General features: G+C 54.1%; 3 protein-coding genes across 6 annotated transcripts in view; all 3 read left to right on the top strand.

Annotated features, from left to right (window-relative positions):
* Nucleotides 1–267: 267 nt before the first annotated feature.
* On the top strand, nucleotides 268–31,676 carry NOVA2 (NOVA alternative splicing regulator 2). The gene is made up of 4 exons (XM_037147552.2): nucleotides 268–550; nucleotides 9,235–9,378; nucleotides 14,631–14,797; nucleotides 24,368–31,676. Exons 1-4 carry the CDS (start codon nucleotides 277–279, stop codon nucleotides 25,448–25,450), a joined length of 1,668 nt encoding a protein of 555 aa, XP_037003447.2. The 5' UTR covers nucleotides 268–276; the 3' UTR covers nucleotides 25,451–31,676.
* Nucleotides 31,677–46,884: 15,208 nt separating this feature from the next.
* Nucleotides 46,885–47,301, top strand: NANOS2 (nanos C2HC-type zinc finger 2). The gene has a single exon (XM_037147505.2). It carries the CDS (start codon nucleotides 46,885–46,887, stop codon nucleotides 47,299–47,301), a length of 417 nt encoding a protein of 138 aa, XP_037003400.1.
* Nucleotides 47,302–59,682: 12,381 nt separating this feature from the next.
* Nucleotides 59,683–67,600, top strand: part of MYPOP (Myb related transcription factor, partner of profilin) — an 8,472-nt gene continuing 554 nt past the window's right edge. The window contains exons 1-3 of one of the 4 annotated variants that reach the window (XM_037147655.2): nucleotides 59,683–59,755; nucleotides 60,617–61,173; nucleotides 66,868–67,600. The exon at nucleotides 66,868–67,600 is cut by the window's right edge and continues 554 nt beyond it. In XM_037147655.2, the coding sequence (XP_037003550.2) occupies nucleotides 59,742–59,755; nucleotides 60,617–61,173; nucleotides 66,868–67,562 (1,266 nt within the window). In that variant the 5' untranslated portion in view covers nucleotides 59,683–59,741 and the 3' untranslated portion in view covers nucleotides 67,563–67,600. Of the gene's footprint in view, nucleotides 59,756–59,820; nucleotides 59,925–60,502; nucleotides 61,174–66,867 lie in introns of those variants that run through there. The other 3 variants (XM_037147671.2, XM_037147664.2, XM_037147678.2) reach the window with 3 other exon arrangements.

Here is a 67,600-nt window from a genome sequence, read left to right on the forward strand (position 1 = left end):
GGTCCCGTCCCTCCAGTGGCGTGCCCAGTCCCGGAGCTCCCTGATCTTGAGAGAGACCCCACCCCTCAGTTTTCTCCGGACCCCATCAGAGAGACCCCCTTGGCCCTCCCACACTGCTTACAACCGCTCTCTCACCTCTGTCAGCCCCCCAGAACCAGCTCCCTCCCTCCTTCCCTCTCCGGGGGTTCCCCCTCCCCCTCCCTTAGCCACCGCCCCCTCCCCCTCCCACATCCCCTTCCCTCCCCCTCCCCCGCCCCCTCCCCCGCCCCCCCCACCATGAGGATGATGGCCGCCGGCGCGGTGCACGGCCTCTTCACGGCCTCCGCGGCCCCGCAGCCGCCGCCGCCCCCGCCGCCGCCGCCGCAGCCCCAGCCTCCCCAGCAGCCGTCGCCGCCGCCACAGCAGCCGCCGCCGCCGCCGCCGCAGCCGCCGCAGCAGCAGCAGCCGCCGCCCCAGGCCCCCCCCATGGAGCCCGAGGCCCCGGATTCTCGCAAGAGGCCCCTCGAAACGCCCCCCGAGGTGGTCTGCACCAAGCGCAGCAACACAGGAGGTGAGAAACGGCTGCGCTCGGGTTGGAGGAGCGGCAGAGGCCTCGCCTTTCTCCATCCTCCTCTCTCCCCAGTTGGCAGGTGCAAGGGCTCTGGGGAGGGCAAGGGCGCCCCTCCCTAGACCCGGAACCCAGAGGGGAGTTTGGCAGGGTCCGGACCCCCTCCCCTTCTGGCCAAAGCCCGGGGCTGGGAGCTTTGTCTGCGAGGAGAGGGCTTGGGGGGGAGGGGGTGGTAAGTGTCCTTGGGGGGGCGCAAAGGCTGGGGGGCGTGGGTCTCTCTGAGCCGGTGTCTGTGTCCTTGAGGGGTGTGTGATGTGACCCTTACAGGGCAAGGGTGTTCCCCGACTGGCGTGTCCTGGCGGGGGGGAGGGGAAGGAGTAGAGGAGGCCTGTGGACCCGGAGCTTCCCAGCGTCCCTCCCTGGGGATGTCCTGAGGAAGGGTTGTCCCGGAGGGAGGCAGGTGTGGGCCGTGGGCAGAATTGTGCGTGGGACAAGCTGGGTGGGTGTGTTGGGTGAGATGGAGGAAAGGGTAGGTGTGTAAAGCTAGGTGGGAGAAGTGTGTGGCTGGGACAGGTGTGTGTGTGTGTGTGTGTGTGTGTGTGTGTGTGTGTGTTTGAATGTGCTTGTGGGCCCTGTGAGGCCTGGATGTGTGACATTAGGGATCATGGGTTTGACGGGAAAAGAGGGTGTGTGTGTGTGTGTGTAAGAGAAGGGGAGAGATGAGAGGAGCTGAGATCCATGTTGGAGACCCTTGAAAGGGTGGGGATGTGTAACAAGGGAAAGTGTGTGCTCCCAAAGGGGCTGTGGCGAGTGTGACACAGGAGTGAGAGGATGTGTGTGACACGCAAGGGGGTGTGTGGGGGACACCGAATGGGCCAACTCTGGGCGTGAGCCATGAGAGTCTGTGTGGATCCGGGGAAGGCAGTTCAGTGTGTGTGACACAGGCGTGTCCGGGGTGGGGTGGGACCCGGGAAAGCTAGCGAAGGTATAGGACAAGAAAATGGTGTGGGTGTGACTCCACAGAGGCTGTGGCTGAGTGTGACACATGGAGGTGTGCAACAGTGACATCAGAGGGGGTGTGTGCGGCAAGGGGAGGTGGGTGTATGACAAGGGAGAGGTTGGGGCTCTGTGGGTGAGACGCACGAGGGTGTGTGACAGGGAACATGTGCGGATGACACCCAAGTGTGTGTATTTGTAAGAAGGAGAGAGGTGGGTGTGTGAAATGGTTGAGTGTGTGACACCAGTAAGGTGGGGATGGTGGTGTGTGTGTATGTCGAGGGCGTGAGTGTGTGTGATGGCTGAATGTTTGACCCCAACGAAGGTGTGTGTGTGAGGGAGAGAGACAAGGGGGGCCCTCACTGTGTGTGTGTGACCTGGGGAGGGCTGTGTCCCGGAGAATAAAAGACAGGCTGGGAGCGTTAGGCGTTTGTCTCAGGGACCAAGCAGGTAGGGTTTGCCCGGGTCCCCAGCCCATCAGCGCCCTGGAAGGAAGGAGGCCCCAGAGCAGACAAGCCCCTCCCGGCGGTCACCTTGGCCAAAATCTCTGCTTCCTCTGGCCTTTTCCTCCGGATGGGAGCGGGATGGCCTCAGGCAGAATGCACCCTTCCCACGCTGCCAGGCGCTGTAGTGGGCCCGGTGGGGACCTCCCACATCCGCCCCTCACATGAGCACAGTCGAGGCTCTTCCTCCCATCCCAAGACTCCCCTCATCCCTGCCCAGGTGGGACAGGAATCGGGGACCCCCTGGCCGTCTATGAGGGTGTCCAGCAGAAATTGGAGGAAAAGGAAGTTGGGGGAGGGGTTGGGAGCGAGTTTCCTGTCCTTCTTCCTGCTCCCCCACCCCCAGCACACACACGAATGTGGCCCCACTGACTTCCTTCCCGTCCCACTGCCATTCCCAGTCCTCGGGAGGCTCAGGGACCCAGGTGGTCCCGGAGCCCAGCCCGCAGTCCAGCCCCGCCCCCACCGGTGGCGGGGCGGCGCATCCATTCCTCTCTTAAAGGGGCTGAGATGCTCAAGATCGGATCACTCAGAACAGCACAACCTATCAATAGTGATGCTGCCAAAGACTGTCAGGTCCAAGTACTTGGCACCTACTCTGAGCCAGACTCTGAGACGTGGGTTCATTTCCCAACAAATCCCTCCAGGGAGATGATCTGAGCTGCTTTTTCAGATGAATAAAACTGAGGCTCAGGAAAATGAAGCCACTTGCCCAAAGTCACACAGCTGGTCCCTGGCGCGGCTGGGATCTAGTCAGCCTTGGGTGCCGGGTTCCAGAGCTCATGTGCTTAACTCTTGGCAGCCAGGAAACTAGGATGAGCCCTTAGAGACCGGCTCCTCCAGCCTCTGCCGCCTTGCCTCCCTTCCCGTTGACCCATGGGTAAACTGAGGCCCGGAAACGCAAAGGGGCAACCCTCCATTTAGAGAATCACTCAGGGGTTGGGCTGGGCAAGGGTCCGGGATTTTCATCTGCAACGTGAGGGCTGCTTCTGGTAACACTTTCATGGCTTCCAGAGGCTGGATCGGGCCCGCCCTTTTCTGCACCTCCGTGTGACCACCTGCCAAACTGGGATATAACAATAACCGCAACGATAATAATAACAAAAGCAATACGTGCAGTATTTCATTTCATTCTTCCAACATTCTATGATGGGATAATAATAATAAATTACAATAATGGCTAATATTGATGGCCTACAGTGGGCCGAGAATAATTCTGGCAAACACTTCGTAGGGACCAATCATTGAATTCCTACGATCCTGTTATGTCCTCCGTCTACAGACGGCAAACTGAGGCACAGAGAGGTTAAGTAATTTGCCCGAAGTCAGTCAGCTAGTAAGAGGCAGAGCCATGATGCGAACTCGGGAGGCCGACTCCACTGGGTGGGTGGACACTGTAGTGAACCCCGTTTTCAGGTGAAGAAACAGAGTCAGGGGGATGAGGCACTCCTCCGGGGTGTCACAGCCCGCCACTCCTGCCAACCTGGGATATAACAATAACCACAACGATAATACTAACAAAAGCAACCAATTGTTATTGGTTCTTGAGGGCTGAGAGAGGAGATGGTGGCTGTAAAACTGACTGGCAGTGTCACTGGGAGGGACATGGGGCACTAAGAACAGGAGCCATGGGGTGAGGAGTTGGATGGAAGCTGCCCTTAGGAAAAAACCAATGACTCCAGTCTCATGGGACAATGACAGAGAGTGGCCCCCTTGAGTACAGATGATAACACCGAAGGTCTCACTAGAATGGACCCCGTACTTCTGACTGTATTACCACCTCTGTCACCCCCATATAAAAAAAGAAACTTACACACACACACACCTCACACCCCACACCCTAAGCGTAGCACAGTAGCCAGGTCCTGCTCCCAACACCCCCCACTTTTTAACACAAGGACAACAGCACCGGGTTAAGAGCCCCACAGTGAGATTTTCCAGGGTCCAGCTCATCACTGTCTCGTGCTCAGCGTGGGCCCCCAGGCAAGTTGTTTCCCTGCCCTAAAGCCTCAGTCTCCTCATCTGAGAAATGGGCACTATAAGGTCTCCCACTGCCTCTCTGGGCCGTCATGTGGGTTCAACAAGCTTGCATGTGTGAAGTCCATCGCATGAGGCCTGGCAGATGAGAAGCACTGAATAAACAATAGCTGTCATTTATCCTCGTCATCATCATCATCTTCATCGCCACCGAGAATGTCATAGTGCTGTTTCACCCCTGAGTGGGGGAATCGCCCCGAGGAAGTCATACTCCATCCTCCTTTCTCTCACCCACAGACAGTGTCACAACACAAAGAGAGCATCACACTTTCCGGCATGTCATCCCCTCGGGGGCACGCTCCAGGAGTAGTACATCGCTCGCACTAACGGGCAACACCATCATTCATAGAAAGACATTGCACACTTGGCATCCCACACCCTCGGCGGTACCAGCCCGCACGTCACCCCCCATCTCTGGTCTGTCACCAACAGCTCCCTTCCAGGCCTCTTCCACGACATCACCGCCACCCCCAGCCTCCTCAGACCTCCATGGACATGCGACACTTCCGCCCCTGACCCCCAGACAAGAGCGGGTACCATGAGTGCAGCACCCCAACTCTGCACCCCCCCGACGTACTGTCACTGCAAGCACCTCTACAGCATACATCCCTTTCGTCCTACCTCGGTCATTGTTGAACTCCCTTCCAGATCAAAGCCACCTTTCAGGGTAAACCCTCTGACAGTAAAAAGCGCCGCTTTTGGGTGGGTAAACATTATTCAGAGAGAGGGTAGGGGAGTTTGGGTTGCTTTTTGGAATCTTTCAGGAGCACTTCTGGGAAGGGTGGGCATATAGGAAGTAGGGGAAAGAGACTCATAAAGACTAAAAGAGGAGAGACTGCCTCTTCCCAAGGCGGACATGGTTGCAGCTGCAGCCACAGGGTCACAGATTGATCAGGAGAGGAAGTTGGCATTTTTAGTTCTTCAGTCCCTGTCATGAGTATAGGGCGCTGCCCAGACCCCCCAAGGAGAGAGCTGAAAGCGGAAGGCTGGGGTGGGTGGTAAGTTCCGACATCTAGATTCTGCCTCAGTAGAAGGAAAAACTCTTCCCAGGCAGAGTCTTGAATGTTCACACAGGGTGAGATGGGCGACGCTTGGGGGCTGCAGGTTCAGCCTGGGTCACATGTCTGTCCTTGCTGCAAGGCAGCCTGGGAAATAGAAGCCTGGCTCCTTCCCAGGGGAAGTGGGACTCACAGTAGAAAGAGTCCCCAAATAGGAAGGGCATGCAAACTCTGAAGAGAACCAGGCTGATGGCCACCATGGGGGTGGCTGGGACCTACAGTTCAGAGCTAGAACAGGTAGGGGGGGTGGTCTCAGCTGGCCCCTCTGCACAGGAGGCCGGCTGGAGGGTGGGGCTCCATGAGTCCAATACAGAGACCACCCACAGCCACGAGGTGGTTTACGGGGGTCCACAGACAAACTTTTTTTAACCACTGTATGTTTATATGAATGCACTTTTGTGGGGGGAAACAATATAACCAGCCCCTCAAACTCCGATTATTAGTAATGATTGTTTAATATCCTCTTTAAATCACTGCATTTAAATGTGACAAGTGAGTGGATTTAAAGTGAAGGGTCCGCCTATCTGGTTCCTGGATGTATCTGCAACGTGTAGAACAGTGGGTGCCCAGGAAGGGAAGGAAGAGGTAGAGAAGGAGGAAGGAAGTCATGGTACAAAGGGACAGAAAGGCAAAATTCAAGAAGGTGGCATGAAGAAGAAGAGTTACAGAGACACTGAGGCAGGAGATGGGGGGGGAGCAGCGTCTCACTTCAACCAGTGAGAGGACGTTCCTCGTCCCAGAAGCAGGGAAAAGCAGGGCATCCCCCCCCCCAGTGGGCAAGGAGATGGAAGAAGTGGGGTCTCCCCTCCTTTTTGTATTAACCAGCAAAACCGCAAACCTTACAGTCTCCTTTCCCCACTCATAGAGCACTGACTGTGTACCAGGCACTGTGACAAGGACTTTGCCTGTATTCATGAAGTGGGTGATGACGATGACGAGGCTGATGCTGATATCTAACATTCCTCAAGCGCTCTAGGTGTCCGAGACCTTCCTGAGTACTTCACAGTTTGTCATTCAATTACTGACAATAACCCTCCGAGGTAGCATGATCATGCCCCCACTTTACAGATGAGAAAACTGAGGCCCAAACTGGTGACGTCTCTTGCCCAGGCTTCCGGGACTTCTGGCAAAACCTGGGAAGTGTGGGAAGGGGCCCAGGAAATGGGGTGGGGATGTGTCTAGTTTTCTGCAGAGCAGTCTCTTCCGTCCTCGCTGGAGAGATGGAGTGGAGTCGGAGAAGGAAAGAGAAGCCCTAAGAGCCCTGAGTGAGAGGGGCTGCGTCTTCCTGTTACTGAACCTTGTTTCTGAGCCTCCCGGAGTTAGAGAACCAGCCCCCACCTCTGCGCTGGGTTTAGGAGCAGGGCAGGCAGGGGGCCGTCCCTAGGAGCCCAGGGAAGAAAGTGAATTGGGGGCAGTGTCAGGGTGATTGATGGGAAGGCACCCTGGTGGGTGGGGCTAATTACCTAACAGGCTTAATGGTCTGATTAGGCAAGTTTAAGAGGATTGCCTTGGGCTCAGGGAAACCCTTAATTCTGAGGCCCCTCCCCAGGCAGGCACGGCCACATCCAACCCTCACCCCCGCCCCCGACCCCCATCGTAACACCTCGGGGAACCCAGAACCTGCCGTCTTAGGGGACCAGGTGGAGACGGGCAGGACTCCCAGCCCCTGCCCTGCCCCCCCGCTATTACTAGCACAGTTTCTCTTCTGCCTGCCCCGTATGCCGGCGTTTTATGGGAGAACACTGAAAATAGGTTTCCTCCGCTTAAAAGAAAACAGTTGAAAACCACTGGGGGTGGTTGAAGACCTTAAGCTTTGGAAACGGAGTGACCTGGCTCCCCCCGCCCCCATTTTTTCCCCAAGTGTTTATTGCACGCCTACTACTGCTGGGCACTGGGACACAAAGCGGAGCTCTAGTGACACGACCCACAATGCGCTTCTGTGACACGTGGCTCTGAATGCACGAAACAGGGAAATCCATGCCCTCCTCAGAGCTCAAGGAGAGCTTCCAAGAATAAGAGGCAATTGAGTGGGAATCTAAAGGACAAGACGCATTCACTGGGAGGCATGGATGGGGGAGTTCCAGGCACAGGGAAGGTGCAAAGGCCCTGAGATGGAACGGAGGAAGAGACGTTAGTATGTCTAGTGCCCCTGGAGAAAGATGGGGACCTGAAGCTGGAAAGGTGGGCAAATCACCAAGGGACTTACATGGAAAAGGCTCCAGAATTTGTACCCTGGAAGGACTTAGGGACAACAGTTTGGTGAGAAGGTAGAGGGCCGAGCCCTTGCCTTGAGCCTGCATTAACAAAGTGCTTTACATAGGACCGAGAAAACTGGCCCATTGCAAAGAATGGCCAAAGCCCCACAAATACTCTTGGCCCCACCTGGCCACCTCAGGTCTTGAGACCGACTGTCCTTGAACACCTTGGTCTTTGGCCACCAGCCGCCAGAGAGAGTGTTAAGCAGAGGAGGGCCAAGACTGAAGCATAATTGCATCTGAATCTCAGCCAAGCACCTAACTGTCTCCGTGCCCCTGGGCTGGTGCCTTTCCTTCTCTGAGTCCCTCTGTGCCTCAGTTTCCTCTTTTGTGAACATGGAGTTCATTCTACCAACCTCACGGGTAGGTCGTGAGGAATGGAAGAGAGCAGGCTTGCCTAGCGCTGTCAGGTCCGCAGTGAGTGCTGAGAACGTCTCCGGAACCCGGCCCTCCTCCGCCCTCACCTCTCTCTGCTTCCACGAGCCGGACCACCATCATCTCCTGCCTAGACCATTGCAGCCAGCTCTTCACCGGGCTCCCAGCTCTTCCACCCTGTGCTTCGCACAGTCTGCTCCCCTCCTGAGTGCCAGAGGGATCTCTTTTTTTTTAAGATTATATTGATATTTTAGAGAGAGCGGAAGGGACACAACCCCAACCAGAGGGGACCTGGCCCCGCAACCCTGACCAGGATTCAAACTGGTGGCCTTTTGGCTTGAAGGCCAGTCCTCAACCCACTGAGCCACACCAGCCAGGGCATCAGAGGGATCTTCTTGAAACCTAAGTCAGACCACATCCCTCCTCTGCTCAGATCCCTCTGTGGCTCCCATCTTCCTTGGAGTAGAACCCAGTGACCTCACTGTGAACCACAAGCCTGAACACCCACCACTACCACCGCCTCTCTGAGCCCTCATCTCCTGTTCTCTCACTTAGCACCAGCCACACAGCCACGTCCTTCTCCCTGGAACAACCCAGGTGTGACCCCACCCCAGGGCCTTCGTACTTGCTCTTCCGCATAGCCACGTGGTTTTGGTCCCTGGTTCACAGCCGGGAGACGGTATATCCTAACGGTTCAGAGCGTGGACTCTGGAGCCAAGTCGGCTTCAAATCTCAGCCCTGCTGCCTAGTTGCTGTGTGAACTGAGACAATTTCTTCATCTTTGCTTCCTGTTCGTAGAATGGGACTTTTTAAGTACCTCCCTCATTGCATCAGTGTGAAAACCCAAAGGACTGGTATTTGTAAGTACGTGGGAGAGAGTCCAGCCCATATTAAGTGCTGTAGAGTGTTTGGTGAACAAAGAAAGCCACGTTCTCCGGGAGGGCCTTCCTGGCCACCCATCCGACAGTGCAGCCCCTGCCCTCCTCCTCATTCTTCCTGCCTTTCTTCGTTTTCCTGGTACTTAGTCCTGTCGGACACAGACCATACTGTCGGTCTCCCCTTTCTAGGAGAATGTAGCTGTACAAGCTCTCAGCTGAGGCACCAAAACTCTTTTGCCCTTTATTTTACGCGCAGAGTCAGGGAGCTTTGTCTGTTTTCCTCATGGCTGTTTTGCTAGAATAGCGCCAAGCACATAGCCAGTGATAAGCAACTTTGTGGAATGAATGAATGAATGAATGAATGAATGAATGAATGAATGAATGACTGTTGTTATTTTCCTTACTGCTATCCTCATGGCCATCCCTCCTGTATGTTACTGTGATCCAAGTGGGCATCAGGGGGTTTCCTAGGGCACCCCGTGGTGGCACCTGAAGAAGGGAAGGGGTACTCTCTAAAGGTGAAGACCCCTCCCTCCACCACCTCCCTCTACCCTGACTCTCTCCCCCCACCATGTGCCCCCGCAGAGGAAGGTGAATACTTCCTGAAGGTGCTGATCCCTAGCTACGCAGCGGGCTCCATCATTGGCAAGGGCGGCCAGACCATCGTGCAGCTACAGAAGGAGACAGGAGCCACCATCAAGCTCTCCAAGTCCAAAGACTTCTACCCGGGTAAGCCCCTTCCCCGGACTTTGCCCTAGGCCTCCTGTCCCGCCCACCTAGGCCCCGATGAGGGGGCGGGGCTGCCCCAGGGACAGTAAGAGTGTTGGAGGGATCTCTCCTTCCCCTAAGGCTGGAGAACAGAGCTGCCCTCAGCCCCTGGGGCCAGGCCGGAGCAGATGGGGGTGGGGGCAGGGCAAGACAATAGCCCTGCTGCATATTCATAATCTCATTTGCATGATGTGCCGGCAGATGTGCCCCTTCCCACACACCTGCCCCTTTGGGTCAGTTGGAGGAGCTTGCAGGAGAGGCAGGGAGGCAGGTGTTAGGGTGTTCCTTGGGGCTCGTGGGGGCCAGCCAGCCATGTCACACACACCCCCACACTTTCCCTTTGGATTTCTCTGTCACCCCAATCTGAGTCTCACTGGTTTTCTGTCTGTGTCATTCTTTACATGTGTCTCTCTCATTCTGTCTCCGGCTTTCCCACTTTTTGTTCCCTTAGCCTCCATCCCCATCGGCCCCTCCATCCCCATCGGCCCCTCCATCCCCATCGGCCCCTCTCCGCCTCCAGCTCTTCTCTCAGCTTCCATGTCTCTGCCTGTACCTTCCCAGTCTCTGGTTCTGTCGGGATACCCCGCACGTCTTGTTCTTTCATCCATCTCTGCTTCTCCCTCTCCCTCCCTGTCTTCCCATCTTTTTTGTTCCATTCACCTCTCACATTCTCTCCTTTTTGCCTTGTCTTGCTGTCTTCACTTTCTGTTCAGCCACCCATCCCACCAGTGCCCAGTAGCGCCTTCCATGGGTCATTCTCTGCTGGCTGCCCCTCCTTTCTTTCCGCCTCTGCTTACCCATCTCCTGTACATTTCTCTCCTCCTAAACCTCAGCTCCTTCGTGTGTTGTTTTGTTTCGATTTTGTCTCTCCCTAAACTCAGACTTTTTCCCACCTGTCCTCCATCTCTGTCTCCCTCTCCGCCACCATGTGTCCTTCGAGTCCCCTCCACTCTCTCTGATCCCCCCCTCAGTATCTCTCACCCCTGCACATCCCCCTCCCAAGACCAGTGTCTGAGCTTCGGCATCTGGGAGGCCCGGGAAGGCCCCTGGAATTATTGCATCTCTGGCCCAGCACTGGTTCTCGTACATCCTTAATCCCCTTGGATTTTTTTAGGTCAAACACCAGAGCTGGAGTTTAGGGTCAGGACACATTCATATTCTCTCTCTCTCTCTGTCATTCTCTCTTTCTCTCCTCCCCCCTCTCTCTCTTTCTCCACCCTCCACTCCACCCACTTCCCATCTCAGTAAGCAGCTTTGGCAAGAGGTTTAGAGAACAGTCTCGGGAACCAAGCAAACCTCTCTTTTCCCTTCTGCTCTGGCCCAGTTTTCCCCGTACCCTTCCAGCCTGTAAGATACGGATAAGACCTCGGCTTGGGACATTCAACCGAGGACACTTGGATCACATTCTGTGATAGGAGACACATCATCCCCTCCCAGCTCGGTGACACACCCCGCAGACCAGGCGGCAGCTGGGAACCCCAGAGGATGGGGCAGTCATAGACTCTCCTGGGACACACACAGTTCAAACAAACAACATAAGCCAGCATCTCTCCCCAGCCCTCAGACGTGTGACCAGCCTCCCTCCCCGCTCCAAATCATGTGGCGTGTGCCAGCTCCCGGCTCAGAGACACAGGACACAGCCCACTCTGTCCCAGTCCTGTCCCTAGGACTTCCCAGGACCCACAGGAGCACGACAATTAAGATGCTACTGCTCAAAACATATAATTTTCCTCTGCTTCTGGCTGACACCCTTTCATTCATTCATTCATTCAACACACATTCTCTCAGCAGCTCCTCTCTGCCACCCTGTGCTGGACAGAGGTAGGAACACAGCAGTGACTGAGATGCCCCAGCCACGCCCTCTCAAATCTCACACCCCAGCAGGGAAGACATGCCCAACACAAGTGACAGTCCAGAGTGGTCACAGCAAGATGGGGAAGCCCAGGGGATAGTGGGAGCCCAGATGGGGCACTGGACTCAGCCTGGGGAGGTCACGGAGGACTTCCTGGAGGAGGAGCCCAGAACCATAAGTAAAAGTGAGCCAGGTAAAGAGCAGTGAGGGGTGTCCCAGGAAGATGAAGTACCGTGTTCAAGGATTGGGGGGAGGGCGGTTTACTCGGTGTGGCTGAAGCCTAGAGAACAGGCAAGAGATGGAAAGGATCCTCTAGGCCCAGCAGGGTCACACACAAACACAGACAGCACACACTGCACTTGTGTGTCAACTACAAAACCTACCTGGCCCCTCCAGGGAGGGCTCCCACTCCTCATTACGGGAAACCCCAAGCCCCAGATTCAATCCTTTCAGGTTTCTGAGACCCAGAAAGAGACAGGTCGCTGCCCAAAGCCACAATGATTCCTGTGCACTCACCCAGACACCCTGTGGTTCTAAACTCCTTCTGAATTTGAGCATCACCTGAAGCCCTGGACTCTACCCTCAGGAGGAAAGCACAGACACACACACACACATACTTTTCGGAAAAAAATAAAATAAAAAGTACTGATTTATAATGTTTGCCCCAAAGTGCAAAATCCTAAGTGACTCTTACTAAACTCATACCTATTATTTTTCACTATCAAAAATGCAAAAGCAGCTCTGGCTGGTGTAGCTCGGTGGATTGAGCGTGGGCCTGCGAACCGAGGGACCGCGGTTCGATTCCCAGTCAGGGCACATGCCTGGGTTGCAGGCCAGTTCCTAGCGGGGGACCCACGAGAGGCAACCATACATTGATATTTCTCTCCCTCTCTCCTTCCCTTCCCCTCTAAAGATAAATAAATAAAATCTTTTTTAAAAACTGTAATTTAAAAAAAATGCAAAAGCAAAACTGCAGTCATGTTCTGCCTCCCTCTCCATCCCCCCCACACACACACATGCTTCCCACTTCCCAAATGTAGGACAGGGTGGTTCAGTGGTTAAAAGCTCAGACTCTGAAGCCAGACACCTGGGTTCAAAACCTTTTGATCTTTTACTACTGGCTCAGTGAACCTGAACAAACCCCAAGGCTTCTCTGGACCTCAGTGTCCTCAGTAGTAAGTCAGGAATAATAATACCGCCTGCCTTACAAATTAAAGTAAGCAAGTATATATATAAAGTGCTTAGAATGGTGCCTGGTGCTTGCTGTTATGTAAGCACCAGCTGTTATCATTGGACATTCTTTCAGAGTTTAGCTGAGCCCCACAAAACCCCTCTGGACCCCGGTTAAGAACTACGAGGGGCTGGGAGGTCACAGACTCTCTGAGCTGGAAGGAAACATCTCAGTGATAGAGAGCCTGACCGCTTCATCCAGGCTGTCCCTGGGGCCACCCCGAACCACCCCCCAGTCCCCACCCTGACCCACACCCTTTCCTATTTACACCCAGACGGAGGCAGCCTGAGAGCTGACTCACCCTTGGCTCAGACCAAGCCATTGTTCTGGGGTGAAGGGGAGTAAGAGTTAGGAACAGTGGCCCAAAGGAGATGGAGGATGTCAACTACATGAGTGACCCAAGACAGTGACCCCCACACACTGTCATGCCGGGCTGAGAGATGGCAAGTGAGAGGTCAGAGTAGTAGCAACCAGCACTCTGCCTTAGAATGCCCCTAAGACACTGCACACTCAACCCAGACCCATGGGACGCGCAGGGACTCAGGGCCTGGCACACACTCAAGTCCTTTTATGGAACCGGGGAGCTGACTGGTCCTACAGACAGAGTCCCACCCAAGGAGAGACACACACACGCCCCACACAGCAAACCTGGCCAGCTCACCCAGGCACTCAAATTCTCGGGCCCTCAGAGTGGAGTCTTCTTTGTCTGGCTGTGCCTCATACCCTCGACACACACACAAACACGTCAGTCCTCCAAACCGTCTTACATCCTGACACCTGGATGCAAGAAAGAGGTGCCTGCTGCTCTCTTATGTTCACGTGCATCAGTCACAGTCTTGTGCGTATCCCATACACACACTCATATACATGCGTATCACACACCAGTAATCAAAACAGTCTTTTGAACACCTAGGGTATTCAAAAGCTGACTCTCTCCCTCACACACCTGTATACACAGACACACACACACACACAGTCCTACAGTTTCAAAGTGATATACGTTCATCATACAGCCTCAATGTCGCTTCGTGAGATTCTTTGTTTCTTCCTCTCAAACTGTCATGGTAAACTTAGCCTCGAACATCACAGTGACACTCATAGTCTTTCTCACCTGCAAGAGTCCACACAATCCTCTTTCCTGGAATCACTGTGTCATGCAGTCTGTTTCTATGCCATCTCTCCTGCTCTTTCTCTTATACCCGCGTACACGGATACAGACCATTTAACCAGTCCTGCCCAAGTGTACGCTACGCACACACACGTGCACACACATACCACCCACCCAGACAGACTCACGAATAGCCTCGTACTGTAGCTCACAGTGCCACCCAGAGTATCTCTCCCACACACTTATCCCCACACCACCCAGAGTTAGCTTCTCTTCTCCCCACTGCCCCCCGCCCCGGCAGACTCAGACACACACAGTGGTGATGCTTAGGTCAGAGCTGCAGCCAATATCTGGAGGATCTCCAGCAAAGACACCCAGTCCTCTAGTGCCCACTCTTCCACGACTTGCCTTTGACCCCCTCAGCTCTCTCCTGGGTCCACACCCCTGCCCTCCCCCACCCTCAGCCCTCCATCTGGTGGGTCCAGGCGGGCACTCAGGCCTCTCTTCTGGCTCCCCCATCCCCCAGCCCTTCCCCATCCTCTCCAAAAGCCCAGAGGCCCTCGCTGCAGGCTTTCAGGGGTTGCCATGGTAACGGGGCCTCATCCCTCATCCCCTTGGGGGTGGGCTGAGGACCCGGCCAGCCAGACCGATAAGGGGGTTCCAGTTACTGTGGCAACCGTCGCAGGCCTGAGCTCTCCCGCTTCTAGAAGGGGGGAGTGAGTGAATGGTTGCCAAAGCAACGAGGAGCCAGCAAGGACTGGGAAGAGGCAGCTGAGCCCTGCCTCCCCTGCCCAGGGCTGCTGTGGGCATCGCCAAGCCATCATTCTTCCGTCCCCTGGGGTTGTATTGGTGGGCAGGCAATGAAGTCGAGATTATGAAACAGGGATTCCATTCACTCTCCCAGCTACCCACCATGACCTGGGGAGCCCATGCCAGCTTGCCCAGGCTTATTGTGTGACCACTCCCTGGACCTCCATTTTCTCTTTCCATTAAATGGGGCCTGTCTCTTCCTTGCCCACCAGGAACCACAGAAAGAGTATGCCTGGTACAAGGCACAGCAGAGGCCTTGAATGCTGTGCACAGCTTTATTGCCGAGAAGGTCCGAGAAATCCCACAAGCAATGACCAAACCTGAGGTGGTCAACATCCTTCAACCCCAAACCACGATGAACCCCGACAGAGCCAAGCAGGTCAGCAGGGACAGATGGGTTTTCTGTAAAGCTGGTGAGGTTCCGGAAAGACATCACTGGATTGCTTGGGGAGTTCAATGGGATAATGTCGATGAAATGTTTATCAATCAAATACATCGTAGTGGTATCACTATTACTAGGGAGCCCACCTAGGGACCCCAGACCTCGTGATTAAGCCTCTGGGAGGCTTATCCCTCCTTCCTGGGACTCTTAGCATCCTCTTCCCTCCTCCACCCCGCCCCATTGTCTCTCAATAGCAACCTGCCTCCCACTTCCTGTCCTCACCGGAAGTGACCTCAGCGACAGCCCATCCGCATCCCGAACAGCTTAGCCTCTCTTCGTCCCTCTCTCCCTCAATTACTGTAGGGGAATAGCCACCATTTTGGAGAAATGATGTTTTGTTAGTAAGAGAGGAGGCGGGTCCCTCTCCTACACAGTCCTCTAGAAAAGCTGGAAGGAGGAAGGCAACACCTCGGTTGCCTCAGTTACAGGGAAGCGGTGGCGGAGGGGCGTGGCAGGGAGCGGGCCAATAGCTTGCCGAGCCTCCTCCGTTGCCATGACCACGGTGGCGCCGGGCAGGTGGGCTGACGGCTCGGTCCCTGGCCGCAGGATCCTGAGGGTACGGGCTAAGGTGAAGGGAAACGCCGGCTGGCCGCGCACTCTCCCGTTTTCTCTCCTCTGTCCTGCTCCCACATTCTTGCACTCGTGATGCAAAGGAGTGAGAAGCCCGGGGCGGGAGGACAGACCACCTGAGGGGGTTCCTTAACGTCCTCCTACAAGCAAAGACAAAAGAGAGGGCCTCGGTAAAAAGGAATCTGGAATTCTTGGGAATTCTTGTTGCCTTGAGCTGGGGGAGACCATGGACTGAGTCCCCCCTCCCCCAGCCCATAGGAAAGCCTTGGAAGAACGTTGCCCAGCAGATCGTCCCAAAAAGGACTGGGCTTGGGGCTTGGGGCGTGGCCGCTGTCCTTGGTGCTGAAGCGGCGCCGCTCCTTACCCCTGCCAGGCCTCTCCCTCCAGACAGGCCACAGTTTACAAGGAAGCCAGGGTATTGTCTCTTCCATCCACCTTGGTCACTGCCACAAGGGACCCTGGGTTCATCAAGACTTTGTACATGTTGCAGGAAAGATGGACTCAGCACCCGCTGTGCCTGAACCTCTCACCTCAACCCCTAACGCCCAGGAACTCTGAGATAGTGGAGTCGAAGGGCTATAGAACCAGGATTTTTCCTCCGCCTTATTACTCCAGGGGTCCAGAGAGTGAGGGAGATAATGACTGAAGAAGGCTCAGGCCCCGGAGTGAGATGTTGAGTTGAATCTTATTCTGATACCTCTCACCTGTGTGATCTTGAACAAGGGTCTTGATTTTGCCATGTCTCGTTTTCTCATCTAGAATGTGGGCTTTATTGTGGTACCGGCTTAAGGGTGGGAGTTAGTGCTCACTGGTGTTCGAGAAGCACTTAGCATGTCTGCCTAACACATAGAAAGTTCTCAAAAAACATTAGTAGTTGTTGTTATGGGGGTTTCGAGTCAGGAAACAAGTCTGTCGATTCTTTTTGCCTTGGACTGGCTGTGTTACTCTGGGTCTTTCCTTCTATAAGCCTCAGTGTGGAAGCTGGGCCAAGCCTGGGATTATAAATTGAAATGCCTTCGGGATTCAGAAAGGGAACATGAAGGACTGAGGGCTGTGGTTTTATCATAGAGATATAATGCCTCCCCTCACCGGGGGCAGCTGCTGACTCAAGTACACTTGATACATGCCCTTGGGGAATGTGGACATAGTGCTGTCACCGCTTTCATATTTTTAAGAGGCCAGAAATATTTGAAAGCAACTGCTTTTTAAAGGTCAGCTTCGATTTTAAAACATTACATGGTTATGGGCCAGCTGTGGCCTAGGGACTGCCAGTTTGCCACCAGACTTACTCGACTGATGACTCTCAACTCCAGCTGGTGTCTGAGTTTATCCAAGTAGCTTACTATATATTCCCCACTCTGAATCAGAATTTCTGGGGCTAAGGCCTGGGAATCTGAGTCTGGACTCTAGCCTGGAATCAGGTCCCAGCTCCAGCGTTCACGATCTGTGTGACCTTGAGTAAGTTACTAAACCCCCATAGATCCATTTCCCAATCTACAAAAAGTGATAATAATAGTGCATCCTTTGTAAGGTTGTTGCAAAGATTAAGTAAGTTACTATATGAAAGTGTAGAAAAGTGCCTGGCACGTGGCAAGCACCGTTAGCTGCTGCTGTTGCTGCTACTGTGGTCATTGCTATTGTTGCGGTTGTTCCTATTAGTTTAACATCTCTGACTTGAAAATCACTGGGAGAGATGGTCTCTAAGGTCCTTCTGGCTCTAACATGCCTACCGTCCGATGGGTCTGTGATGCCAGGATTCTAGGGCTATATTATTCTGAGATTCTATTGGTCTAACATCCTGAAACTACAGGATTTTATGGAACAGCCCTTGAGGATCTCTCTAAGATGCTGCGGTTCTCCTCTCTGGGCCTCGCATGAAGGCAGCTTCTGTTTTCTGAGGGCTTCCTGTGTGCCAGGCACTGGGTGGTCACTTTAGTCATTGACTGTTCCCCATTGCTGTATGGAGTAGCTGTGGCTGTGTCAGTGTGGGAGATGAGGGAACTGAAAGGCAGAGAGGGGAAAGCGTTTGCTTTCACTATTTCTAGGTGATCAGTTTCTTGGGTGAAGCGATCCCTTCCTTCCCCCATTGCTCTGAAATGCTGTATCCCATACCAAAACCTCTCTGCTCTCGAGTCTGGCTTAGTTCATTCTTTTGTGCTCTACCCTTGGCTTCCGGACTTCTTATTTTCTGATGAGTTGTTTTGAAACAACAGTTGTATTGAGATATAATTCACCTACTGTAAAGTTCACCATTGAAAGTATGTGACTCAGTGGGTTTAGTGTGTCCACAAAGGTGTGCACTGACCACCACTACATGATTCCGACACATTTTCCCCACCCCCAAAACAAACCCCGCCGCACCCATTAACAGTCACTTTCCATTCCCTCAGGCCCCCCCTCCAAGCCCCTTCCCCTCACTGATTATTTTGATGTCTATGGACTTGCCTATTCATGTAAATTAAATGATATTTATGTGGGTCTAGCTTAAAAACATAATGGTTTTAAGATTCATGCAAAGTTTAACATGTATCAAAACTTCATTCAGCCCTGGCTGGTGTAGCTCAGTGGATTGAGCGAGCACAGGCCTGCGAACCAGAGGATCGAAGTTCAATTCCCAGTCAGGGCACATGCCTGGGTTGCAGGCCAGTTCCCTGCAGGCCAGTTCCCAGCAGGGGATGCACGAAAGGCAACCATACATTGATGCTTCTCTCCCTCTCTCCTTCCCTTCCCCTCTAAAAAGATAAATAAATAATTTTTTAATTATAAAAAAACCTCATTCATTTTTATGGACAAATTACATTACATTGTATGAATATACCACAGTGTGTCTACTCATCAACTGATAGAAAGTTGGATTGTGCCTTTTTTGCTATTATAAATAGAGTTGTTAATAACTGACATGTGGCCATATGTTTTCAGTTCTCTTGGGTTATACCTAAGGGTGAAGTTACTGGATCGCAGGATAAATCTGTTTAACCTTTTAAAACTCTGCCAGACTGTTTTCCAAAGTGGCCATGAGCCAGATGTGAGATTTAAATCCAGGTCTGTCTGTCTATGGGTAACAATGACAATGATCTTTTTTTCTGAGATCTACTATGGGTTCATATTAATTGCACACTCACGTGACGCCCTGCGCTTGGCACATAGGACGTGTTCAGCAAATGTTGTTTGTTGGAATGAATGCACAGTGATACAGCCACAGGGCCAAGCAGAAACATGGCTGAGGGGAGGTATCAAGTGCATCCCAGCAGTGGTAGGCTCTGTGAGTCACCTGAAGGGCAGCCACACCCAGTTCTGGCTAAGTGTGGCCATGCTTGAATTCCAAGCATGATCTCAGTTGGGCCACGGGCGTCATTCGGAGGAGGTGTGACTGTCCCCATTTTACAGATGAGAAAACTGAGTCTCAAAGAGGTTAAAACCCTTGCCTAACCTCAGTAATGGAACCAGGATTTGAACCTGAGAAGGTGTCTCCAGAGTTCGTGGCGATTTTTCTGGGGTGTGTGTACACAGGCTGCAGACTGATGGCCTGGCTCCTATACAGTGGTTCTTAGACATTTTTTAAGAGGTTGCCAACATTTAAAACCTCGTATGCTTCACATATGGAAAACCAGAATGTCCTGTTACTCTAGAAAACTTAGATAGGGCTGAGTTTGATAACCCAAATGCACAACATCCTAACACACACAGACACACACACCACACCACCACCAGATGACACGCACCTGGTTTCCTCCACCCAGTTTCACTCCTGCCTGGTCCTGTGGGCATACCACCATTCATTCTTTCCTCCACCCATTCATTCATTCACCCCCACCCTTTTGTGGACTGTGTACCGGGCTGTCCTCTACACACTGAGAGCCCAGAAGTAAACAGTACACAAAACCTCTACCCCTGTGGATCTTAAATTAAATTCTTTCAACAGAATACAGTAAATCTTCTATCAGAAACAGAAAATAAGTAAATAAGTAAAATATACAGGGAGGCTTGACTTGGGGTGATGAACACACAATATATGCAGATGATATATTATAGAGTTGTACCCCTGAAACCTGTATAATTTATTAACCAATGTCACCTTAATAAATTCAACAAAAAAGAAAAACTGGTTAGATGAAAAATAAATAAGTAAATTATGTAAGATGTCAGAGAGTGCAACGTGCTATGAAGAAAAATCAAACAGAGAAGAGAGAAAGGGATTATTGAGGTGTCTATTTTTTTATTGTTGTTCCATTACAGTTGTCCCGATTTTACCGCATTGCTCTCCTTTCCTGCCCACTCCTGGCTCCCACAGTCAATCAGGTGTCTATATATTTTTTCTCCTGACTTTTTGTTTTTTAAATGTTTGAAGGACAACCGTGATCAATCTGGCTCAGTGGATTGGGCATCAACCTGCAAACCAAAAGGTCACTGGCTCGATTCCTAGTCAGGGCACGTGCCTAGGATGTGGGCCAGGTCCCCCCTGGTTGGGGTCATGGAAGAGGCAACAGATCAGAGTTTCTCCCTCCCTTCTCCTCTCTCTAAAAATAAATAAAATCTTTTTCACAAATGTTTATAAAACAGCACAATGAACTCCCTGTACACTGCACTTGAGATCACCAGTTGTTACATTTGCTTTATAGCTATACACACACAGAGCTTGTTTTGTTTTGTTTTGTTTTATTTGTTTGTCTGTTGCTGATCAATTTGAACGTAAATTGTAAACCTCATGACTCTTCACCCCTAAATACTTCAGCATATATCTCTCTCAAGAATAAGGACACTCTCCTATATTATTATAGTACTATTATTATGTCTACAAAATTAATACTGATTCCATACCATTATTTGACCAAAAGTTTTATATTTTCATTGTCCAAACTATCTTTCTTTAAAGATTTTATTTATTTATCTTTAGAGGGGAAGGGAAGGAGAGAGGGAGAGAAACATCAATGTATGGTTGCCTCTTGTGCATTCCCTGCTGGGAACTGGCCTGCAACCCAGGCATGCGCCCTGACTGGGAATTGAACCTCAATCCTTTGGTTCACAGGCCCGGGCTCAACCCACTGAGCTACACCAGCCAGGGCCCAAACTATCTTTTATAGCTACAGAGTGCACATTCTTTTTTTCTTTTGGGGGCCAAAACCCAGAATCAAAAGAGTATGTATTTTTCTATCCAAGATTCAGTGTTTGTTCAATGCATTTGGTGTAGCAATACCTGACTAGTCTCTTTTGATCTAGAATATAGCCTAGGTTAGATTTCTGACGGTAGAGGCAGCAGCATTGCTGGTTGGCTATTGAGTGAGAGGGAAGGAGAGGACGCCTAGTCTTGGGCCTGAGTGATGGAAGGGTGCATTCTCTGTGTACTGAAATGAGGAAGGTCGTGGCAGAAACGCATCTGAGGGGAGAGATGTGAAGTTCCATTTTGGCCTTTACGTTTGGGGCACCCTTTCAACATCAATCTAAAGCCGTGAGGTTAGAAACTGTGAGGTTAGCCGTTGCATGAGTCTTTTTCTTAAGGTTTAATTTATTTATTTTTATAGAGTGGTAGGGAGGGAAAAAGAGAAGGAGAAAAACATCCATGTGTGGTTGCCTCTCATGCGCCCCCTGCTGGGAACTGGCCTGCAACCCAGGCATGTGCCTTGACTGGGAATCGAACCTGTGACCCTTTGATTCAGCACTCAACCACTGAGCTACACCAGCCAGGGCTGGATATGAGTCTTGATGTATCTGTGCTGGGGACATAAAATAGGCAAATAAACAGGTTTTGATAATTGGGTGGTCAGAGAAGTCCTCTCTGAGGGGGTGCCTTTGTGCAAAGACCTGAAGGAAGGGAGGGGTGAGCCTCCGTTTCTGGGGAAGAGTGTTCCAAGTGAGGGCACAGCAGGTGCAAAGGCCCTGAGTCCGGCTGAGCACGGGAAGTCAGAGGAACAGCAGGGAGTCTGGCGTGTCTGTAGTGCGGTCAGCAAGGGAGCAGAGTTGGAGTCATATCAACAGGGATCAGAGCCCGTGGAGCGCTGAGCGGTTCTCAGCCTTGTGGGGCCCAATGCCTTCTTTCTCCTGCAAATATTCCCCATGCCCACTGTACTCTCTGCAATTACATGTAAAATATGACACACAACAGGATCTGTAAGGTTTTTTAAAGTGTTATTCCGATATAATTCACTTACATGGAATTCACCCGTTAAAGATACAGATCAGTGGTTTTATTCTATGGAGCTGTGTGTGCTTCACCTTGATCAATTTTAGAACATTTCACTTCTTCAAAAAGGAATCTTGACCCTCTTAGCTCTCACCCCTCAGTCGCCCCCCCAGCTCACCTCCCCCAGTTCTAAGCCACCATTCATCTGCTTTCTGTCTCTATACATTTCCTTGCTCCGAACATTCCCGTAAGTGGAATCATACAGTATGTGGTCCTTTGTGGCCCGTGTGTTCATACAGCACGTGTTCTGGGTTCATCCGTGCTGAAGCGTGTATCAGTACTCCATTCGTTTAAATTGGCTGCCAAATAATGTTCTGTTCTAAGGATGAATGTTTTATTTATCCCATTAGATTTATTTATTATTTTTAAGATTTTAATTATTTATCTTTAGAGGGGAAAGGAAGGAGAGAAGGAGAGAAATATCAATGTGTGGTTGCCTCTTGAGCTTCCCCTGCTGGGAACTAGCCTGCAACCCAGGCATGTGCCCTGACTGGGAATCGAACCGCGATTGTCTGGTTCGCAGGCCCGCGCTCAATCCACTGAGCTATGCCAGCCAGGGCCCATTAGATTTTTTTTTTTAATAAAGGAGAAATGAAAGTAAGGTGATTTGTTATAAAAATGAGATGAATTTTAATCTGCAGATGTTCAGCCACGACCACAGTAGCAAAAAATAATGAACCAGTCGGCTGCTCCTCCCTGACATAGCCAGAGTGAGCCAGTGACGAACCCAGAGGGTGGTACTGGAAACTGAAATGACACAGGTAGCATTAATGCCGATGTCATGGTTTTCAGAAATGACAAAAGACTCTTGGTAAAACTCAGAACAAAACAAAATACAGCCTTCCCTTGATTTACCGAGAGTTGCTTTCCTGGAAATCTCAGTAGATCCTCAAACCGCGCGTGCGCAAAAACAAAAAACAAAAAAAGGCACTTCCATTTACCATGGGCTCAGATTTATAAACAGACTTTTTACAGCATGAATGTCCAGCAGGACATTCAGAAGTCACAGAGGGCCTCGGCTGGTTCGTTGTAAGGAACTGATTCTCACATCATGGGTGCGCACATCCTTGGCCCTGCCCATGAATGCCCATATCTGCCCCGCGCTAGCCCTTGTGACAACCGAAGCTGTTCCCACAAAGTTCCCAAATACACCCCAGCGTCTGGCTTGGGGGTGGAGAGGAGAGGCGGAGGTGACAGCTTCCGGGGCCACAGTTCTGAGGGCACGTGGGCAGGGTGGAGAAGAAGGAATGTATGCGTAGGACATTTAATGTTGAAAGATCCCCACTGGGGTTTAGATTGGTTGATTTTGTGGCTGCGCACGCAGGATGGGCTGCTTTGCTTTTCTACCTAGAACAGGGGGCCCGTGTGTTTGAGTGAGGTTTAGCTATCTTGAAAGATCAGACGATCGGTATTAGATTGCTCAGGCCTGCCATAACGCAGCACCACAAACTTGACTGCTTACACAACAGAAATTTACTTACAAGTCTGGAATCAAGGGGTTGGCAGGGCTGGGTTCCTCTGAAGAGGCCCCTCTCCTTTGTAGGCTGTAGGCGGCTGCCTTTGTCTGCCTTCTTCCTGTGTCTTCAATCTGTTTCTGTGTCCTATTCTCTTCCTTATAAGGAGATCGGTCTTATGGGATTGGTGTTCCCCCCTTCCCCCCCCCACTTCTTTCTTACCCCCCACTTAGTCTTTCTTATTTCTTTTAGAGAGAAGAAGGGAGGGAGAAAGAGAGGGACAGCAACATCAATGGGTGCTTGTCTCTCCCTTACTGGGGGCCTGACCCACAACCCAGGCATGTGCCCTGACTGGGAATCGAACCAGCGACCCTTTGATTTGCAGGCCGGCTCTCAACCTCTGAGCCACACAAGCCAGGGCTGACCTCACTTAGTCTTAATCACCTCTTTCTAGGCCTATCTCCAAATACAGTCACTGAGATACTGAGGGTCAGGACTTCACATATGAATGGGGGGTGTGAGGAGAAACAATTAGGCCCATTACAAGGAAGAGGTTAAGCAGGCGACCCTGTCCTGGGGTGGGGAGCACAACAGGGCAGAAATCCAGGAGGCTGAATGTCAGCTCCTTCACTCTCTGGGTGACCTGGGGACAAGTCCCTTTACCTCCTAGGTCTCAAGTGACTCATCTGTAAAGTGAGGCTAATGATATCTCTTCTGGGACTCAGAAGACTTCACGATACAGAAGGGCCCGGGCATTGTCAGCAAAGCCAGCCATTAAGGCTTTGAGGTGCTGGATGGAAGGGAGGTTCCAGGGGTCCCAGGGTCATGACACAGGGTGGCTGAGAGGCTACTGAGGGGACTTGGTGTACTAGCTGCTTTTTAACCAACTAATATGGGAAAATTCTAATGTTTTCGTTTTTTTTTAAGATTTTGTTTTATTTTTAGAGAGGGAAAGGGAGGGAGAAAGAGAGGAAGAGAAACAACCATGTGTGGTTGCCACTTGAGCGCCCCCTACTGGAGACCTGGCCCCTGACTGGGAATCAAACGCACGACCCTTTGGTTTGCAGTCTGGGGCCCAATTCGTTGAGCCACACCAGCCAGGGTGGAAAATTCTGTTATTTTAAACAACCATACGACCAGTGGGACCATACTGGTCCATACTGGTCCTACAACCAGTAGGACCATACTGGTCATATCAAGGGGGTCCGATTTGGGACACTTGGCAGCAGGGGCGGGAATGACACTGAGGTCACTGTTCAGGCCCCGACTGCCCCGCTAACCATCCTCCCCTCGCTGCCCACGCAGGCCAAGCTGATCGTCCCCAACAGCACGGCGGGCCTGATCATCGGCAAAGGGGGCGCAACGGTGAAAGCTGTGATGGAACAGTCGGGGGCCTGGGTGCAGCTGTCCCAGAAGCCAGAGGGCATCAACCTGCAGGAGCGCGTGGTGACAGTCAGCGGCGAGCCCGAGCAGGTGCACAAGGCCGTGAGCGCCATCGTGCAGAAGGTACAGGAAGACCCCCAGAGCAGCAGCTGCCTCAACATCAGCTACGCCAACGTGGCTGGCCCCGTGGCCAACTCCAACCCCACCGGCTCACCCTACGCCAGCCCTGCGGACGTGCTGCCTGCCGCGGCCGCCGCCTCCGCCGCCGCCGCCTCCGGCCTGCTGGGCCCTGCGGGGCTGGCGGGCGTGGGCGCCTTTCCCGCCGCGCTGCCTGCCTTCTCAGGCACCGACCTGCTGGCCATCAGCACGGCGCTTAACACGCTGGCCAGTTACGGCTACAACACCAACTCCCTTGGCCTGGGCCTCAACTCGGCCGCAGCCTCTGGGGTGCTGGCCGCCGTGGCCGCGGGTGCCAACCCCGCCGCCGCCGCCGCCGCCAACCTCCTGGCATCGTACGCCGGCGAGGCGGGGGCCGGGCCGGCCGGAGGGGCTGCGCCACCTCCACCCCCGCCGCCCGGAGCCCTGGGGTCCTTTGCATTGGCCGCCGCCGCCAATGGCTACCTCGGGGCCGGGGCAGGCGGTGGGGCCGGCGGAGGGGGCGGCCCGCTGGTGGCCGCTGCGGCCGCGGCCGGGGCGGCCGGCGGCTTCCTGACGGCCGAGAAGTTGGCAGCTGAGAGTGCCAAGGAGCTGGTGGAGATTGCCGTGCCTGAGAACCTGGTGGGAGCCATCCTGGGCAAGGGGGGCAAGACGTTGGTGGAGTACCAGGAGCTGACAGGCGCCCGGATCCAGATCTCCAAGAAGGGCGAGTTCCTGCCAGGCACGCGGAACCGGCGGGTCACCATCACGGGCAGCCCCGCGGCCACGCAAGCCGCTCAATACCTCATCAGCCAGCGGGTCACCTACGAGCAGGGAGTGAGGGCCTCAAACCCCCAGAAAGTGGGATGAGGCCTGTGGTGTACGCTCCCTCCCTTCTCCCTGTCCCTCCTCTTCCTCCTCTTCTTCCTCCTCCTCCTCCTCCTCCTCCCCCCCAACTCTTGACCTCAGCTCGGTGTGGTCCTGCTCTTCCTGGGATGGGGGCTGGGGTAGGTCTGACGCACCCCCTCCCTGCGGTAGTCATAGGCAGGATTGTGAGACGGCCGGGGACGGAGCCCGGAAGCTCCCTCCCTGGCCCTGAATTGACCCCTCCTTCCTCCTTCCCTACGCTTGGCTGGGCCTGACTGTCCTCTCCCAGGGCCCAGGTCTGTGTGATATCTGTATATATTGCATTTTGTTGATTTTAATAGAAAACAAAGCGTTATTTTCTCTTTCTTTCCCTCCTTTTTTTTTTTTCCAGTAAGGACTTTTTCCTCCCCTTTCTAAGTTTTTGTTTCCATATGGGAGGAGGGGAGGGAGCCTCTGGGTCACCTAGAATGAGGGGCCTCCCCCAAATAACACCCCACCTCTCTTGCTTGCAGTTCCAGGGCAAGGGATGTAATGGGAGGAGAGGTAGCAGGAGCCTGAGCTGACATGGGGCGCTGGGAGCAGGGACCCCAGAGTTCCCGGACTGCCTCAGCTACTCTCTCCCCCCACTACAGTCGCCCCCTCCCCTATAGGTGGGACTTTTAACGCTTTTGTTGTCAGGTTGTGTGGGGAGGGGTGAGGGTGCTCTGCTGCTGGGAATGAGGCCCGCTCTCGGACTGGGCCAATCCAGTGGGCAAGCCTCTTGTGAAAGGCTGGAGCAACCGCCTGTGGCATCTCCTGTGGCTTTTCCTGAAGGAATGGGAATGATGTGATGTAACGTTGTGATGTCACTGAACAAGTACTTTCTGGGGCGCTTCTGGCGTTCCTTATGATGTCACAGGAAGTAGTTCCCCAGAGGCCACTTCCTGTGATGATAGGAGAGACAGGTACTTCCTCTGATGTCTCAGCGAGCCTTCCTGGAAGCTCATTTTGATGATACCACGGGGGTATCACCACTTCCTGTGGTGTTTCCGGGGTACTTCCTGTGATGTCATTGGATGAAGCATGCACTTCCTGTATTGGGCCATGGCCAGTTACTGACCCTCTTTCTCCGCCCCTCCCACCCCTCTTTGGTGGGTCTTGGCCTGGGGGGTCTTCCTAGGAGGAGAAGGAGGGGCGGGGCTTGGATCTAATCTGAAGGACTCAAAGGAAAAAGACCCGGCATTGGGGCATTGTCGGGGTCATCTCCACCCGAACACACCAAGGCTGTGAACCCCCCTGGCAGGGAGGGGTGGGAGATGGAGCTGGTGGAAACTGTTAAAGACCCCCATCCCCACCCTGCCTCTTGTGTGCATGCTTGTGTCTGCGTGGCTTTGTTTCATTGAGTCTGGTAAGCCCAGCGTGTGGTGGCTCTGTCAGGCCCACGTGGTCCCTTGCTGAGTTCAGTGAGCCACGGTAGGGCCCCTGGGCCAGAATGCTTTGCGTGGTCTAATGGACTAGATTGGCTTGTGGTTTCCAGCGAGCTGAAGCACTTTGGTGGTGTCTGACGAATCAGAATGTTTTGGTGCGCTCACCATGGGCCCTGAGGAGCTAGAATGTTCTGATGGAATCTGCCAAGCCAGGCAATCCTGAGAGTTGGTTTGGGAGTGGCTCCTGAGCGCTGAGGCTGTGGTCAGCTCGCTGGCCTGGGTCGGGGGCTGAAACCTAGGGCCTGACCATCCACGCTATGGATTTAGGATAGCTGAGACCCGCCTCCACTCCCATCCCCTCCCCTTCCCCCTCAGAGACCACCTCCATTTCCTCCCATTCAAAGCAGGGCCCCAAGTGCCCTGGTTCCATCATCAGCATCTCTGGGGGAGGGGCACCCCATGCCCACCCTCTCCCCCATTCGCCCCCTCCTAGGTCTTCCAGATCCTTCTCCATGGCTTGGGGTGGGGGGTGGGGGGAATCCGGCCTCCTCATCTCTCTCCCAAAAAGGGGGGAAGAAAAGCCAGAGACGAGTCCCACCTCTAAAGCCTGGGAGGCCCCTGCCCCTGTCTAGAGAGCCGCCCCCAAATCAAAATGTGAAAATCCCTAGAAAGCAATAGCCTTCAAGGTACCTTGCACTGAATTTCCCACCCCTGCCCTTCCACCTGTTGGGAGGCTGTAGCTCGGGCACTAGGGTGACTTTTTCCATGCCCTCTCCATCTCCAGGGTGGGGGGCAGGCCCCACCTTCCCACTCCCTCCCTCCCATCGCTGCTGCCCCCAACCGCCCCTAATCTCCAGACTGAACCCAGATGGAGATCTGAGTGCCAAAACAATTCTTGATGTAATTTTGTACATTATCTTCTGCAGTTGGGGGCTCCTGAGATTGGAGGTGGAGGTGGCCCTGTGGGCCTTTGCTCCTTCCTGCCTGTCAAAAAGACCTTACAGTATTTCACAGTATCTTCACCCACGTGTGGGTGTGGCAGTATCTAGCTGGAATATCCCCCCTACTACTCCCACCCCCAGGCCCCCAAAAGGAGGGGAAGCAGCCAGGGAGAGGGAGAGTAAGGTCTGGGAGTGGGGAGGTGGGGTTTGAATGTGCTCATTTGCATATCATTTGCATTCTCAGCTGCCCTCTGCTTGTCAGATGCTTTCTGTTACTCATTCATCCAGTAATCCTCTCACACAGACACATCTCTGGAGGCTGGGCCTCCTGAAAAGTGTTCCCTTGGGGTATCTGTGTGACAGTCCCCTCCCTGTTCACATTTCTCGGGGATCCCCTACCCCACCAGCCAGGGTTATCGGAAAGGTAGCTTGCTAGCTCAGTGAGCTAGTTCTCTCACCATGCTGGGGAGTACCTACCTTGCCCCATTTCACCCTGGGAAAGTTACCATCTTCCCTATCTCTCGAAAGTCCCTTCTGCAATCTGACCTCAGTCTTTCGTGCTGCAGTTTGTCCAGAGGAGACGCAGACGTGGGGTCAGAGATGGGGGTCGTTGAAAAACCCATCGCCTCTTTTTTCCCTGTGAGCCAGTCAGGTCTCAGAGACTCTGAGCGGCCTCCTTGCACCCTGCTCTTCGGCACCCATTAGGTGCTTAATAAGTGTTTGCTGCATTGAATCGTCGTCTCCCTGTTCCTTTCCATTTGCCCTCCAGCCCCCAGCTCTTCCCCTCAGCGTTTCCCTCTCTTTCTCTGGCCCCCTCTGGCATTCTGCTTCCTCTCTCTGTGGCTCCCAGTGTCCCCTGTCTTGTCTCTATCTTCGTCTATGTTGGTCTTCTCCCTCTCCTCTCAACTCCACCCCCATTTCCCCATCAATTAAAAACAAAAAAAGTGCCAAACTTCCTTGGAACTGAGCCGCTCTGGGGGAAGGGAACCTCAGACAGGGGGGTAGGACACGGGACCATTTCTCTTTGAGGAGGCCCCTAAGGCGCTGAAAAAGTCTGTGAACATTTAGCTCAATTGGGTCCCCTTCCTTACCCCTCCCACCCTGAGTTTTTCTTAAGAATCTTTGTAAGAAAAAAAAAAAAAACAGGAAAAAAAAAAACCTCCCCTTCCTCTAACCCCTAACCCTTTGGATCCCCCAAGTTCCACCAGCCAGGGAGAACCCCACTTGCCTCCTTGGGGCAAATCTGTAGAAACTGGGGTGGAAGAGGGAGACAAGCTCAGCTCCTCCTCTGCTGACCCAAGGGGTGGTGCCAGCTGGATTCCCTAGAAGGACCTCAAAGCACTTAGGAGAAGGGGTTCAATGTGCCAAATTCACCTCCTTCATCCCCCATCTGGGGGTGAGGGGGGGCTCTGAGCCAACCTGCCCCAGCCACCTTCTGACCTGTCCCAGCCACCCTCTACACAGGCAAGGGGGCTTCGCTGCAATAATTATTAGTGTTGAGAAGGCGAAGATCGTGCCAACCGTATTTGCCCTAACACCTGCCCTGGGCTAGTAGGTGAGAATTACAAGTATCACACCTGGAATTTAAAGAGTCGATTTCTAGACGGTTGGGGACCTATACTTGGAACAATACGGTACCACTCTCCTCTGAGTGGTATTGTTTTTTTTTTCCCCCTTCTTAATTCCCAAACTCCTTGATATGCCCTCGCTGTGTTTCTCCTGCCTAGTCCTCCACCCCACGCCCTCCTTATTTTGTTTCTCGTGGTGGTCTACTGTTTGGGAAGTGAGAGGATTCCCCTACCTTGATTTATTGCTCTTTCAAGACCAGGATTGGCGGTTGTGAGACGGAGCGGTGGGGAAAGCATTCGCCGAGAGTGGTGATGAGAAGGGCAGTTTGGGCGTCCAGGCTGCTGATGGGGTGCACCCCTATCGCGTCCGCCAGGCAGGCCTTCGCCGTCCGCCACGCGCCTGCCCCGCCGTCTGGAACCCCGCTCGGCTGTCGCGAAAGCCTGGACTGGATGTCACGATGGGGAGAACGGGATCGCGATGCCCGCGTTAGGGCGCTGCGGGCCAGGGACCCAGGCCTACGGGGAGTCGCGACAGCCAGCGCTGCTCTGGCGATCCCTGCCCACCTGTCAGCCGCCTGGACGCCACGGGGGAGGGGCCTTTTCTCCCGCGTTTCGCTGCTCGTGCGCGTAAGGTCGGTCTCTGTGCTGGGTGGCAGGGAGGAAGCTGGGGACGTCTCTGTGGGGGTCGGGGCAGTGAAGGCTGCTGGTTTTTAACCCCTTCTCAGCCAGTCCAGGATACTCTTGTCTCCCAGAGATAATTGGGGGGACCGCCTAATCCCCCTCCCCTACCTTCTCTTCCCCCCTCCCCCACCCCCAAAACCACCAACCTCTCATTTTCTAAGTGACTCCATCACCACCGGCCACCGGGACCTGCGGCCTCATTGCTCCCGCCCGCCCCACTCGACAGTCAGACTCGCTCATCGAACTTTTTGATTAACCCTTTCTGTGTTCATCCCACGGAAAACTGTGTGTCCGGCGTGGGGGAGGGGGGGCGAGGGGCACTAGCTACCTTCCCTCCATCTCCCCGCACCACCCATGCCTCCCCACCCGCTCCCCATCCCATGCCCCACCCCACCCCTCATCCCCAGGGGTCCTCCCCGCCCTGGGGATAGAGACCCCGTATTGATATCTGTCTGGCTTTGTCCCTTTCAAAGTCGGGGCCAGGGGGCGTGGCCTCTCCCCAGGCGGAGAGCTCACCCTGGCTCCACTCCTTTCTGTGCCCCCCCACTCCCCACCCCTTCATTGTAAATAATCACTTTTGTACTGGGTTTGAGCCAGGGGACGTGGGGAGTCATTTTTTTTCTTTGTGTTGGCATCTCAGGCCACTGGAGGCATGGCCCACATCCTGGTGTGATTTGGGAAAATCCCAAGGTGTGTCCCCTCACCTGCCCCCCCCCCAATGCTAAGGATGTCCGGATTATCAGTATTAGCCCTAGAGGGATGGGATGCACGGATCCCTTGGCTGGGAGCAGGGAAAGGTGTGGAAAGGTGTAGTGTGACGTGAGGACTCAGTTTTCCCCGTCTATGAAATGGGTTCGTCCTCCAGGTTCCCCGAGGAGCCTCAGCGAGATAATGGTGGAATCAGAGAGGAGTTGGAATCTCTCTTTCCCCTGCTCTGTTTGGGTCAGACAGGGTAGGAGGAGGGTGGGGGTGGGGGAGGGCTGGAGAACGGATTGCTAAATCCTTATTAGGATCTTAAGCTAGCCTCTCTCCCAGCCTTGTTCTCTCCCTTGGAAAAGGAGGGGACTGGAGAACTTTGAAGGTCCCTTGGGTATCCCCAGTCCTTAGATTAAAGGCCCAAGCCCAGGGCTGGCCCCTGCCTGCTACCCCGTCCCCAGATTCCGTTTCTTGGGCCCAGACCGTCCACCACGTGGCCATGCTTCCAGTGTCTCCATTCAACCCCCTCTAACTGATTCCTTCCATCCTCTGCAACCAGAGACGCGGCCCGCCTCCTCCCCACCACCTCCAGAAGCTCCTGGCTGGGGCCCACTGCCCTCTCCTCTCCCCCTCCCCCCATTGCCATGCCTGGGCCACGCCCACCGCACCCACCCACCCCCAGTGTCCGTCGTGTGACCTAGTGCACCATGTATTAGCTTCCATGGCCCCCACCCCGGCCCCCACCACACCCCCTTCCCCCACCCCCTCTCCCTCGGCGACTTCACCTTTTTTTGCCGCGATAAACGCCATCTCAGCATCTGTGTCTAATGTTGTCTTTTTTGCTTGACATCACACACTCCTTAACCCATCCCCTTCCCTCTCCCTCCTCCCACACCTCCACCCTCATCCTAAATTCTCTCCCCCTTTTCCCCAGGGCTCCGGGCATCCAGGGGAGGAGGGTGGGGGGACCTCTGACGGTGGGCCAAGGAGGGGCGGGGCAGACTGTTCTCCCTGGACTGGGTGAGCTCCCGGAGCGAGTGTGTCTGAGGGTCACGGGTGCTCCGGGCTTAGTTTGCTGGGCCTCAACGGCCAAGCAGGAGGGCAGACATCACCGCCACCACGCCCACAGCACGTCCTGGGCACCACAGTCCCGCAAACACGTGCCCACACACACAGCATTGCAAATTCACGACCCCAAGCAGAGTCTGGACAGCCTAGGGTTAAGGTTTGGGAGTCTGTGGAGATTCAGGTTCAAATCCCAGTGCTACTATGTAACCCTGGGACTTTGCCCCTCTGGGGCTCCATATCCCCATCTGGGAAATGGAGATTTTTTAAACTGTTATTTCTATGGCTCATGCTAGGATTTAAAGCACCACTTACTTAAATATTACTGAGCACCTGTTATGGGCAAGGCACTGTCCTAGGTGCTGGGGATAAAGCAATTAACAGGACAGACTCTAATGTCTCTGCTCATTCTACTGGAATCTGGAAACGCTTCCTTAGCACAGAACCTGGCACGTGGAACTAAAAGCACCTCAGAGGTTGCAAACCTTCGGCCAGCGGGCATGTCTGCCGCGCATATAATGTTGTTTGGCCTCTAGTGTTTGTGTGAATTTGATGCCAGCATTTAAACATTGGGAGACTTCTAAAAATGTGGCTTTTGAGCCCCTCTTGAGAAATCAGACGTAGCGCCTCTGGGTGGGGATAGCCACCTGGCCATGACTGGCTGAGCAGGGCAGCCGCTGCCCAGCATCCAGGGCAGGGGGGTTGAGTTACATGCCTGGCCCCTGGACGAACTTGAATTTGCAGCCCCTGTGGTAAGTGTTTAATACTAATCTCCTTGCATGTCTGGAAGTGTCAGAGATGGGGCTGGGCAAGGGGCGATGTGGCCAGCAGGAGATAGGACAATAGTCAGGGATGGAGGGACAAGAGAGACACGTTCAGGGGGAGGCCAGATGCGCTGGTTCTGAGGCGACCAGGGCACCTTGCTGCTGCTTTCTGGATCTCAGTCTCCATGTCTGGAAAACATGCATTAAAGCTGTACTTACCTTCTGGAATATTCCAGAAGGACACCATGAGCAAATCGCCCCCTCAGTACCTGACATAGAGGAAATCCTCAGCGGATAGTGGTCACTAGAGAGAAGTTCCCAGCTCAAAAACTAACAATAACATGATCCGAGAGAATGACAAACCAAGGGGCGGGGAGGGAAAAAGGAGGACAGGCTAGGACAAAGCAAGAGACAGAGACGGGGATAAAGACAAGGAGGGAAGACATGGAAAGAAGTCCTCACCTGCTTGGGGTGTGTTTTTTCATCCATTCACTCATTCATTCGTTCATTCAACAGGCATTTATCGAGCACCTACTATGTTCTCAAGCCCAGGGACGTAGCAATAACCATGACAAGTCAGTCACTGGTCTCGTGTTAACAGCCTGTGAAGCACACCCCCAACTCAGCACATAGTAGGTGCTCAGCAATGTATCATAACTTGCTCCACAGGCACCTCTGGTCCTGGCCTGTGGCCTTCAAGTATTGCCTGGTAGTCAGAAATAGCACCAAGTCAGGCTGTTACTCATGAAAAGTAGAAGAATTTTCCAGCAGGAAGCTGAGAACTGGGGAGGGATTTGGGGGAGAGGGTGGGGTTCAGTCTCTGTTCTGCTGTGTGACTTTGGAAAACTCCCAGGACCGACCTCTCTGGCCCAGGAGCAGGAAAGGAGAGGACATGAGGTCAGGACACAGGTGAGTACTGGGGGATCCCTAACTCAAAGCTTCCAAACCTTTTCTGGTGGCAGGGGTGGGGGTGGGGGCGGGGGAGAATTGCAGAGGTGCCTGGTTTCCGTGAGAAGAGAGATGGAGAAAGAAGACAGAAGAGGTTCCTGGCGGAGAAACATGTCCTAGAGACCGGGCTGGGCTGGGAGGCTGGAGGAGGGAGGGGGGCGAGTTGGGGGTGTGGGGGCCTCAGGGATGGTTCTGAGAAGCGTTTGCACAGTGGAGCGAGGTCATTAAGAGAACAGGGAAGGCAGAAGTGGACTGGCAGAGCAAAAGAAAGACAAGCGCAAACAAAAACTCCAGAAAAGGCCAAAAGAGAACACAGATGGGGAGAGGGTGGCCAGACTCAGCAAATAAAAATACAGCATGTCCGGTGAGATTTGCATTTCAGATTTTTTAAAAATGACTATAATTTTCTTATTTAAGATTTTATTTATTTATTTTTAGAGCAAGGGGAAGGGAGGGAGAAAGAGAGGGAGAGACACATCGATGTGAGAGAGAAACATCAATCAGTTGCCTCTCGAACGCGCCCCCACAGCCCGAACCAGGACAGAACTTGCAACCCAGGCATGTGCCCTGCCTGATGGGAGTTGAACCAGCAACCTGTCTCTTCACAGGATGAAGCCCAACCAACTGAGCCACACCTGTCAGGGCAACATGAGTATAATGATCCCAAGTCTGAGTATGTTCCATGCAATATTGGGGCCGTACTTACTAAACTACCTGAAATTCAAAAGGAACTAGTTATCCTGTATTTCATCGGGCGACCCTAGATGGAAGATAGAGATCTGAGGGGCCAGGTCCCCCCAGTCCGTGGTCTGGTACCCTGACCGGGGCATGCCTTGCTCACTGCCCCCCTCTCTCTGCCCCTGGGTCTCCTCCTTTCTCTGCCCTCCCTCTCCCCAGCTCTCTGTCCCTGAGACCCCTCTCTTGGTCACTCAGCCTTCCTCTCTTAGAGGCCCTGTCTCTGTTCCCTCCCCTCCTTTGCCCCTCGGTCTTCCTGAGGGGTCTGCCTCAGACATCAGAAGTGGTGGGGTCACCCTTCTCACCCCTTCCCAAGTCATCTAGTGGGGTCTGGGACTCCTTCAGAGACAAGGTCTGTGAGGCAAGTGGCAGAGAGTTTGGCGAGTGCATTCAGGGACTCTACACCCCTCTTGGGTCAGGCTGTGGGAAGCTTGGGGCTGGGGAAAAGAGACATCCCGCCAGAACGCTCCACCAGAGGGCGGGGGGCCTCTCCAGCGTCCCGTCCCTCCGTCCTCCTGCCTCCACCTGCGATGCCGGCTGGAGTCTCGCCTCTAAAGCGCCCCTCCAGCACCGCCACTCCAGCAATCTGGGAGGTCTCTGTCACTGTTTCCGTCCCCTTGCCCTTGCCCTTGCCTCTGCCGCCGTTCCTCGCTGCCTCAGTTTGCCTTCAGTATTCCTCTGGGTTTCTGTCTCACATCTTTCTTCCTTTTTTTTTGTTTGTTTGTTTGTTTGTTTTTCCAGTTTCGTCCCACTGTATGCCTCAGTTGGTGCTGTCTCTCCTTGGGACGGGATATCCGGGTGCCTCTCCCAAGAGCTTTTCCTGTCGCTGCCCGAGTCTGCATCTCTTTCCCCCTGTCTGTGTACCCATTATTGCTCAGTGGCAGCCAACAGAATCCACTCGGGCCAGCGAAAGGAGAAAGGGACTTATTGAGGGGCACAGAGCCTGCCGGAAGACGCTGGCTGTAGGCTGAGCCTCCAGGGCACTCCCAAATCCACCGCCCACGAAAGGCCACCCAGGAACTGCCGCTCCCCTGCGCGATCAGGAGGCCGGCCGCAGGTTCGGTGACCACCCCGGCTCGCTGGGATCCGCAGAGGCCGCAGGGCGGCAGCCTCTCTGCCCACTTAATTAGAAATTCAAGCTTCCCGCGGAGGCACCCGATTGGTGGAACCTGAATCTTCTGAACCGCCCCCTTCCCGCCACAAGGCACTCTGGGAATTGTAGTTTTAGCTTCCCGACCGCCGCAGTTAGCGCGCTAGGAGTGCGAAATAGATGCAAAGTGGAATAAATATTGCAGGGCCCCATTTTTCTCCCCATGATCGCACTCACTCTCTCATTGCCCATTTCTTTCCTTTTTATAATTTTTTATTACAGTTGACATTCAGTTTTACATATACAATTTCAATTACAGTGAATATTCAATATTATATCAGTCTCAGGTGTATGTACAGCACAGTGGTTAGACATTTATTTAAGTTATCTGTCGTTAAGTCTAGTACCCACCTGGCACCATACACAGTTATTACGATATTAGCGACTAGATTCTCTATGCTATACGTTTAACTTCCTATGTTCATGTATTTCTCGCTTTCACTGCTCCTTGTCTCTGCCTGGTTTTTTGCCCCCTTTTCACCGTCCGGTTTTACTTCAATACTTCATCTCTATGGCCATCTCTAGTCCTCCTTCTTCATCGCTGGCTGCTCAGCGCCGTTCCCCATAGTCTCCCTGCTTCACCCTCACCCCTATCCCCAGGTCCAGCTCCAACATGGAGGGTGCTCTCCCTCTCGGCCTTCACCCCATTTTCAGCTGAACCAGAGGCTCAGAGCTGTAAGGGAGCGGAAGGTATGGGAGCCCCTGATTCCCTGGACAAGAAAGGGAGAGGACCCAGACTTTGGTGTCTCTCAGCTGCTCTCTCTCCCTACAGGTGGGAAAAGCCAGCCCCTCCAGGTAGGGAAGAGTTTGAGGAGTTCCTGATTGGAGCTGGAGTGGCTACTGGGGCTTGGGGACAGAGCCGGGCCCACTGTCAGCCATATATTGACAACCAGCTCTCCTAGAAGCTGTGACTACCTCCACCCCCTCCCTCTTCACTGCTCTTCCCCACACCTAGTGATCTTGAAACTGCAGGGAAATGGAGCTCCGTCCTCCTGAGGAAGCATGTAGTCATTCCAAAAATACTATGCATCTCCTGATTCATTGCCCCGCACTGTTCTAGACACTCGGGAACAAAAGCAATGACAAATTTCCCTATCCTTAAGAACTCGCACTCTCCTGAGGAAAACAGGCAATAAACAAGATGAATGGGTAAATTATACAGTACACCAGATGATAATACATGTCATGAAGAAAAATGAGAGAGAGAGAGGAGATAGTGCTGGAAGAGAGAGGCATCATAATTTTCAATAAGATGAACGGAAAGGCTGGAAATGTGGCGTGTCAGTAAAGACCCGCAGGAGAGGCGGGGGTGAGAATGAAGATATCCGGGGAAGGGGCGTTTCAGGCAGAGAAAACAGCAGGTGAGAAGGCCCTGGGGGAGAATGTGCCTGGAATATACGTGCAGTAGCAAGAAAGCAAGGGTGGCTGGAGCAGAGCAAGCAAGGGGAGGGTGCAAAGAAATTGGGTCTGAGAGGAGACAGAGGGGGCCCTTTAACTGGAGGTCTTGGGGGCCTCTGTGGGCTTTGACTTTTACACCTTGTGAGATGGAAGCCACGGGAGGCTTCTGAGCAGAGGGATGTGAGCTGACTCGGATTCTAACCGAGTCACTCTGGTTGTTGTGTGGGGAGTGGTCTGTCGGGGGGCGGGGGCTAGGAGCAGGGAGAAGAGCAGGGAGCCCAGTGAGGGGGATGGCTGGCTGCAGGGGTCCAGGAAGAAGGCAGCGCCGCTGTGGAGATGGAGAGGAGTCACTGGTTATGGATGGAATTTGAAGGCAGCCTTGATGGCATTTCCGAGCAGACTGGATATGGAGCATGAAGGACGAAGAAGAATCAAGGATGACTTCTAGTTACCTTCAAGCTCTTAGGACTGGAGGTTGGTTCCAGTTAGAAATTAATCAGGCTACAGCTAAGATTAAGGATTGGTAGCAATCACTATCACCAGAGTTTCGTTTGGGGTTGAAGAAAGGGTTAGAATTCGGGTAAAGGTGACAAGTAGCGTTGGTGTTTGGGTTCCGATCATGATTAAGGTTGGATTACATAAAATAAAGGTAATGATTAGCCATTGAGTTAAGACTCTGGCTATAGCTAGAATCATAGTCAAGGCTGGCTAAAATCGGGGGTGTGTTTGGATCTAGGGGTGGATTGGGGTTCTCTCTGGGATCAAGGTCGAGGTGAATCAATTTCTGGTCAGGACCAGGGTTAAGATTTAAGATTAGAGTATACCATGATCATCAGATCTGGGGTGCTAGACTTGAACTGGTAGGAGGTGGTGCGAAACCTGGTGGGAGAAGGCGTGGCTAGAGTGGATGGGCAGGAGGCGTGGCGTTCCCTGGACCAATCCAGACCTGAAACTGACGGAGGCGTGGCTTTATGGCTGTGATGGAAAAACTAAGGCGGGGCGTGGTTGTAGTGTTGTGGGCGTGGCTAAGGAACGCAGCCGTCTAGTCCTGAGGGTAGCTGATGCTCTTTACGCCTGGGCTTGGAGGGATGTGGAGCGGGCCCAGGTTCGCACCCGGCCGGGTCGCACGGGGGTCAGAGAAAGGAAGCTGGTTCTCACAGGGCTAGGAGAGAGGATGCTCAGTGGTAATCTTGTAACTAGTCTTGGAAGCGGAATATCAGGAAAGTATCGAGGCGGCTCCTCCAACTGCTCTCAGGGAAAAATGCATGGCAAACATAGTAACCCACAGTGAAGCTGAGGTAGAATCAGCCAGGACACGCTGTGGAATGACACAGCTAATCGAATAGGCCGCTCGTGATGAACCCCCACCAGAGGCTGGGCTCTAAGCCTGGCACTCGACACGCACTATCTCCATGAATCCTCAAAAGGCCCTGTGAGGTAGAAACTGATGATCTCAGTTACACAGACAAGGAAAAAGAGGCCCAGAGATGGTCAGTCACTTGCCCAAATTTACTTGCAGCTGGTGGGACGTAAGCTGAAAGTCATGTGCCCTCCTTCCCCAGCCCATGTACTGACTGACTGAGCCTCAAATACTCCCACGAACCCCAGACACAGACAAAAGGTAACAAGCAACAAATACACAGGTGCGTTCGCTGACTGAATGACCCTCTCCCTACGCCAGCTTTGCCAGCTGTGGGACCCCCCAACCCAGTCCACCCCCCAAGACTGGGGTTCTCACCTGAACTAACAGTAACAGCCTCTGCTTTTTTTTTTTTCAACCAACCTCTGGGCCTGAGACCTCTGGGAAGACCTAGGATGAAGCGTAGGGGGTCATCGACCCCTGAGATAAAGATTAACTTGAAGAGAGTCAGGCCTAAGGGTTGAAAGCAGGGACTCCCGGGCGTTACCCTTCCTTTGTCCCTGGCTACCTATGTGTTCGTGGGGAAAGGCAGTTATCCTCGCCGTCTCCCAGCGCATAATGGGGATCATCAAGTTCCTTCCTCTTTGGGGCCCTGCGAGGACTGAGTTGTCTGATAATAAAGCACTGAGAACAGCTCTCACTGGTGTGGCCCAAGCGGTTGGGCGGTGTCCTTCAGTCGGAAGCCTGGATTTCCAGCCAGGTTCCCAGTAGGGGGCGTGCGAGAGGCAGCCAATCCATGTTTCTCTCCCTCTCTTCCTCCCTTCCCCTCTTTCTAAAAATAAATCAATAAAACCTTTAGAAAAAAAAACACATCTCTTAAAACAGAGCCTGTCACAGACTAAGTGCTCTGCGGGTGCTAGTCATTACGACTAGTTGCCTCAGTTTACCTGCCTGAGGGGCGTGGCGTGGACAGCTGAACTTGAGTACCCAGTGAACCCCATGAAACCGCCCACAAAAAAAGGCATGTGTCCGTACAGTTTTCATCAGATTCTCCAGTGGGACCCCCAAAAGGTGAGAGAGGCACAGATAAAGACAGAGACAAAAAGGTGTCTCCAAAGCAAAGGATCTCGGATCACATCACTCTCCGCTAAGGCATGCCCTGCCTCCGCCCCTGCCTTCCCCTGTCAAACCCACGCACCACGTGCTCCGTCTGCAAAGTCTCTGGCCTGAACCCCGGAGGACCAGGGCTCAGTCTCACCTGCATTCCCAATCCCTGCTCATCAAATACACCAAATCTGGTCTTGCTTCAGGGACCTTTGGCATTTGCTGTTACCCTTCTTTCCGATTCAAAACATCTCTAACCACAGGGGTGCTCTCTAACATCCTCCCTGAAATAGCCACACCCCCACCTCCCCCCTCTCTGGCGCCTCTTTAGGGAACACTGTTGTTTTTACAGTCTTCACAGCACTTAACACTATTCATTCATTCATTTCAACATGTCCTTTTTAAAAAAGACTTTGTTTATTTTCAGAGAGAGGGGACGGGGAGAGAAGCATCAGTGTGTGGGTCCCTCTCGAGGGCCCCCTACTGGGGACCTGGCCCACAACCCAGACTAGTGCCCCGACTGGGAATGGAACCAATGACCCTTTGGTTCCTAGGCTGGTACTCAGTCCACTGAGCCACACCAGCCAGGGCCACCTCAGAATGTCTTCATTGAGAGTATTGCCGTGTGCTGTTCTGGGCAAAGACATGAACAGACAAGACAATGCCCCTACCTACTCAGGGCTCGCATTCTGAACCTCGTAACTATTTGTTAATTTACTGGTCTGTTGTCTTCCTCCCCCACCCCACTCCCAACTGAAATGTTTGCTCCTGAGAGGCAAGAGCATTTCTGGCACACTCTGATGTACATTCTGGACATCTCATCCTGCTCTGCAGTATTTAAAGGCTGTACAGTGGCCCACAGGGTGCTGTGTTATATCTTACCTCCTCCCACTCTCCCTCCTAATCTACCTGAGCCACAGCGTTCCTTCAACACGCCAGTCTCACTCTGACCCCAGGGCCTTTGCACTGGCTGTTGTCTCTGTCTGAGACACTCTCCTCCCACATATCTACAAGGCTCCCTCTCTTATCTCCTTCAAGACTTCTGAAATGCCACCTCCTGCAAGAAGCCTTCCCTGACCACTTTCTATCTCCATACCTCCTTTATTTTTTCTCCACAGCAAACAGCCATACCTGCTGTGTATTGTTTATTTTATCTGCTATTTGTCTAAAATTCCAGCTCCACAACAGGGACTTTTTTTTTTTTTTTATGTTTTGAGCATTACAGTATCTTCAGCACCTAGAACAGTGCCAGACATGTTGGATATCCAGTAAGTATCTGTTGAATGAATGAGCAAATATTCTTCCATCACTCTGTGCCCCACAACCTCCATCCCTCTGCCTAGCACCCTCCAGGAAATCTTCGGTGAGGGAATAAAATTAAAAATACTGGCTAAAACTCACTATGTACCTATTCTAATGACGCTACCTATGTCGTCAGCTGTCATCCCAGAACAGCCCCACAGCAGGGAGTCTGCCATGTTCCTCCTTTTTGTGAAAAGGAGGAAAACAGAAGCCCCGCTAGGTGATGTAGCTCAAAGCCACACAGCCGCCAGTGGCAGTGCCAGGACCGCACCCAGGCGCTCCGGCTGCCGCGGCCACGCCCCCAGCCACCGTGCTCAGTATCTCACGTTGTTCTCGTTTTCTGTCTTCCGTTTCTGCCGCCTCTCCTGGAACCTGTCTCCTGCCATCGCTGTAAATGTGCGTCCCTTTCTTTCTCTCTGCAGACCTGAATTTGAATCCAGGCTAACTGGGTGACATGAATGACCGATGTCCCCTCTCCGGGCTCCAGTTTCCTGTTCTGTAAAATAGGGGTATCGGAAGTCCCTTTGACAGGGTTGTCAGGTTTCATGAGATTGCACAGGCCAGCACCCCATAAGGGGAGACTGCAGGGACAAGGATCTTGAACTCGGTCTGGGGAGGGGGCGTGGCCTCTCTCTCCCCTGTCCTGGTGTCTGCACAGTGTGTCCCTCAGTCCCTCCGGGAGTCCTAGTCACCTCTGTATGTTTCTCTTCCCCTCTTCCTCAAGATTTCTCCCCTCCTGCCCTTTCCCACTCCTCTCAAGGACCTCCAAGAGGTGTTTCCTGCCAGACACCAGGCTCCAGGGAAATTCACGAGTAAACAAGGCGGCGATGGAGTCTGGATGGAGTCTGGCTGCAGATCGTGGTCTGGCCCCGGGGTGGGTGCAGAAGTGGTGATCAAGTAAACACCCCAGGCTGATGAATTTCTCATCAGTATCACCTTTGACTCTCCCTTAGTGCACTGCAGCAAACACACCTTGAAAAGGTCGTCAGAACAGGGACCTCCTATAATTACTGACCCAATAAAACACCATGGGGGAGGGGGAGGAGAAGCACAGCCCTAGCCTCAATAATAGAGCCCTAGGGGGAAAAAATGGGGGAAAGAGAAAGAATACAAAAAAAAAAAAAGGCCGGCAAGCAGCAGAATCTAAGTCTCCCCACATAGATGTGATGGTTAAGGGGAGATCTCAATTCCCAAACCTCAGAAGCCTCACCTCTCCTTAGCCATTCATTCTCACACATCCAGCAGATGCCACAGCCGCAGAGAGCAGCACTGGGTCCCCAGGTCCAAGCCCTGCCTCTGGAGCTGAAAGTCTCAGCTCTGACTTTGTGGAAAGCACCCAACACAGAGACCCCCATGCCTGTTTTGGCTCCCGCCCCCAGGAACCTTGTTCTTCCACATGGCGGACCCCATCTCTTCTTCTGCCTTCAAGAAAGTCCATGCCCCTGGCCTTTTTGGCTCTGTCGGAGCGACGGCCCATAACTGAGGTGGTTGCGGGTTCCATTCAGCGCGCACACACCTAGGTTTCAGGTTCCATCTCAGATCCGGGCGGCGCCTGCGATCCCTGGTCCCGGCTCACAGGGAAGGCAGCCAGCAGATGCTTTTCTCCCGTCCGTGTTCCTCTCTCTCTTCCTCTCTCCCTTCCTATCTCAAAGCAATGGGGGACTGGGGGGGGAGTCCTGGGTGGCAGGTCCCATCCTCCGTCTGGACACCTATGACCCCCGGTCTGGGCCCGTACAGGAGAGAAGTGTCACATGGACACTTCTCTCTCCCCCTTTCTCTCTCTCAAAGCAATGAAAAAAAATACCCTCAGGTGAGGATTTAGAAAAAATAAAATACCCCTGTCCCTGGATGGCCTACAGGTCTCATCTGTCCTTCCTGTGAAGATCTGGGTGGCTTGTGCACCGCATCCTTCCTGACTCCCCACCTCACTGCGTCCCTACACCTGGCAAGGCCGGCTACGCTCCCCTGCTTTCTGCTGGCCACTCCTGCAGGATCTCACGAAGTGTCCTCGGGTCAGGGCCAGACAGCCCCGGGCTCGGCTCGGCTCCGGCCTCGGCTCGGCTCCGGCCTACCCCTCCCAGTCCATACAACCTTGGACAAGCTCCTCAACCTCTCTGAGCCCCCCCCTCCCCGTGGCTCATCTATAAAATGGGACTATTCATAGACTCCATAGGGTCTGGGGGAGGTTTTAAGGAGTGGACAGGGAGGGCTTACTTCAGCACGTGCTGACTCCGAGGAGACACTCGACAAACAAGTGCCCTTAAGATTCTCGCCTCAACTGTGCCTTAGTTACTAGAGCTAATGTTTAATGAGCGCACCCCATGGGGCGGGCTCTGTGCTATTTATGGCCACCCCCAAATCCGTGCTCTAGGGCAGGGGCTCACATCGTCCCCTCTTGACAGATGAGGAAACTGAGGCCAGCAGAAGTGAAGTTATAAAGCCCACGGCCCCTGGCAAGCAGGTGGCAGAGCCAGACTTGAACCCGGGACTGATCACTGAGATTTTACCCACGATGCTGCCCATCCCCTAAACTGCGGGGGTATTTTTCTGCTCCAGGCACCCCACTGCCTGACCCAGCGACCCCAATGTCATGCCGGAGAGACCTGACTGGCCTCTTTGGGGAGGTAGGCAGGCAGCAAACCTCACAGCCGGCCGTACAGCCTGAGTGTACTTTTATTTACAGGTTTTCAGAAAGTGCTCGGTCCACACACGAGTCTGGGACCTTGGCCAGGAACTGTGGCTTTAAGAGACTGAAGTGTGACATCAGCAATGGGGGTGTGTTGGACCAGTGGTCTGAAGGTCCCCTGGAGCTCTCTTGTGACGACATAGGCCAGAGGCAGAGAGAGACCCTTCCCTAGTCAGCGAGGACCAGGAGTGGACAGGCTGGGATGTAGTCGCCCATAAAACTTGGCGGACCCAGCCTGAAGGTCGGCGGGCTTCCTGAAGGAGGCTACGTTAGCGCTGAGCAAGTGCTAAAGATATAGGAACCACCCACGTGAGTCTGTGGGCGTTTATTTTTAAAGATTTATTTTTAGAGAGAGGGGAAAGGAGAGAGAAAGAAAGGGAAACATCGGTGTGCGGTGCCAGAGATGTCAACTGGTTGCCTCTCACATGCCCCAGACTAGGGACCAGGCCTGCAACCCAGGCTCATGTCCTGCCCAGGAATTGAACCGGTGAACCTTTGGCTGGCAAGCCAGCACTCAGTCCACCGAGCCACACCACCCAGCGCTAGTCTGTGGGCATTTAGAGCAAGTAAATACAACATGGCCTGGAGCATCAGGTCACCTCCACCCATCCATGCATCCTTCTAACACCCCCTGCTCTGCTCTCTGCTGAGCCCTGAGCTAGGCGATGCTGGGGACACATCAGTGACCAAGACAGCCCTGTCCCCGACCTTCCAGTGTGCCTTCTGTGTGTCCCCTGCTGGGAACTGGCCTGAAACCCAGGCATGTGCCCTGACTGGGAATCGAACCGCGATTGTCTGGTTCGCAGGCCCGTGCTCAATCCACTGAGCTACACCAGCCAGGGCTGGAAGCTTGTTCTTAACGGTGGGAAGCCTGGCTCCCACTTTATACAACATTTTGAAATGCCCCTCTGCCATTCTGAAATCAAACTCCTAAATAATGTGGCCCACCCACGCAAATGTTACTTTCAAAAATTTGTATCTTGTCCTGCCCTGGCTGGTGTGGCTCAGTGGGTTGGGCGTCATCCTGCAAACAAAAAGATCTCCAGTTCGATTCTCGGTCAGGGCACGTGCCCAGGTGGCGGACCAGGGCCCTGCTTTGGGGCGCGCGACAGGCAACTGGTCAACATTTCTCTCTCACATTGATGTCTCTCTCCCTCTCTCTAAAAATAAATAAATATGCCCTGGCTGGAGTGGCTCAATGGATTGAGCACCGGCCTGCAAACCAAATAGTCGCTGGTTCGATTCCTAGTCAGGGCACATGCCTGGGTTGCAGGCCAGGTCCCCAGTAGGGGGCGCATGAGAGGCAACCACCCATTGATATTTCTCTCCCTCTTTCTCCCTCCCTCCTCTCTCTCTAAAAATAAATATTTTTTATTATATTTTAAAATTTTTATTTAATTATTTTTTCAAGTACATTTTTTTGTCTTAAATAAGTATTTTTTAAATAAAATCTTTAAAAATTTTTATACCATGCCCTAACTGAACTAACTACAATGGGGAAACGTACAGTAAGTCAGTCATCTATTTTTCTGTATAAGTGCGCAGGCGCAGGCAGCTTCTCCGGGCAGATACTATCAGCTGCACGGAGACTCACCAGGAATGAGGTGGGAATACACCGCGTTGCTCGGACAACACAACCAGCATTGCCTGCAGTGACGTGGCTTCTAGAAATAGTGAGTAACCCTGGATGAAGTTTCCAGCAAAACTAAGTAAGAGTAGGCGGGCCACCAGGTGCAGTCAGTTGAATTCCGGGAAAGGTCCGTGCATCTCACAATATTGCAGGAGCACTCTGTGTGTATACGTAAAACACAGCGACGTTCTAGACCCAGCTGGTCACAAACGGGTTTTCCTCCCTACACGGGAGTCCGGTGAGTCCCTGGAAAGTTAAGTGGGGCTGGAGACGGATTTTGCTCGAGTGGCCTGTGGAGACATCTGGCGTCCCTGGCCCCTGGCCCCTAAAGCCAGTCACACCTCCAATCTCTGTGAGAAATCCAAATGTCCCTGCCATCTCCAAAACGCCCCCAGATCGAGATCCAGTCTCCCGGCACTCGGCCCCTGCACGCCAGGCTAGCCTCCTCTGGGGACCCTCACTGTGTTCTGGCCACCCAGCCCCGTCGCCGTCCCCAAACTTCAGGCCTCTGTATCTTGTGTTCCTCTTCATGGAAGGTTCTTCTCCGTGGTCCTAGCTCCCTGGTCACCCCCACCCCGCCCAGGCCAGCCTCTGTCAGAGCGCCGTGTCTGTGGTGATCAGGGGTCTACTGACTACTGTTGTCTCACTCGCTGGCTCTTCCCAGGATGGGCTGCTCACTCCTGAAACAGGCACAGGGTAGCCACGGTCACTGCCGAGTGTCTGGGGCCCGACATCAGGGGCCTCAATGACCGCGTTGGGAGGCCAAGGTCACGGGTGGAGGCAAACTTCCTTGAAGTGACATGGCCCAAAGTAAGGCTTTTGCTTGGTCCTGGAGGTCGGGAACAGTTGGAACAACCCACAGGGCTGAGGCGGGGCTTTCTCAGTGAGAGCACGCCAGCCAAGGTCGCCCGCTGCTCCCAAGGTCAATTCCCAGGGTTCCTGGCCCCAGGCCCTTTCCTGTCCCTCCCATGTGACCTTGAGTACATTTCGTAACTTCTCTGAACCTCAGAGCCTTCTCTGTAAATTGGAAATGATCGTGCCCACTTCCTTGAGTGGTTATGAGGTTCTGATCACGTTTATAGATAACGTTTACAAAGTACTGAACTCTTATGCCCTCAATAAATACTTGTTGAATAGTCACTCCTCGTTCTGGGTATAAGAAATTAGTTTTTAATTTTTTTAATTTATTGATTTTTTAGAGAGAGAATGGAAGGGAGAGAGAGAAAAATATATCAACTCATTGTTCCCCTTATTTATGCATTGAATGGTTGATTCAATCCGTGACTGGGGATCGAACCAGCAACCTTGGCATCTCAGGATGATGCTCTATCCAGCTGAGCCGCCCAGCCAGGGCAATTAGGTTTTAATTTAAGAAAGGAAAGGGAACTCTCTTCGGAGTCCCATAAACCTGGGTTCAAGCCCCAGCTCTGGCTGTGAGTCTCCAGGCCAACGAATTTCCCTCTCTCTCGGCTTCAAATGTTTGTCCATGAAACGAGATCATAACTGCGTCTCCCACGTGGAGTTTTTGTGAGGGTTAAATCAGTTCCTGTAGGTAAATGTGCAACATAGTGTCGGGCTACAGTCAGGGGCTGTTATTATTATTAAGATTGGCTCTGGAGTTTAGGGAGGGAGCAGAACCCCACCTTGCAATAAGGGAGGAGAAGGGCACGGGACATTCGCTTTGTTGACTGGATAGAGGAACTGAGGCCCAGGGAGGGGCAGGGCCTTTCCAGGGGCCACAGAGCAGCTGTGAGGCCGAGGCAGGGCTAGAGACCCAGAGAACGACCTCGTTCCGATCTTGGTGAGCTTGACTGAAGTCGGACAGGACTCGGGGTGGGCGGGGTGTGGGCCCTTTAAATCCTAAGCTCCACCTTTGCTTAGAAGGGTCTTTGGGGGAGTATAAAAGGGGTGCAGTTTCTGCTCCAGAAAACCACCAGCTGCTCCAGCCGCTGGCCCCCAGCCCTGGCCTCCCTGCAGTCCAGCACCACCCCCGCCTGGGCGCCATGCAGCTGCCCCCCTTCGACATGTGGAGGGACTACTTCAACCTGAGCCAGGTAGTGCTGGCCCTGATCCAGAGTCGGGGGCAAAGGCCAGAGACCCAAGGTATTGGGGAGTCGAGACCCGAGCCCCAGCTGGGGCAGGACCCCGGGCTGGGGGAGCTGGGGGCCAGCGGGGGCCCGGGCCCCTTGTGCAACTTCTGCAAGCACAATGGGGAGTCCCGCCATGTCTACTCCTCGCACCAGCTGAAGACCCCCGAGGGCGTGGTGGTCTGCCCCATCCTGCGGCACTACGTGTGTCCCCTGTGCGGGGCCACTGGCGGCCAGGCCCACACGCTCAAGTACTGCCCGCTCAATGGTGGCCACCAGTCTCTCTACCGCCGCAGTGGGCGAAACTCGGCCGGCCGCAAGGTCAAGCGCTGAGGACCCTCAGGTGCCTCCCTGCGCCCCTAACCCTCCTGGTTCAGCCCCTACTAAGTTCCTGGACCTTCCCCCAACTCACCTGGCTCTTTGGAACTTCTGGTCCCCAGAACTCCAGCCCTGATGGACCCTGAAACAGTGGTGGCTTTGGGGAAGCCAGGCCAGCCCAGCCCCTGGGACCCCCCTCAGCCTTCGGTGCTCTGGAAGTGTCTGTGGATTCTTGGTGGCGCAGGAACCCAGCTCCACGGGCCACACAGCCCTGTGGCTCCTGAACCACAGTTCATGGATCTTTGGTCCTTCCGGGGCCTGCTGGGGTCACCAGCCCTTTGACTTCCCTGCCCCTGGGCTCCTTCCTGGCGGAATTCTTGGAGCCTGGGGCCCACAGGAGCCTGCTCTGTGCTCCCGAGCCAGCCCTGGAACTGGCAAAGGGTGAACAAGACTGGCTTGGCCCTCCAGCGCCCAACTTCGAGATGAGACCAGCCTTGCCCACCTTCCTCAGCCACCTGCGGGCTCACCATTGCACCGTGAGCCACACGGATGGCCCCCTCCCTTCCAGCAGGAGCTGGGGGAGGGAGCGAACACCCCGCAGGGCGCGCTGTCTCCGCAGGGTGGGGAGCCTGCGCCAGAGCGGACACCCTCCGGCCCCCCGCGGTTGTGTTGCATGTTCATTTCCACCGCGCTCCGGGCCCCCATGCGCAACGCACCGGTGGGCCCTTTCACGCAGCAAGAGGACGGCTCTCCGCCACCCCCACCCACCCCACCCAAGCAGGAGAGCTTGGCGAAAGGTCGTCTTTTGCTCCCGTTTTTGGCGTTTTTCATCCTCCCAACACTGAAGTGAACAAAACTCCGACCGGAAAGGGGTTTCGGTGCCCGGATGGGAATGGCAACTGCCTAGCTTTAATTTTATTTTTTTCTTAAGGGGCGAAAAAGAGCCCCAGTCGGATTTTCAGTTGTATTTGGCTCAGGGCTGGGTCCCACGTCTCTCTGGTAAATAAAGAGCTTTTTTCTGGTTGTCTTTGAAATCCCTATGTCTGTTTGTCTTCTTCCCTTGCCCAACCGCCTGCCACCCAGCCCTTGCTGGGGACGGGAGGAGGTCTCGCGTTTACCCCAACACGTGGGAAGTGGGAGGCGGAGGTGGAGGGACCCTGCGTTCCTCTCAGGATGTGCCCCCCCCCCCCGTCATACAACCCCCAACACAGGTCCCCCGTGGAGTGGTCCTCCAGTCTCAGCACCCCCTTCAGCCCACAGGGCCCCCCCCCTGTACTTCTGGCTCCTTCCAGGGGGTCAGCCTCCCACCCTGCTAGACTCCAGGTGGTCCAGGACCAACTTCGGTCGTTCTTAAAACCCTGTTGGGGAGGTGATAAAAAGTGTGGTCCCCACCCAAAGGAAATGCATATGTGCGTAAAATGTAACATATATATAATATCAGGGCTCCCTTCACTCCGTTGTTCCACAAATATTTATTGAGCACCTGCTTTGTGACTGGTACCAGCCTAGACACTGGCGCCTGCAGCAGCAAGCAAAACATGCAAACGCCCAGACATTCTAGTGGGGAAGCGGGGGTGCTGACAATCAGTGAGCACCTGGCAGCCCTGGCCAGCGTGGTTTCACTGGCTGGCTGTCCTCTCACAAACCGAAAGGTCGTGGGTTCAACTCGTGGTGGGGGCACATGGGCACACACCTGGGTCGTGGGTGTGGTCCCCAGTGGGAATGCATATGGGGGGCCACCAATTGATGTTTCTCTCCCTCTCTTCCTCTCTCTCTAAATAATAATAGTAATAATGAAATGCCTCATGCTGGGAGGGGGTGCTGAGTGTTAGGAAGGAAAAGAAGGCAGGTGCAGGGATGGAGGGTGGAGGGGAGGCTGTAACACACACGTTGGTCAGGGAAGGGGGCTCTCCACAGAGGTGACATTTGAGCAGGGTCCAAACGAAGTGAAGGAAGCGGAGAGTACCTGGGGGAAGGGCATTCCAGTCAGAGAGGACAGCAAGTGCAAAGGCCCTGAGGTGGAACAGGAGCTGCTGTGTTTGCAGAACCAGCAGGAGGCCAGCGGAGCGAGAGGTAAGACTGCAGACGCCAGTGGGGTGGGGGGGGCGAGAACGGTGCAGACCGTGGGGAGCTTGGGACCCTTACTGTGCACTCTCTGCCTCGGAAACCCACCCGGGACTCCTCCCTGGCATGTACACTAGTTACACCTTGAACCAAGAACCCAGTTAGCACTCTGCTCACAGGTCCTTTTCCAAAAATGCAGCTCTGCCCATGACAGAGACCCCCAAGTCAAGCCAAACCATAGAAAAAAGGGGTGCCCTAGCCCCCAGAACTTTGGTGCACAGCTGTGGTGTGGAGCCCTGCGCAGGGTTCCCTGGGGGAAGCGGGTGGCCGGACCCTGCATCGGGCAGGAAGCTGACAGCCTCTCAGATGGGGTGACAGAGGGGAGCTTGCTAGTTTAGTAAAGGGACCCAAGTGCGGGTGGCAGTTAGGGAAAGCACCCAGTCTCCTCGATAGTTGCAGGAGTCAGGACAGGTGCAGGGGTGCACTTGAGACCTGGAGAGGTGAGGGTAGGAGATGCCAGGAAGTGCCTGGGGGCACAAGGTGAAGACCGGGAGGCTGCTGGACACCTGGGTCCCGGGGGGTTTGGAGGAGAGGGCCAGAGAAGAACACTTCGTAGTTACAGGGTTTTAGGTTGGTTTTTCTTTTTTTTTTTTTAATGAATTAAGCCATTTGTTTGACACTACAGGGGCTGAGGCCATCATGCACCCTGACCTTGACCTCACAGCTCTCCTGCTCCATACACCTCTGCCACCCACTCTGTCCCTGCAACCTTTTCCTGACTCCACCTAGCGCCCGCCCCCCTCAGCCTAAATGCTCACAGAGCCACAGCGCCCCTGCACACCCAGGGGAAGGGAGGCGCCTAGGCGACAACCAGGGGTCTGGCCAAGGTCCCAGTTGGGGACATGGGGTCAGTTAGGACATGGTGAATGTGAGGTGGTGTGTGGGTGCTATGGGTTGAATGCTGTCCTCACAAATATATGTCGAGTTCTCTCCCTCAGTGCTTCAGAGTGTGGCCTCATCCGGAGACGGCCCTAGTTAGACACCATTAGTTAAGGCTGAGACTGGAGTGATGCGGCCACAAGCCAACAAGGCCCGGGTGGCGGAAGCTGGGAGACGTCCTCCCCAGAGACTTGGGGAGACTACAGCACCGCCTACACCCGGATTTCCGATTTCCGCCTCCAGAAAACGTGTGAAGGAATGCAGTTCTGTTTTTCCTTTTTTAAAGAATCCTCACCTGATAACATGTGTATTGATTTTAGAGAGAGGTGGGGAGAGAGAAGGAAAGAAACATCAATTGGCTGCCTTCTTACAGGCCCTGACCGGGGATAGAGCCCGCAGCCTTACGGCGTATGGGGACAAAGCTCCAACCAACTGACGCACTGGCCAAGGGCAGCGTTTCCGTCGTTCTAAGCCGTGCAGTTTGTGCTGTAGTTACGGCAGCCCTCGGAATGAATACGCTGGGCGTCAAGAGGCTGTTGGCGCTGCAGGAGTCTGAGCTGAGGGGCCATCTGGGCTGGGGCCAGGCAGCTCTGGGCGGAGGTCTGTCCGTGCAGCTGTGCAGGCGTGAGCGGTGAGCGTGTTGAGACAGGTTGCGGGAGGGCTACTCAGACTCCAGCACCTCCCCCACCCGCTGCGGGTCCCTCCCAGGAATGAGAGACATGGGAGCTGGGGGATGGGGGGCGCTGGCAGCCTCCCGGGCTCCCAGCAGGCCGCCTAGGGGCAGAACGGGCCTGGAGGGCAGCCGTGGAGGCCTGCTCAGGCGCCTGGTGAGCCCCCTCTGTGCGTTCTGGAGCAGAGCAGAGCGGGCCTCCATATGCAAAGGAAGCAAAGGCTTCAGAGTGACCCCCTCCTGCCTCCCTGTTGCACCATTTGGAGGGGGAGGGGCAGTTCTGCACCCTCTTACCACAGGGGAAGAAAAACTAGACCCATTAAAGATCGCCCTGGAACCCCACAAAGCAACCACTGCACCCTGAATTGTTTAACCGCACCTCCCACTGTGGTCTCGGTGCCCACCATCTGGTGGGTCCCAGAAACCAAAGTTGCGCACCTGCCCGGGTTCAAGGGTCCTGGTGTGTTGCGACTATAGGTTAAAGCTGATTTCCAGTGTTGAACAGAATCTGGGCCATTCCAGAGAATTTTACACCATTGAGGGGGAAAGGGAGCTCGGTTAACTAAAGTCTCTTTGCTTTTAATCTGTATGGAGCATGTTGAGAGATCACTTTTAGGTTCAGCTTTGTGTTTCTTTATTTTTTTTTAAGCATTCATTCATTCATTTATAGACAGAGGGGAAGGGAAGGAGAAAGAAAAAGAGAGAAACATCAATGTGTGGTTGCCTCTCACATGGCCCCCCACTAGGGACCTGGCCTGCAACCCAGGCATGTGCCCTGACTGGGCATCAAACCCACAACCCTTTGGTTCACAGGCTGGCGCTCAATCCACTGAGCCACACCAGCCAGGGCTGTTTCTCTGTTTATGTGCCTTTCAATCTGTCCCTTTGATCTCCTTCCTTCTTTCTCTCCCTCCTCCCTCTTTGCCTCCCTTCTCTCGGAGGCATTCTGCCAAATGCAAACCTTTCTCCCAGACTCTACTCTCATCGTATACAACAGCCCAAAAAATACCCGCTGGGAATGTCTCATCGTGTCTGAAAGGGAAATCACATACTCATCAGGAAATCCTGCCAGCTCTACCCTGCGAATACAGCCAGACCGTGACCACCCCACTCCGGGGTGCTCCACCACCGTCTGCTCCCACCACCCACTCTCACCAGGAAAATGCAGTCACCTCCTCACTGGGTTCCCTGTTTCTGCTCTTGACCTCTCGCAGGGGTGTCCAGCCTTTTGGCGTCTCTGGGCCACACTGGAAGAAGAAGAGCTGTCTTGGGCCATGCGTTAAATACACAAACACTAACGAAAACTGATGAGCAAAAAGAAAAAAAAAAGGTTTTCAGTAAATTTACGTTGGGCTGCACTCCTAACCATTCTGGGCCCCATGCAGCCCACGGGGCTGTGAGTCGGACACTGCCTAGAGCATCCATTCCAGCCCCAACCAAAGCGATCCCATTAAAACACAAATCAGCTCATGCCCCTCCTTGGCACGCAGTCCTCCCATGGTCCCTGCCTCACTCAGAGTAAAGGCCAAGGTCCTTCCCATGGCCTCTCTCTGACCTCTTCTCCAACTCTCTTCTCCCCGTTCCCAGAATGCTTCAAGATACCCCTGCCTCAGGACCTTTGCACACACCCTGCCCCCTACTGGGATCAATCACTCTTGCCCCAAATTCCCACGAGGCTTGCTCCCTCACCTCCTGCAGTTCTTCTTCGGTCAAACATCACCAGGCCTTCCCCTTCTCCCAGTCCTGACCCCTCTTACCTGCTCCACCTTTCTTTCCACCTTAACACCTAACCGCCATCAAACGCGCTGCACGGTTTAGTCACTGATCGTGTCTGCAGTTGCCACGGTCCGTTTGACGTGTCAACATGGCAAGGCTACAGTCCCCGGCTATTCAAACACTGGTCCCCGTGTTGCCATGCAGGCATTTGGCAGATGCAATTAGAGTCAGTCCTCGGTTGCCCTGGCTGGTGGCTCAGATGGGTGGAGTGTCGTCCCCTTACACCAAAAAGCTGCCGATTCAGTTCCCAGCCAGGACTCGCACCGGGGTTGCGTCGGGCCAGGTGCCCTGTTGGGGGTGCCTACTGGAGTCAACCAATGGATGTTTCTCTCTCTCTCTCTCCTTTCCTCGCTCTCTAAAATCAATAAACGTTTCCTCGGGTGGGGATTTAAAAAGAAAGTTAATACACTGCACTTAGTTGGCACTGAGTAAGGGAGATTATCCCGGGTAATCTCGGTGCGCCTGACTCGGTGCTTGGAAAGCCTTAAAGGACAGAGCTGAGGTTTCCCCTCCCAGGTCCAGTTCCCTTCATTCTCTGTTGCATCCCAAAGTGAGAAATTGCCCGTCGTGATCTGACACACCACGTGCGTGCACACACACACACACACACACACGCCTCGGAAACCAAAGTTCAGAAAGAGTCATCTTAGTCGTAGTAACCAAGTGGCCCTGGCTGGTGTGACTCAGTAGACCGAGCGTGGGCTGCAAACCAAAGGGTCGCCAATTCGATTCCCAGTCAGGGCACATGCCTGGGTTGCAGACCAGGTCCCCAGTAGGGGGCGCACGAGAGGCAACCACACATGGATGTTTCCCTCTCTCCTTCTCTTCCCCTCTCTCTAAAAATGAATAAATAAAATCTTTAAAAAAAACAACCAAGCAATTATTACATGCCGGGAACTGTTCAAATACTTGATGGGTATTGACCCAGTTAATACTCACAAAGCTCCCATGAGGCAGATGTGAGGGTCGATGAATCCCCACATCCCAGAGAGGAGCGCCAAGGCCCAGGGAGGCTAAGCCGCCTGCTGCGGGTCACGTGGGAAAATCTGCAAGCAGACAGCCTGGCTCCAGAGGGGAGCGATTTCCACTAGGCTGTGATGTCTTGTAAAAACTTCTGAGAATAAACAACTGAAACAAGTTCCTCGAAGCATTACTTCCCTTACTACTTACAATGTATTCTGATCATTTCCTATTGTTTGTTTTATCCTCACTTGAGGATGTGTTTACTGATTTCAGAGAGAGAGGAAGAGGGAGAGAAACATTGACACAGAGAGAGAAACATCGGCTGGTTGCTTCCTGTACGGGCCGCAACCAGCGATCAAACCCACAACCCAGGCATGTGCCCTGACGGGGAATTGAACCTGCAACCTGTTGGTGTACGGGACAATGCTCCAACCCACTGAGCCACCCAGCCAGGGCACCTATTCTGTTTTGTTATTTTACTTTAATTTTTTTTCATTTCATTTCACTTCATTTTATTAGCAAATGCCAGTTTCAACCCACTAAATGTTTTTGTGAACCCACCGATGGGTCAGGACCCACAGTTTGGGAAAACGTGCCTTAGGATGCCTTCCCCAATTCACCTCTCTCCCAGGGACCTTGCCCTTGACCTTCTGCATCCTGCCTCAACACACCCACAACCTACCCAACTCCAGAGCCTCCCCTCTGCCCGTGACACGGCGACTCCAGCTTTCTCACAGCTCCGCACCTGACTTAGACCCGAATCGTCCCTCAGCCCAGACTCCTGTGGCACCAACAGCATCATGGATGCCCAGTGAGTTCATTTCTAAGGGCTGCCGTAGCAATTCTGCAAACTCGGTGGCTTGAAACGACTAAAATACATCCTCTCACACGCCCCCTCCTGGGGACCTGGCCTGCAACCCAGGCACGTGCCCTGACTGGGAATCGAACCGGTGACCCTTTGCTTCGAGGGCCGGCACTTAATCCACTGAGCTACACCAGCCAGGGCTCTCTTCTTCTTATGAGGACACCAGTCATGTTGGGTGAAGGGCCCACCCTACTCTAGGATGATGTCCTCTGTACTAATGACATCTCTTATTCCAAATAAAGTCTCATTCTGCAGTCCTGAGGGGTAGGACCTCAAATCTCTTTTTGGGGGGAGACACAATTCAACTCATGTCACCCACTGAGCACCTCACACTCACCATATCCTAAATGACCCTGTCCCCGCAACTGGGCCCCGGGCCAGAGAACTGGGTGCCACCTCCTCATCCCCCTTCCCGCCCACCAGCCTGAAAATCTCTGCACTCATTACAACCTGCCTTTCAGATGACTTCCGACTACTTTCCACCTTTCTTTGTTCGTTTTTAATCCTCACTCAAGGATCCATTTTATTAATTTGAGAGAGAGAGAGAGGAACATTGATTGGTTCCTGAGAGAGAGAGGAACATTGCCTCCCATACACAGCCCAGGTGGGGATTGAACCTGCAACCTAGGTATGTGCCCTGACTGGGAATTGAACCTGCAACCTTTTGGTGTACGGGACAATGCTCCAACCAGCTGAGCCACCTGGTCAGGGCAATTTCTACCTTTCCCACCATCCCTGTCCTGGGCCAGTATCCCCCACTCCCACCCCTTCTCTGCCCCAACTCTAGACTCCTCACCTGACTCTAGCCAACAGTCCTGCCCCCTCCTGGCCACCCTCCACATCACAGCCAGGGGACCTTTCCAAAGCACACATCAGACGCTTGCTTGCTGGCCCAGAACCCACTACCTGTAATATAGCATTCGAGCTCCTTAACGTTACCCATAAGACCTTGCAGGGGCTGCCCTGGACTGTTGGACCCTGTCCCCTCACGGGGCACACTGTGGGACCTCCTATAACCCAGCCCTGGTGAAAGTCATTGCCACCCAGTCGGTACCTGCACCCACTCAAAACAGTACGGCCAGAGACCAATGCGCAGCCGCAGCGACTCATCTCGTTTCAATGTCAGATCCAACAGCTTCCGGTGCTTGGTTCTTTCTATGCGTCTATCTTTCCCTGGCCCCTCACTCACGATTTCATGCCTTCTCCTCTCTCCGACCTCAGCACCGCCCCCTCGCCCGGAGCCTGCTTCCTACTGTACTGAGACGACCAGAGGAACCAGAGGAGAAAGTTCATGTTCCTGACACCCCGTCTCGCCGCCTGTCTGCCTCCAGGCCCATGCGCCCCCTCCTCCTGTTCACTGAGGCTGAACAGCCCACACCCCTCAGACGGCCCTCCACGTGGACCCTGGACCCCTCCCCCCACGCCTGCCCGAGGACATGGCTCCGGCAATTCTTCCCTTTCTCCTCTGCAGCACCCATCTCCCCTCTTCCAGATCATCCTCCTTGGGACGCGACAGACTGTTCCATCTGCCACCTGAAATGAGCCACATGGCTGTGGCAGGACTCTAAGCAGCTGGTGAAGTTCCTTGACGAGTGGAATACGGGAAATTGAGACAAAATAATGAAACAAGGCTAAACAATGTGAGCGATTTACAGCCAGCTAATGAATCACAAGGTGACTGACTCTTCCCCAAACAAGGACACTTAGAAGCAAATGGTTTGCACATTCCAGACTTCATGGGACAGACCAGCCTTGGTTCTGGTCCCTCTTCAGTCATGTTCTTTAAAAATAGCCCTGGCTGGTGTAGCTCAGTGGATTGAGCGTGGGCCTCTGAACCAAAGGGTTGCAGGTTCGATTTCCAGTCAGGGCACATGCCTGGGTTGCGGGCCAGGTCCCCAGTAGGGGGTGCATGAGGGGCAAGCACACATTGATGTTTCTTTCCCTCTCTTTCTCCCTCAGCTACCCTCTCTCTAAAAATAAAAATCTTTAAAAGTAAAAATAATACTAACCAGAAAATAACCCCTAACTGCTCTCTATATGCACATTTTTTAAAAGATTTTATTTACTTATCTACAGAGGGGAAGGGAAGGAGAGAGGGAGAGAAATATCAATGTATGGTTGCCTCTTGTGTGTCCCTTGCCGGGAACTGGCCCGCAACCCAGGCATGTGCCCTGACTGGGAATCGAACCTCCATACTCTGGTTCGCAGGCCCGCGCTCAATCCAGTGAGCTACACCAGCCAGGGCTATATATGCACATTTTGATGAATCAATTACATTGAAGGACACACCCGGAAGACTAATTGGATATCCTGTTAAGACCCTCCCCTGAGGCCTCTCCTAGGATTCTCTCTGCAAAAATAAAAAGCCTCCAGACAAAGGACCCTTGTGCACTCTCCTCCTGCCCACACCTTGTATCCCTGCTGCCTTTCTCCTAAGCTCCAAGGGTCTTCACAAGACTTGGAACCAGGGGAGCAGTGGGCAGCGGGTAGCTCATCCCGGGCCAACCCCCTGACCTTGTCTCCAAGGCCCCCTTTTCCTCTTCCTCTCTCCTGCTGCTTCTTCCACCTTAGGACCTTCCCTTGCTTCCCTGTCCCCAGCTTTGATCAACATCTCCAGATCACCTGGACTCGTGTTGTGAAATCTTTCCTATAATGAAATCAAGGACTTGCACCCTACCAGCTGGCCCCAGGCAGACCCGCTCAGGTAACATCAAGATCCCATCCCCCCCAATCAGATACCACCCCATTTCTGTGCTACAAAGCATCACCTACACTGCCACCCTCTCACTCTTTCTTGAACCCACCCAGTCAAGCTATTGCCCCCACCACACCACCAAAACGGCTCTTTTCAAGATCACAGGTGGCTTCTGTCTTGCTAGCTCCAGTGGTCAGTTCTCAGTCTTCATCAGACTTGGCCTCTAGGCTGTGCTGGGCATCGCTGACCCTTCCCTCCTCCTCCATTTGCACCGTTGCTTGGCCTACACTGCATCAGGCAGCGCCGGTGCTCCAGTAACCCCTCCCCACCCTCCTTTGCTGTCCCTAGTCTTCTACATGGAGTGCCCCAGTCTCAGGGCATGGACTTCTTTTGCCTTTAAGATTTTATTTATTTATCTTTAGAGAAAGGGGAAGGAAGGGAGAAAGGGAGGGAAAGAAACATCAGTGTGTGGTTGCCTCTCGAGAGCCCCCTACTGGGGACCTGGCCTGCAACCCAGGCATATGCCCTGACTGGGAATCAAACCAGTGACCTTTTGGTTCACAGGCCGGTGCTCCATCCACTGAGCTACACCAGCCAGGGCAGGACTAATTTTCTATATACACTTGCTCCCTTGTTAACCTCTTCCAGCCTTAGGGACTTACGTGTCATTTACACACTAACAACTCCGAAATTTCTATCTCAAAACTGAACCTCTCCCCTGAAGTCCAGACTCAAATACCCAACTGCCTACCTGCCCTTTGAACTTGGGTGACTAATGGGCATCTCAAGTTTAGGCCAACTGGAACTCCTGGTCCTCCGTCAGCCTTGCCCATCTTTGCTTCTAGCAGCTCCATTCTTCCTGTTACTCAGGCCAAAGACACTGTAGTCACCCCCGATTTCTGTCCTTCTCTCACTTCCTGTACCCAATGCCACTCCCTGGCTACCTCCTGGTTGGAGCCAGCATCACCTGAACCACTGCAGTGGTCTCCTCACTGGGCACCCCACCTCCAGCCTGGTTCCCTAAAGTCAGGGCCCCAGTGGAATCTTATTAAAACCAGAATCAAATAGAGTCCTTCAGCAGCGCAGAGTCCCCCCATGGTTCCCATCTCAGGAAGTCCTCACAGTGACCCACAACACCCTGCACCATCTGGTTCCACATCCTGCCCATCCCTGACTCCCTCCATCCCCTGGCCTCCTACACGTTCCTGGAAAACAATAGGCAAAGTCCGGCCCCTGGTTGGGCTTGCGTCCTCACCAGCTCCACCTCTCTATTCAAATGTCACCTTCTTGGGAAGCCTCCCACAGCCACCTTATATCATTTTTAAAAAGATTTATTTTATTTATTTATTTTTAGACAGAGGGGGAGGGAGAAAGGGAGAGAAACATCAGTGTGTGGTTGCCTCTCATGCACCTGCTACTGGGGACCTGGCCTGCAACCCAGGCATGTGCCCTGACTGGGAATTGAAACTGGTGACCCTCTGGTTTGCAGGCCACGTCAGTTCACTGAGTCACACTAACCAGGGCTACAGCCACCTTATTTTAAAATCACACACACACACACACACACCATAGTCCCCAACCCCTTTTCCTTCCATTTTTTAAATCACAGTTATCACCTTCTCACTTATGTGCCTGAATTATTTTAATTGTCTGATCCTCTCAAGTATTAAAAAGTGAGCTCCATGAGGGCTAGATTTGAGTCTTCTGTATTCACTGCACCTGGAACCGTGTAGGTGCTCAATTAAATATTTGTTGAATATATGAAGCACGGTTTGTTGAATGACCTTGAGGATTCTTGCATGATAGTAAACTACAAATTTCTTAGCCCAGCTCACCCAGGCCATGTTCTAGATTCATTCCTGCCTCCACTTAGTGGCTCGAAGTCATGCCCTCACCAGGATCACCCTCCCTACCCAAGAGGCTCTCACTCAGATCTCCCTCCCCCTGCCTCGCAGCTAAAGGTGTGGACAGGGGGGTCCCCAGTAAAGGTTGTAGGATTTATGTGTTGCCACAGTTACTGCTCCCACCTGGTGTGGAATATCCCCAGTGTGCCCCGCCCCTACAAGTAATCAGTGGTTAGCAAATCCCAAGCAGTCTCGTGCAGAGGCAGGCATAAGGGGGCGACAGCCCAATTTTCTTACGGCATCCGCCCCCCCCCCCATCGCGCCACGCAGTCGTCATGAAGCAAAGCGCATTCCTCCAGCGCCGCTTCCCTCCCCTTGCTCCAAGAAAAAAAGACACAGGCAGAGTAATCGCACTGGAGGGCTGAAAGTCTGTCCGAAAGGCGGGGATGCCGCTCGGTCCCAACGCTCTCAACCATCACCTCTCCTGCCTCCTCCAAGGACTGCTACGCCTGCGCGGGGGAAATAGACCTGGGTACCACGGCTAGAAGCGAGGAGCGCGCATGCGTGAGACAGGGTTCTGCGCCTGCGCCGCTATGGCATCTGGGTGCTGCGGCCCGCTGGCGGAGGCCGGGGGAAGGCATGAAACCCAGGCGGTAAGGGCGTTGGGGACCGACCGGCCCTAGGTGCGCCTGCGCCATGGCTCTCCCGGCCGCGGGAGGCGGGGTCCAGAGGTGGGGGGCCCCGAGAGAGGCGGGGGAGAGGGAAGAGGCCGCAGAAGCCCGAGCCCTGACCGACGGGCAGGCGGGGGCTGCGGCGGCGCCGGTGAGTGACCCGCGGCCGGACCCGGTCCCCTCCACCCGCGGGCCCCCGTGTCCTCTCCTGATCCCAGACCTCCCATTTCCCCGAGAGCTCCCCTGAATTTCTGGCAATCCCCAGAGCCCCTGCTATCCCTGCAGACCCTAATTCCTAACATTTCACCGTCCCAGCTCCCCCACCGCCTGGGAGTCCCCAACTCACCATTACGCCCGTGCGTCCCCTCTGAGGACCCCGTCTCTTAGCGGCATCACTGACGCCCCATTGGCCCGGAACCCCCGGAGCGCTCCTCTGCTCCGCGTCTCCCCCGCCTTGCTGCATCTCTCCTTTTGCATCTCTTGCCCCATCACCCCCACGCATCTTCAACCTGCGAGACACCCCCATTCGCCTTCCATTCCCCCTGTGCCCCCATTCTCCTCTATTTCCTGCAGACACCCCCTCTTCCGCGTTTCCTCCTTTCCCTCCACCCCTTCAGACCCTCCCCCAATTTCCAATAACTCCTCGGCTCGGCACTCTGCGCCGCACGGGCACGAGAGGATCACTCAACGATGTCAGTCATTATTAGGCACTTTGACTGTCCCCCACAGCCCATCGCCCCCCATCCGCCCGGGGACTTAGGAGCCAGTGTCGCAGCGGCCGGGGTGGGGCTGGCGGCGCAGGACGCGGAGCCCCCTCCAGCACAGTGTGCCCTGTGCCCGCAGCGCCGGCGCCCCCCATGCGCCAGGCAGCCGGCCGGCGGCGTCGGGGGGCGCCATGGCCTCGGCGGCGGCGGCGGCGGGCGAAGCGGAAGAGACCACCCGGCTGCGCAAGCCGCGCTTCTCCTTCGAAGAGAACCAGATCCTGATCCGGGAGGTGCGCGCCCACTACCCGCAGCTCTACGGCGCGCAGAGCCGTCGGGTGAGTGTGGCGGAGCGGCGGCGTGTGTGGGACGGCATCGCGGCCAAGATCAACGGCATCACCAGCTGGAAGCGCACTGGCCAGGAGGTGCAGAAGCGCTGGAACGACTTCAAGCGCCGCACCAAGGAGAAGCTGGCCCGCGTGCCGCACTCCACGCAGGGTGCTGGGGCTGCCGCCGAGGACGCCTTCTCCGCCGAGGAGGAGACCATTTTTGCCATCCTCGGGCCAGGGGTGGCGGGGCCAGGAGCTGGTGCAGGGGCCGAGCAGCCCCCCGCGGCCGCCTCCTCACAGCCGCCGGCCCCAAGCGCTTGCGCCCAACGCTATGTTCTGTCGGAGGACCGCAGGGAAGATCGGCGGGCAGGTGAGTTCCTTCACCATCACCTTAACAAGAGCCAACAGTCAGAGGGTCTTCTGTGTGTCTGGCACTGGTCCAAGCCCTTTACGTAGCTCGTCGAATTCTCACCACAACCCTGTGAGGTGGATGCAGTTACTATCCCAATTTTAAACCCAGGGAAACGGAGGCTCAGAACGGTGGGATGAGTTGCCTCGGGTCTCACAGCTAGTCAGTGCCTACCAGAGTCAGGACCTAGGAGGTCCTGGCCCCACATCCACCCCGGTGGCGGGGGGGGTCGTGGGCTCAGGCTGTATTCACTAATCGCCTTGTAGGGCAGTGACTCTGGAGGCAGCCTGGCCTCCAGGCACAACTTTGCCTCTCAGCTGTGTCATTTTGGCTCAATTACTGCCGATCCGTTTCTGCATCTGTCAAATGGGGATAAAAAGCAGTCCCCACGCAAAGGTTGCTGTGAAGATGAAATGAATTAATATGCACAAATTGCTTTGTATACGGCCTCCTGAACAGGCACTGTTAGATCGGGATACAGTCGCCAGTGCCGTGAGGTAGGGACCGTTTCACCATCTCACAGACCAAAGTCTCACAGAGGTTTGCAAACTTTCCTAAGGTCATGGCCTGAGTACAGGTGGTGTGGAGGGCTGAGTACAAGACTTCCCACTTAGCCTTGACCCTGGACCATTATTCCTTCTGCAGCTATTCCCCAGGCACCTGCCCTGTGCTGGGCAGTGTTGGGGACGCACTGAAGGTCAGACTTTGGACTTTATCTTGAGGGCATTGGGGAGTCATGAAAGTGTGTTAAGCAAGAGAGAGAGATACGATCAGCTGGGCCCTTGTTCTTAGGGTGAACCAGACCTCGATGTTTCTGTCTGTGACTGAGACACCACAGCCCTGCCCTCCAGGGGCTCCCCCTCCACTGGGAAAGAAAGATGCGCACATGGATGGTGATGACTCAGAGGGAGCAGCTGATCTGGTCTGGGAAGTCAAGGAGGGCTTCCTGAAGGAGGAGAGATTAGAGTTGAGAAACAGAGGAAGGAAGAAGAGCTGGGAAAGCGTTCCTGATAGGACTAGCATGTGCAGTGGCTGGAAAGCAAGAAAGCTGGACCGGTTGAGAAAACTGAAGTTTATTCACTGAGGAGAGGAGAGGAGGGGAGGGGAGGGAGAGTGGAAAACTTGGAGAAAGGAAATGTTTGGAGATAAGGTTTGAGACCAGACCCTGCAGGGTCTGTAGGCTGAGGTGAGGAGTGTGGCTGTTATACGTAAGTGCTAAGAGGAGACACTGTGAAGGGTTTTGAGAAAGGGAGGGGCGGGATCCAACACAGCAGTTCAGAACCACGTGACTCAGAGAGGTTCATTCACCCACCCAAGGTCACACAGCCAGGTAATAGTAGAGTTGAGACCAGAACAGAGCCCTGGCAGGATGCTCAGTTGGTTAGAGTGTCATTCAGATAAACCCCAGTTGCGGGTTCAGTCCCTAGTCAGGGCACACACAAGAATCAACCAATGAATGCACACATGAGTGGAACAAAAAAATCAGTGTCTCTCTCTCTCTCTCTCTCTCTCTCTCTCAAAGAAAAACAGAACCAAACTGGAACACAGGTTGTGTCCAACTCACAGTCCATTCGCTTAACTGTTGGGCTGGGTTGCCAGGCATTAACAACAATTCATATCCACTGAAAGTTCATGAGCACGCCAGAACGAGGTCACACGTGGCTTGTAAGTGGAAGTCAGACTTTGGACTTTATCTTGAGGGCATTTGGAGGTCATGAAAGTGTCTAAGCAAGAGAGACACGGTCACTTAGAACACGTGTTCTCAGAGGGACTCAAACCTCAGCGTTTCTGTGACAGGGCCCCGTGGAACTGCAGCGGACATGACAAATTCACTTTGTCACACCCTGTATTCTTTCAGTCACTCCACAGAGAGGGACTGAGCCCCTCCTCAGAGTCAGGCAGTGTTGTAAGATGCTGGGATCGCAGTGCGGAAAGACCATTTCCCTTCTCCTCTGAAGCTGACATTCTGATTACTAGAGATAGACCAGAAACAAGGAATCCAAGGCAGGTCATGTGCAGGAAGTGATAAGAACTAAGAAGAAGAAAGCATTAAGAGTATGTTAAGTGGTGGAAGGAGGGTGCACCAGGCAGAGTGTAGTAGCCGCTGCTTCTCTAAGGAGGTGAGATTTGAGCAGAGGCCTGGATAGAGGGATGGAGCCAAGCGGGCGGGCATTTGAGGAAAGAGCACTCCCTCCAGACAGAGGAAACAGCAGGTGCAAAGGCCCTGAGGCAGGAATGTGCTTAAAGCATCCTTGATTAGACTATCACACAGAATACCCGCTATGTAAAACTCATAAAAGAGGACTGAGCAGCCGGGGGCAGCCTCAGGTCTGCTTGTTGACTTTGGAGGGACCGTTTCTCTTTGAAAGAACAATGATAATAATGACACTGAGGATTTACTGTGTGTCAGGCACTAAGGCCTGTACCAGAGACGACTCAGTGACTGGCTCCCAGTAATGGTCCTCAGGAAGACGGTCTGTCATCGGGTCCCTTGGTCCCAGGCACTCACAAGCATCCCGAGGCTCAAAATTTATAAATAAATATGATTGTAACATGTGATGACCCCCCCATGACCCCGTGAGCCCTGTGGACGCGGAGATTGGGCCCCTTTTTGCTCCTTTGACTCGATAGGCAGGAAAGGCACATTTTCAAGTGACATCAATTCCCAGGCCCCTTTTGAGTGAGACTCGCCGCCCTCTGCCCACAGCCCCTGCCCAGGGAGTGATTCAAAGTGTGGGCTCGGGAGCCTGCCTGGGTTCAAGTCCCTCTTCGGCTACTCACCAGCTCGGTGACACCTCGCCGGGCCTCAGGCACCTTATCTGTGAGATGCGGTGACAGTGACAGCAGCCTGCCCCAGAGAATGTCTGAGAGGACTCTGGGAAGGAACACAGGAGCGCGTGGCGGCTTTGCCCAGGGCCGGGCCAGGAAAGTGCCCGACAACAGTCAGCTGTGGTCACTGTCTGTCTCCCGGCCTCCCCTCCCTCTCCCGCCTGCATGGCCCAGAGAGCCTGGACCGCCCCGGAATTCAGGGCTGCAGAGTGACAAAGAGAAGAGCAGGGGGCTCTGCTGTGACCTAGGACCAGGAAGCAGACTTCCCTGAGGATGGAATGCTGGAGGTGGCCAAGGGGTGGTGCAGGGCGTGGGGGCGGCCTGTGCACCGGCCCCGAGGCAAGGAGTCGCCCCGAGGAGACGCTGGGCTGTCCCCTGTGGGTGCTAGGGAGCTATGGGAGGGTTGCTACAAGGGCCCGGGGTCTGCCGGCCCCATCAGTGCTGCCTCCCTGAGGACCACGGTCCTTTCACTAAACCACAGATTTTGTGCTGGACGTTGTTCAAAGCACTGGGTAAAAAGCAGTGAACAAACCGAAGCCCTGCCTGGCGGAGCTGACATCAGGAGGGGACAGACAACATGCATGGAGCAGTCCTGTGCCAGGGGGAGGTCGGCGCGATAGATCAGGTGGGGCCCTGGCCAGGGGGCTCAGTTGCCTGGTTTGTCCTCGTCCCATACACCAAAAGGTTGCCAGTTCGATTCCTGGTCAGGGTGCATACGGGAGGCAACCAATTCATATTTCTCTCTCACATGGATGTGTCCTTTCCTCTCTCTCTAAAAAAATCGATAGCCCTGGCTGGTGTGGTTCAGTGGATTGAATGTCAGACTATGAGCCAAAAGGGTCACTGGTTCAATTCCCAGTCAGGGCACATGCCTGGGTTGCAGGCCAGGTCCCCAGTAGGGGGTGTGGGAGAGGCAGCCACAGACGTTTCTGTCTCCCTTCCTTTTTCTCTAAAAATAAATAAAATCTTTTAAAAAAACTTTAAAAACATATCCTTGGATGACGATTTTTTTTAAGTCAGGTAAGGTAAAGGACAGAGGTGGAAGCTATTTAGAAATATATTTTTTAAGATTTTTATTCATTTATCTTTAGAGGGGAAGGGAAGGGAAGAGGGAGAGAAATATCAATGTATGGTTGCCTCTCGTGCGCCCCCTGCTGGGAACTGGCCTGCAACCCAGGCATGTGCCCTGACTGGGAATCGAACCACAATCCTTTGGTTTGCAGGCCCGCGCTCAATCCACTGAGCTATGCCAGCCAGGGTGGGAAGCTATTTAAGACAGAGGCTGAAGGAAGGCCCTCCTAGGGAGGTGAGGCCAAAAGACACCAGGCAGGTGTCAGCAAAGTCTTTTCCAAGCCAAGTGAACAGCAAATGCAAAGGTCCTGAGGCAGGAGCACCTCAGTGTGTTTGTGGGCCAATAAGACCAAAATGGTGCAGCCAAGTGAATAAGATAACAGGGACAGAGCAGGGAGGGAGATGAGGTCAGGGAGGCAGTGGGGGCAGATGTGCTGAACCTTGGGGGTCTTTGAGGACTTTGCTTTTTCTGAGTGAGTTGAGAGCCGGAGGAAGGCTGAGCAGAGAAAGACAACAGCTGACTTGAACTGGTTAACACCTTCATTAAGCTAGAATTCCCATACTGTGTAACCCGCCCATTTCATGCATCCAATTCAGTGGCTTTTAGCACATTCACAGCCTGCAACCATCACGATAGTCCATTTCAGATCACTTTCATCACTCCAGAAAGAAACCCCCGCACCTCTTGGCCCTCACCCCCTCACCTTCCCCCGAATCTCCATTAAGCCCTAGGGAATCACTAATCCACTTTCCGTCTTTGTAGATTTACCTATTTTGGACATACCATATAAATGGATCATGTGATATGGAGTCCTCTGTGACTGGCTTCTTTCCCGTAGCGTAACTGGCATGCATTTTAGCTGGACCCTTGAGGCTCTCTTGGAGAACCAACTGTAAGGGACAGGGCCTTAGTCTGGGTGGGAGATGACAGTTGGACCAGGGTGGGGGTCTCGGAGGCAGACGGAAGCGGTTGGACGTTAGATTCGTTTGAAGGCTGAGCCCATGGTGTTTGTATGTGGATGGGGTCTTGGGAGAGAAAAAGAGTGAAAGTTTCCAGCCGGAGCCATTGGAAGGATGCAGCTGCCGTCAGCTGAGATGGGGGGGGGGGGGAGGCAGGTTTGGGGAGGACCAGGAGCTCCACTGTGGGCATGTGAGGCATTGTTAGACGAACACAGCTGGAGGGAGAGGCTCAGGCTGGGTCTGGAAGTCTGCGAGCCTCTGCAGGCTGATGGCGTTCAAGTTCATAAGCGTGAGTGAGGTCCCGGGTGAGAGGAGAGGAAGGACACCCAGCAAGCCTGGGGCGGAACTGGGACAGACCAGAGCTGAGGCTGAAATCCTGTCGTCCTGGCAGGAGACAGCCCCTCCTCCGGCCTCCAGAAGTGCCCCCTGCTGCTCCAGCCACCACATCTCTCTCCCCGGCCTTCTCTACCTCCCCAGGATCCGGCAAGGAGGCCTGAGAGGTATGGGTGGGACGGAGTATCCAGATGGTTCAGAGCCTTCTAGAATGCTGGCTCTGCCCGGCTCAGCTGGGCACCTCCAGGACCCTGTTCGCACTAAGGCTGCGTATAGGCCACCAGGTTCCTGTTAAATATACCGACTCTCTCCTCTGGCTACAAGAGCTTCTGCTGTAAGACGTGATTGAACTTAAGTTTTAAAACTGTGGCTCTGGGGCCCAGGTGGGCGGGAGGTGGAAAGGGGAAATGCAGACACCATCACAGGGTCCCGCACGCCTTACCTACATCTCTCTCTCCACAGATACGCCAGCCCACAGCAAGGGGGACTCCGGCAGCCCGGAACCCTGGGCCCGGCCCTCCTGCAACCCCCAGGAAGGGGGCTGCCCCCCGCCCAAGGAGCGTGAGTCTTCGCCCCCTCCGGCCCTGCAGACCGTCCAGCTGCCCCGTCTGGCTTTGTCTCCACCGCCCCCCGCCCCCCCACCTCCACCGCCCCCACCACCGCCACAGGTCCAAGCTGCACCCTCGCCCCCCAGTCCCCTGCCCCCTCCACCACCTCTGCCCACGCTCTCCGGCCCGGACCCCTCCCTGGACTTCCTGCGGGCACAGCAGGAGACTGCCAACGCCATCAGGGAGCTGGCTGGCACCCTGCGCCAGGGACTGACCAAACTCAGTGAGGCCCTGAGTGCCCTGCTGCCCCTTCTGCCTGGAACCCCAGTCGACGCTCTGCCCCCACCTCTGCCCCCACCCCCACCCCCCAGGCCTGTCCTGCCCCCACCCACCCCCAAGGTGGAGATCACCCCAGAGCCTGTGTCTGTGGTGGCCGCTGTCGTGGATCGGGCCATGGTGGCGGCCAGGGGGGTGATCATCGCCCCTAGAAGCGAGGAAGGGGCCCCCCGGCCCCCCACAGCCTCACTTCCTTCCCATGACTCCCCCCCACACAAAAGGAGGAAAGGTTTCCCCACACGGAAGAGGCGGGGGCGATGGAAATCTCCGTGAAATCTGCCACTGGGTTCCAGCTTGTCTCCGCTCTCTGC

This window comes from Artibeus jamaicensis, unplaced genomic scaffold (assembly GCF_021234435.1).
Source record: "Artibeus jamaicensis isolate MK-2021 breed Jamaican fruit bat unplaced genomic scaffold, CSHL_Jam_final contig_1526, whole genome shotgun sequence".
In the NCBI taxonomy this organism is placed as follows: domain Eukaryota; kingdom Metazoa; phylum Chordata; class Mammalia; order Chiroptera; family Phyllostomidae; genus Artibeus; species Artibeus jamaicensis.

Excerpts from the sequence above, each read along its gene's own strand:
- NANOS2 (XM_037147505.2), top strand. The coding sequence starts at position 46,885 with ATGCAGCTGCCCCCCTTCGACATGTGGAGGGACTACTTCAACCTGAGC.
- NOVA2 (XM_037147552.2), top strand. The coding sequence starts at position 277 with ATGAGGATGATGGCCGCCGGCGCGGTGCACGGCCTCTTCACGGCCTCC. Across the intron at positions 551-9,234 it reads CAAGCGCAGCAACACAGGAG|AGGAAGGTGAATACTTCCTG; the intron begins GTGAGAAACGGC and ends GTGCCCCCGCAG. Across the intron at positions 9,379-14,630 it reads GTCCAAAGACTTCTACCCGG|GAACCACAGAAAGAGTATGC; the intron begins GTAAGCCCCTTC and ends CTTGCCCACCAG.